The sequence below is a fragment of the Gossypium hirsutum genome, chromosome A13, assembly GCF_007990345.1.
Source record: "Gossypium hirsutum isolate 1008001.06 chromosome A13, Gossypium_hirsutum_v2.1, whole genome shotgun sequence".
NCBI lineage: Eukaryota > Viridiplantae > Streptophyta > Magnoliopsida > Malvales > Malvaceae > Gossypium > Gossypium hirsutum.
In genome coordinates this window covers 13,397,917-13,470,005 of record NC_053436.1, presented here as the reverse complement: position 1 = coordinate 13,470,005, position 72,089 = coordinate 13,397,917, and the positions used below count along the sequence as shown (strand labels likewise).

At 32.8% G+C, this 72,089-nt stretch overlaps 2 protein-coding genes and 1 long non-coding RNA gene across 5 annotated transcripts; all 3 read right to left on the bottom strand.

Annotated features, from left to right (window-relative positions):
• Positions 1-37,776: 37,776 nt before the first annotated feature.
• Positions 37,777-43,378, bottom strand: LOC107894046 (uncharacterized). Of its 3 annotated transcripts, none has more exons than XR_005907493.1 (5): positions 42,851-43,324; positions 42,684-42,779; positions 40,835-41,759; positions 38,659-39,007; positions 37,777-38,544 (listed from the first exon to the last, which is right to left on the bottom strand). It is a non-coding gene; the product is annotated as an uncharacterized lncRNA (long non-coding RNA). The 3 variants fall into 3 exon arrangements; XR_005907491.1 differs by having other exon boundaries at positions 41,690-41,759; positions 42,851-43,284; XR_005907492.1 differs by having other exon boundaries at positions 38,659-41,759; positions 42,851-43,378.
• Positions 43,379-59,031: 15,653 nt separating this feature from the next.
• On the bottom strand, positions 59,032-63,194 carry LOC107894045 (serine carboxypeptidase-like 34). The gene is made up of 10 exons (XM_016819247.2): positions 62,482-63,194; positions 61,159-61,266; positions 60,980-61,075; positions 60,799-60,891; positions 60,597-60,685; positions 60,106-60,399; positions 59,887-60,023; positions 59,698-59,790; positions 59,499-59,607; positions 59,032-59,352 (listed from the first exon to the last, which is right to left on the bottom strand). The coding sequence occupies exons 1-10, from the start codon at positions 62,786-62,788 to the stop codon at positions 59,203-59,205; spliced, it is 1,476 nt and encodes a 491-aa protein (XP_016674736.1). The 5' UTR covers positions 62,789-63,194; the 3' UTR covers positions 59,032-59,202.
• Positions 63,195-65,870: 2,676 nt separating this feature from the next.
• Positions 65,871-68,849, bottom strand: LOC107894044 (uncharacterized). Its single transcript, XM_016819246.2, has 4 exons — positions 68,594-68,849; positions 68,279-68,373; positions 67,593-67,849; positions 65,871-66,969 (listed from the first exon to the last, which is right to left on the bottom strand). Exons 1-4 carry the CDS (start codon positions 68,621-68,623, stop codon positions 66,164-66,166), a joined length of 1,188 nt encoding a protein of 395 aa, XP_016674735.1. The 5' UTR covers positions 68,624-68,849; the 3' UTR covers positions 65,871-66,163.
• Between the last annotated feature and the right edge of the window lie 3,240 nt (positions 68,850-72,089).

Below are 72,089 nucleotides of genomic sequence, written 5' to 3'. Positions count from 1 at the left end.
TGGCTAAGTATGATCATATGTGGGCTTATGTATGACAAGGCCCTAGTTGGTCCATGAAACCCCAAATTAGGTAAGGTTTACTTTGAAAACAGAAGCTGATAGCAGCAGTGGTGTGGATTGGAAAAATCACAAGAATTCGTAGGAGTGGAATTAAATAGTGAATAAATTATGTAATCGAACCTTGATGAATTTACTTTCATATGGAAGTAACGAAACAATCATAGGAACAGTACAGTAAGAGATATTCGGGTTCTTGTGGAACAGGGCCAGAACAGTTTCTGGATTCCCTGTTCCGACTTTGGAAATTCACTATAAATTGACCAGAGATAATTAGGGGTCATACCATATATGTATGGATTCCTCTCTGAGTCTAGTTTCCATAGAAACAAACGGCATCAGTATTGAAGCTCTGTGCAGAGAGATATCCAAGTCGTAATGGGAAAAGGTCAGTGTAGTCGACCCCTGTAACATGGGAGACTTTGACTAATAAACTGTACTAATTGGCCCGACCAAAAATTCTAGAAAAAAATACATAGGTGGGGACATGAGTCTAGTTTCAGGGAAAAATCACAAAACTGATTTTCGAGTTGTGAAACTCAAGATATGATTTTTGAAGCGACTAGTACTCAGACTGGGCAGTGTCTGGAAAAATTTTTCAAAGTTTGTTAACATCTCGTGTCCGACTACGGTGTCGGTCTCGGGTTCGGGGTGTTACATTGAATTTCTATCAATTTAGTCCTTAATTCATCATTTTACTCAACATGAACATTATCTAGAAATCTAATAATTTTCAAAATATCAACTTAATTTCATCAAAATCTTGTTCTAAAGCTTCTAAAACATCAAAATTAAGTAAAAAGGGTTAAATTGACTTACCAATTAAACTTTCAAACCTTGAAATCCCAAATTTCCCTTTCTCCCTTTCTTTCTTTTCTTCCCTTCCTTGCTCTCTGTTTCGTTTCATTCTGTTTCTTTTCTATCTTTTTTTTTCATTTCTTTTTCTTTTGTTTTACTTTATATATATATAATATGTTAACTTAATAAATATCTAATTAATATCAAATATTTATTTTACAATTGTATCCATTTATTATCTACACACTTGTCATAATTTAATATATTTATTACATAAAAATCTTATAATATAAATATTTAATTAATAAATATCTTTTATAAATAATAAATATCTACTAATAATTAAATATACATATTACAAATGTATGTATTCAATTTATTACACATGTATTTTATAATTACCACACATTTGTCACTATTTTAATTTATTTCATAATATAATATAATATTAATATTAATATTAATTAATAATTATAGCAATAATATAATATTTAAATAAATATCTATTTATTATCAAATACTTGTATTACAAATGTGTATATTTTTATTTATACACTTATATCAAATCTGTAACACCCCAAATCCGGCCTAGACGTTATGACCGGATCCGGTGCGCCACATTGATGCGTACAAAACATTCCGTATTACTTGGTTTGGAAAACCTTATTGGTGATGTAAAAGATACTTTTAATAGAGGTTAAAGTGGATGGGAGCTGTGCACCAGGTAGGAAACCAAAAAAAGAGGAGGTGAGTCTGTCGAACTGCTTAAGTACCAAGCTCCCTTCGGATCCAATCCTAGACATGCACACCGCCATTGCCACACTCTAACATCTCGTATAATTGTGAGAAAACCATTTGGTTAAGTCCATCCTAATAAAGTGATTAAGTTTGAAAACGTTTGCTTAGCGGAAATCTTACTTGTAATCGTGTTATTTTGAAATCACTTAATGTTTTTGAAAACGCATCCTAAAGCTAACCCATTTTCCTTAGTTATCATAGTTTTTCATCATAATAAAATAAAATAATAAAAGTAAAACAAAACCATAAAAATAGTTAAGCGGCCTTATTACATTTAAAACCCAAAACCATAAATGAAATTAAAAGGACGTCCAGTTCACCAGAAAGAAACCAGGTTCGTAGAAACAGGTGGCCAGTCCGAATCTCTCACAGCTCCAAGCCCACTATGGTTGAGGATTACCTGCGAGGAAAAAAAATAGGGGGTGAGTTTTGGGAAACTCAGTGTGTAATTCAACCCAACCATAGCCTAAATCAGTTCAAACCACAGAGACAGAATAAGTTGGCCTTAGCCCAGAACAGATTTCAGAATAAAGCCCATAGGCCCAGAACAGATCAGAACAGATATATCATGCTTATGCAGAAACCCAACCATATCCAACCATGTGCACCCCCATACCATCCTTTCACCATATGGGGAGACTACTCGACCCACCCAACCGCTACACGCCACAGAAATATGCAGCATGGCTGCCAGATACAGAAAATGTGACAGAGTCACCAAATACAGATATTTTATGGCAATGCCACCAGAACAGATATATGTGGCAGGGCCACCAGAACAGATAATTTGTGGCATAGCCACCAGGACGCTTCCTCCATAATATAACCCATGTCCCCATGCAACAGATATACATTCATGGCATACATCATAAAAATTTAATTCATCATGCTTTTCAGACAAAATTAACCCTAGGGGTATAGAGGTCATTTTGCATACATAGGGGTATAATGGTAATTTTACATACATAGGGGTATAATGGTAATTTTGCATACATAGGGGTATTCTAGTACATCTAACTATTTCTAAGGTTTTCATGCATATTGTAGCCATTACGTTTAGCCAGAAACACTTACCGAGTGCTCTTACCGAATTGGGCCCGTTGGCCCATTAACCCAGCTTTGGCCCATTAAGCCCAAAATATCAAAACGCACGAAATCGCGCGTACTGCAGTTTTATCACTTTCGATTACCAGTAATAATTACCCATACGTCTTACGAGTATTCGCACACTCGCAAGTGCCTAAAATACCGGCTTTTCGGCATTTTGGCTTTTCGGCTTTTGCCGATCTAGCCTATGAGAGGGTGTCAGTTACACACCTGTTTTTGGGATTTCCTCGACGAGATCTACACACGAACTGCCTACAATTGAATCACTTAATATTACTCCAAATATCGAAATAAGATTGAGTATATAGTCCCCTACCACATTCAGCCAAACATGCCTAAAACCCTTATTGCTCTTACCTTACTACCGAAAGATGGTTAACTCCAAAGATCCGATCGTTCCACCTATCTAAGCCCTTGATCAACCACCTCTAAACCACGCTATTACCAAAACAAAATAGTTATTACGACCCCTCAGGGTTACAAGTCCAAATCGACAACCTCCCTAACTTTTAGGGATTTCGGCTTTTCCTAAAATATGTAAGAAGACTAAGTTTTGGAGAAGACTTACCCCCGATTCCGTAGTGAATGATTCCAATGAGTTTCCCACTCGATCCCGATGTAGATCTAAGCCCTCAGATGATAACAAAAGTCGGGTTTTCAGTGACTTTAGTATTCGGCCAAGTCCCTTTTAATGTGGGGTTTTCGGCTTTTTGCAACTTGTTTTTAGAAAGGTAAAACGAGAGGGTTTTGCTATGGTCTTGTTGTCAAAACTTGAGGTTTTATAGGGCTGGTGAATCGGCCACAAATGATTAAGAGAAGAGATGTGGTTTTGGTTATAAGAAATCGGCACAAAAAGAATCAAGCTTTCGGGATTTCTGCTTTTTATGGCCACAGACTATGAAGGTTTTGAAACGGTTGAAGAGAAAAATGGAGATGAACAAGATGGTAGGAAGGTTCGGCAATGGAGGAAAGAAGAAGAAAGATAGATGAAGAGAAGAAGAAAAGAAAAGAAAGGAAGAGAAGGAAGAATGGTCAGAAAAGAAAAAAACGGCACAACACTCCCAAATGCCGAATTTATACCTAGCCTTTGACCTAGCCGAAATTTACCCCCTAAAGAAACCCTTGGCCGGCCAACTCTTGCTCCTCAAGAGTCCACTATTCGGCCAACACCATCCTCCTTGATCAGCTCCTAAATCCTCTCCCTTATCCCATCCTTACTCAATCTCCTGAGCAACTCAAACTCCTCCTAACAGACTTTTACTTCAGTTCCACTACTTACCTTTTCTGTTCATAAAAATTAATCCCTTGTTTTGCTATCAATGTGACTTGAACCTGGGTCCTCCCTAGCTTCCACACGCCACTTATAGCCTTCCCTGTGGCGTCACTTGCCACTTCACCACTTGCTTCCTTGTGATCTATTTTACACAATTAATTCCTCAAAGCCCAATTTATCAGAACCCCTTTCTCTTATAGAATTAAATTTAATTAAAACTACCGGGTTTTATCCTAAACTTGGGCCTTCTAGAGGCCCACCAACATGATTAATCCTACACATAACAAACAGAACACAGAATTTTAAATTTTACAACTTTTACAGAATTCCCGAAAATTGGGGCGTTACAAAATCATTTTCATACACTTGTCTTTCTTTTATTTATTTATCATATAATATCAATTTAATAATAAATACATTAATACTTACTTAAATAATAAGTAAATACATACATGTATTACAAATGTATGTACATTATTTATCACACATGTATTTTATTTTTATCACACACTTGGCACTCACTTTGGCTTATTTGCTTATTTAATCCCCTCAATTTTCTTTATTCTATAATTAAACTTTCACACTTCATTCAATTTAATCATTTTATCCATTTATCCTTAATTAAGCTAAATTTACTTCATTAAAATCTAATTAACCACTCGACTAACTTCATAAATATTTTTAATAATTATTTACTAATCCATTTTTTTCAGAAACGAAGACCCAAAAATACATTTTTCTGATAACCTTAAAATTCGGGTCGTTACATCTTGGACCTCTTTCCGCCCCTGATCTGAAAACCTTCCTAGTCCCGCTCTCTTCAAAGCTACTTGTGCCTTTTTGTAGTGCTCCTTTAAATCGTCTCGGTCCTCCTCAATCTTCCTTTTTTCTTTCCTCTCTTTCTCGACCTCCATCTTTTGAACGTCGACGTCTAGGCTCAAGTACATCTTTTTTTCTTCGAGCTTTGTTATCTTCTTCTCGAGCTCCAAGTTCTTTCTCTCGAACTCTTGCTTCATAATTTCTAACTCCGAGGGCGTCACTTGCAAATATTCCTCTATCGGTCGAGCTCCTTCCACGCTTGGCTTAGGGAAGTTAATCCTTCTACCTCTCCACTCGACGTACTCCAGAGTCGTAACAGGGCTAATAACTACTCCCTTTAATCGACAAGTCTTGTTCCAAGCACTAGAGATCTCACTGACCTTCCTTTTTTAGTTAGCTCCTCTATACATGAACTCACTCTGAACCAAACCATAAGTTGCCGGTATAAACTGTCTCAATCCATGTTGCCTCAGCACAAGCAAAGGGACATAACCAATGGTACCCCAAATTCCCAACAGAGGGACCAATCAAAACTACCGCATCGGTAAAGAATCTCACCAGGAATCATCCATGGAGCCCTCCACTCTACGTCCTTTGACTGCAAATTCTAAAGTAGTGCTATCCAATTTTTTTTAGGAACATCAACTTTCCTAGTCAAAGCTGCTATGTCCTTCAACGGGGATTAATCCTCGAAGAAGACCCGACAAACCACCCTATCTATCAATCGGAAGTGACTGTAGAGCCAAGCTAAAAGTAACTGAGCACAACCAACAAACCTGCCCGCACTGGCCCTCCTACATGCATTCAAGGACCTGAATGTCTCCGCCAAAATCGCAGGAACAGAAGTGACCCGTTTGCTAAGTCGATGGAAGAGACCCGTGGTTGCCTCGTCCACATATCCCAAGGCCTTGGGGAAAACCATCAATCCGTATAAGCTTAAGGCAAAAATGTCTACCCTCTTCGCCTCGTATGGATATGTCTGGATCAAATCTTTTAAAGCTCCCCACGGAATGCATTTATTCTCACCCTTTTCCTTAATTCTAGCCATGATCCAATGCTCGCTCATCCCCGTAATGGTCATCAACTTCTTACCAAAGGTTGGGACACAAGCAGCTCGAGAATAAATCCTATCACACTGAAATCTAGGACACTGAAGTAATGCTATGTACTCCTCTACAGTAGGCACTAAATCTACCTCCCCAAAGGTAAAACAACTGTATGCTGGGTTCCAAAACTGAGCGAGAGCTCAAAACAAGTTCTCATCAACCTGAATATCAAACAAATAGGGCAAATCTCCGTACTTACCGTAGAATGATTACTTGGTCTCACTGCCCCACTGATCCCAAATTGCCTTAAGCTCCTGCAGATTATTCTATGTGACACTGATGCGAGTGTAGTCTGATAGCTCCGACATATATCCCACAATTATGCTATCCCCTTTTCCTAGCTGAGTTTGCTCAGACCATCTATGGACGTTAGCGTTGCCCCCCACTCTATCAAGAAGTTTGTTCTCTATAATAAAACTTTCTAACTTAGAAACTGACCGTGAATCGATACCTTTTAAATGCAAAATGACATGCACAAAAGAAAGAAAACAGTCAGTATTATATGATATTAATAAACACAGAGATAACCTAAGTATAATTCTATCTATATTGACCTCTTACGGTTTTTCTATATATGGTTTGTTTCTAAAGTTTGAGGTACCCGAACCAGCAGATTCCTCGATCCTCACCCATTATAGGCTCATTTGAATCGAGTTCAGTTCAGGGGAATACATTTCCCTATGGCTACACAGAGATGAAAATCTCACGAAACCATAGGTACGGATGTATCCCGAAAGTGATCCACTATCCTGCACGGAGGCGAAAACCTCACGAAGGCGTAGCTTCTCACTCTCACTTAAGGGTGTCACCACAACGATCATGCAAATACAATGCGTATCAGAATATAGCAACACATGCAATAATACAAACACATATAATGCAAAGAGGATTAAATTTTTAATTTTTAATTTCTGACATTAAGACAAGAGATAATCAATTACACGGCTTGACTCTCTTATTACTCCTCAGCGGAGTCGCCAAGCTGTCGAAACCATTTTTAATTCGAGTTTTGGAAAATGAGAATCGCCTTTAAGAAAAACGAAAACGGGAGTCGCCACCAATCTTTTAGGTGTGATTGGATCACCAATAAATCATTTTGTTTAAAATCATTAGTTTTGGTCTACGAAATCAAAAAAATGGGTTCGGGAGTCGGTTACGAACGAGGAAGGATTAGCATCCTCGTAACGCCCAAAAATTGGTACCTAATTGATTATCAAGTGTCTTTAATGTCGGAATTTTGAAAGTTTTAAGATACAAGCCTCTTTTATTTAGAATGTTTTGATTTGAAAAATTTAGGTTCGCTTATTTCAAACGAGTCAAAATATCACATCCAGTAAGTTAGAAAGCAATATTTTAAAACTTTTGAAGCTAAGCTTGTCTTTTGAAAATTTCTATTTCGAAACTACAAAACATCATATCCAGTAAGTTAGGACACCATGTTTTGAAATTCCAAAATAGTTGTTTGTATTTTGAAAATTTCAAAAATACTTAGAAGGGTGCTAGACTATCGAAATCAATGAGAAAAGTTGTAACCCAGTAAGTTAGGGCACTACTTTTCTCGAAGCTTCCAAATACCAAACATTGCCTTTTTATTTTTTTGAAAACTTGGAATCTCATTTTTAAATTGATGCATGAGGAATCATATTACATTATAAATCATGCATGATAACATATTATCGTAACAGGTAAATAAAACATACATTTAAACAATATGATAGTAATAATATAAAGATCATACGTTAGATACATACATATTTAAAATAATAATAAATATAGCAAATCTTAACAACATACGTACAAAGATATACATAGCATATATTGAAGATGAATAAGCAAAACATACAAACATACAAAGTAATAATTAAAAAATGATGCATGATATACAATTTAATATATAAACAAAAAAAATAGTAATATAATATCAATGTACATGTTCATAAAGTACAACATCAAATAATAATTATAAAATAACATTTAATACATAAATGATATATACAATATAAAAATATATAAAAGAATTAGTATATATAAAAATATAAAATAAAGTGAGTAATTGTTAACAAAATATACATATAATACATAATAATTTTAAAATAGTATTTAATATACAATATATAATACATAATAACAAAAAATTATAAAAGAATAATAATTATATATAAAATAAAAAGTATGTAAAAGAATTTATATTTATAATAAAATAATTATATAATATATAAAAATATCAATTTAAAATGAAATGAAACATAATAAATAAATAATAATGAAATATGTATATAATATGAGTTAAAAATATAATTTAATAATAATAATTTTAAAATTATAAATAATATGATGAACAATATAAAACATAAATAATATAATAGATAATATACGATATACATAATATATAATAAAAAATATATAATAAGTAATATATAATAAAAATAAAAAATATAATAAATGTTATATAATAAAATCTAATATAAATATATAGGAAAATAATATATGATAAATAAATTTTTTTATATAAATATATAAATAGTATTTTTTAATAATAATATATGTATAGTTTTTTAAAATAAATAAATTATATATATAAAAAATAACAAAATTTAAAATAATAAAGAAAGGGCTAAAATTAAATTTAAATAAAATTATAAGGCTAATTTAAAAAAAATGAAATAAATTTAATTAAAAAACTGAAAATGGAGAAGGACTAAAGGGATAAATATCCCTTTAGTCAAAAAAACACGCGGATCTCTAAATGGACTGGGTCAAGTAATCGGGTTGGCCCCAAAACGACGTCGTTTTGGGGCCCTTCTGCATACTACGAAACGGCGCCGTATAGGGTGCTTTAAAAACCAATTTTCTTTCCAAAAACGTTCATTTTCACCTCTTCCTAAAAACAAAAACTCAAAAAAATGCTCTCGAAAGCCTGCCTGCCCTCAAAGCTCCCATCGAACTCCGATCATCGGGCCTCGCCGTCCTCCGCCATCTCCGCCACGTTTACGATGGTCGGAGTTCCCAAAAGTGAGTTTTACACTCCTTAAAGCTTCCCAAAGCCCAATCCGACGGTAATATCCCCTTTCCTTTCTATTTTAAAAGTGCTTTTTCCTCAAAACGATTCAAATCTTCGAAATAAAAAAATGAAAAATAGAAAAGGGAACGAAAAGTAATCTCTGAAAATCACTTTAGATCTGATTTTTATTCCTTGTATAGGTGTAATACTCGTGTCTGTTTTACACTGTTTGTCTCTGGTATATGCGATTTTTGAGCCCCCCTAAAAAACTCCCCTTCACAGATTAAAAAGAAAAGCTTTTATAGCCCTTTGTAAATGATTTACAATCTTGGATAGAAATCTTTGATTTCTTAAGATTTCTTTCCATATTTTGCTCATATTTTCTGCTGTCGTCCTTTCCATTTTTTTTGCAGGTGACGACAAAAAATCCGGCGGTGATGAAGGCTTGACGATGGTGGCAGCGTTGATTCGGGTCACTGCGAGACGAATAGACACATGATTGTGACGTCTAGGGGTTCTGAAACCCTAGGTCTCCCATGTTCTGCTAACCATTTGGGCCATCCGGGCCTCTCTGCTTTGGGTTTGCTTGGGCCATTGAGTTTTGGGTTAAGGGTGTAACGGGTATAGGATAGTTTTGTAATAGCCCAAAATTGGGTCTAGTTGGAACAGAGGTTTCGTGACTGCAAAATTCGAGATAGAAATAATTATTTTCTGATTATTTTGAGGTCTATGATATGATTGCATGATTGTGTGAAAATTTCGTGAAGAAATTCTATGCATAAAATGCTCAATTTGAAGTTAGGACTAAATTGAATAAGTTACAAAACTTGCATTCTAGAAGTTTCTAGTATGAAATTGCTTTGAAACATTAATTAGGAGGTATTAAATAGCAATTTGACCAATTTCTAAGTGATGGACAAAAATTGGACATGGATGGAATTTTTGAAAGTTTAGTAAGGAAGGGCATTTTGGTCATTTGGTAATTAAAAGAAATAAAAAGGGAAAATAAAGCCAAAATTGACTCGTCTTTTTCATGGAGGCTGAAATTAGCATGGGGGAAGCCACGGCTATGGTTTTCAAGCTTTCCAAGCTCAATAGTAAGTTCATTCTAACCCCGTTTTTCAAGTTCTTTACGTTTTTGGAATCCCAGTAATTTGATTAAGCTTATTCTAGCAATAATTTAAGCTAGGGTTCATATTTGGAAAAATACCCATAGGTGAAATGTGTTTATTTTTCTATTTTATGATAGAATATGAGGTTTTAAATTGTGTTAGACAACTTGTGCTACTCGGTTTTGAGTGAAAACGAGTAAAAGGGCTTAATTGGTAAAAATATCTAATAGTCATAAGTATATGTTAGAGTGAGAATTTGATGTTTCCATAGAAGGGAAAAGTGATCAACATGTCATAAAACATAAGAATAAGGGATGAAGTTTAATTCCCGAGCCAAGGGGAAAAAGTGTAAATATGCAAAAGTTTAGGGGCAAAATTGTAATTTTTCAAAAGTTTGAGTTAAGGACTGTTTTTAATAGTAAATTAATTAAATAAATAAAATATGATTTTTTAGATCCCGAAAAATGAGATTTGAACCTAGAATGAGAGAAAAATCAAAAATTGGGAAAGTTGATAAAATGGTCGTTTTAGTATCGAGGTAAGTTCATATGTATAATAAGCATTAATTTATGCATGTTTCAATGTAAAATTGATATATTTATTATGATTTCCGAGGTGTTGAAACTATGTAAGTTGGTATGATAATAATACAGCAATAATGCTGTAATTTATATTTGAAAGTTAAATTTAGTGAAATTAATTGAATTATGTTAAATTAAATGATTTTGGTGCCAAGTTTATGATTGATTTAAAAATATGTCTATGGTACATGAAGTGCATCGAATTATCATACATAAGTGTGATTTCTATGATTATGGATACTATGAGAAATTGTAAGTTCATATGATTTTTAATAAGGCAATGTGTAATTTAATGTTATTGCCTTGATATTAAATGAGATGTAAGTTTATATGTAAGTAATACATCAATATTACTTGTATTATGATATTTTATAATAATATTGAAAATATGTTTGTGGATAATTACTTGATTGGTGAAATTATTGGAAAAGAGAGAGAAATCCCGGTTGAACCTTCGGAAAGATTGGATGATACAGATAGTATGTAGCTAGGTCACATGTATGGTGCTGAGTGAACATCATGTGTACAAGAGAGCTACAAGACATTATGATGTAACTAGGTCGCATGGGTGATACTATGTGTACACCATGTAGACAAGAGAGCTACGGGATATATGTAGTTAGGTCGCATGCGTGATTCCAGGTGAAGGACACCATGTAGACAAGAGAGCTACGAGATAAATTGGCTAGGTCACATGGGTGGTACTGAGTGTTCACCATGTGTACAAGAGAGCCGAACTATATGATGGGTGGAGCTATGTGCTGAAACCACCAAGAATCGAGGATTGATCCGAAGTGTTCAGCGGGAGACTCTCTATGTATTGCTTTGTGAGTTTTGTGATGAATAAGTGCAGGAACTTGGTTATGTGAATGATGTGTTCATTAAGTGACCAGGAGGTGGTAATGTTATAAACAAGTAAGTTATACATGAGGATGATTTTATGGTGACCTTGTGATCATGGGCCTATACTTGTGATGTATGAAATGTGGTGAAAATGATTTGTGATATGTATGTTAAAATGAGGTTAATACAAAGAAAGTGTGAAAGAGTGAATTAGCAATAAAACTGTTTTGGACAATAGCAGTGATGTGATTTTGAAAAATCACTAAAAATAGTAGAAATTGAATCAGAGACTTAATGAGAATCAAATTAAATCTTAATGAGTCTATTTTCAGATAAAGGAAACAGAGCAAGAAAAGAAGTTCTATATTTTGAGATATTTATGTTTTTGTGAGACTGGTTCAGAATGATTACGTGATCCCCTGTTCTGATTTTGGAAAATCAAAACAATTTGGATAAAAATAATTAGAGGATTTAAATTATATTTTTAAAATCCCTAATGAGTCTATTTTCAAGATAAATCAACAAGAACATTATCCGAGTTCTGTACTGTGAGATAATTAATTTTTAGTGAAGAGAGGTCAGAACTGTCAGAAAGTGAAACAGGGGAAATTTTAATGAATAAACTGTACTAATTGGCTAAACCAAAAATTATGAAAATTTTATGGTGGAAAGATATGTGAGTCTAGTTTCAGGGGAAATTTACGGATCTTAATTTGGAGCTTTGTAGCTCGAATTATAAATAAGTGACTATGACTCATGTGGACAGTTTGATGTGAGAATTTATTAGTTAATTGTGAAATCGTACTTACAAGGATGCTATATACATTAAGGATGTGGAATGGAGAGGAGGAGGAGGAAATTAAATATATGTGGAATACATGGAAACTATGGTATATGAAATATTGATATAATGAAATAAATGATATGTGTTTATAAGAAAACAGAAAGAGAATGATATTTATCATGACATGTATATATATATGACTAGTCTCAATGTAATGCTTGTTGGGTATGGAGTTAAATTGAAATGTTTCAGGCAAACATGTTATTTTGCGCATCTGAATTGTGGTATTTTATAAAGATATGATCTAGTTTTAAATATGAATGCTTGATGATTAAGCTGAAGATATTTGGTAAGATGATAATCTTGGTATAAATATATAAGTGGTACTATAATAAACAAGGAAAAATGAGTATGAGAGACACATGTATGATGACATACAAATGCTATGTTTGTGGTTTAATTGAGAATATTTAATCATTAAATGAATACCATGTTATATGCTTTTGATTTTGTATAAATGTGTAAGAGATTAAGGTTGACCACAGCTTGGAAAATAGCCTAGGTATATTCCACACAGGCAGAAACACGACCATGTGTCTCAGCCGTGTATGGAACACGACTTTGGGACATGGGTGTGTGGAGCCTTAAAGCATGAAATTTTCAAGATTTTTGTAAGTTTTCGGTTTAGTCCCGAACCCTTTCTAAAGTATGTTTTGGGCTTCGTGGACTCAAATAAGGGACTATGTGTAAGTGAATGAACGTTTTGAAATATGAATCAAATTTTATGGCCCGTATTTTAGTTTAATGTTTGTATGTTTGTCCGGTAACGCCTCGTACCTTATCCCGGCCTTGGGTACGGGTAAGGGGTGTTACAAGTTTAGCTGATAGGTTTATTGGGTTTGGTGTATGTGTTGGGCTTCGGGTGTATTTGGGTTACACAGGTATTGGTTATGCGGTTTGTTTAGGCTTGGGCCCCAATGCTTGGGCTTTGTAACCTGGACTGTTAAATGGACTTTAAAATAAATATTTATTTATCCATTTATCTGTTTTGCCCTTTTAAAGCCCGGTCAAATTTGGGCTAGTACAATTTCTATCAAAATTAAAGATATTTCATTTATTTTTTAATTTTTAATATCGTTCGTGATAATTTCTTCAATTTTTACGCAAATATTGGAATGGCTGCTAAATCTCTTCTAAAGCATGACAACTACATTGCTAAATTTGTTCACAATACGGTAAAATGTTCACTAGTTGACCTTTAAAAAAACTTACAATAATTTTTTTTAACAATAAATAAAACTTATTATTTTTACTATTTCTGCAGGAACGATACCGGGTTGTCAGACCATGACTTCATGATCCAGGATATTTTCCAAATCGGAGGGTTCTGTCGTATTTAGATGTCACGGGGTTTGGGGTAGCCGCGTACATTCAGATTGCTGATCTACGGGCCTATTTAAAAGCAGCACTGGTTGAACGATGGTGCCCAAAGATGTACACGTTCCACCTCCTGTGTGGGGAGGCAACAATCACACTGCAAGACATAGCAGTCCAGCTAGGACTGTCTATTAACAGAGAAGCAGTGACTGGGCCGGGAAAAGTGATGGATCCATGGGGCACTTGCTACCGATTATTAGGAAGAGTGCCCCTCGATGATGAGGGAGGAAAATTAATCGAGTTGAAATTCACTTGGTTAAGAAGTAACTTTAAGAATTCCTGAGTCGTCCAATGGAGATAGACATTATCTACGATGTTAGAGTGTTTATTTTGCAGCTTATAGGTAGGGTATTGATGCCTGACGTAAATCAAAATAAAGTCCACATCATGTACCTCCCCTTACTGGAAAACCTGGCCAAAGTCGGTAAGTATAGTTGGGGATATGCAGTATTGGCATGCTTATACAGCAAGCTTCGTTGAGCGACAAAGCCATCTATGAAGACCATGGACGGCTGCTTCCTTTTACTACAGTCGTGGGCCTTATGCCATATGCCATTTTTAGGAGATGTGAGCCACCAACCGCTGTCCTGCCCACTCATAAATATGTGATTTATCGTTCGACTATACTTTTTATTTATTAATTTTACAATACAGTACTTTTTTCATAAAATAAAATAAAAAACAAAAATATTCACGTGTATTTTAGATGGGCAACGGTATCGGGAATTGGAGGATCATACACCGTGCCCGTATACCACCAGATGATGGAGACTCACTCTGGGGATAAAATAAAATACGCTTTCGAGTTTTTTCTCCAAATACAATATTTGCAAAAAAATAATAATAAACTTAGTTAAAAACATTAGCTCTATACTGTGTAGTTTTTATGGATGCTATATTCAAACAAAAAATTTACGCCACTCATAAGAAGTGAGTGTTCGATCAAATCGAATGAAAAAAATTTGAGGTAATCGAGTTGACGAATCATATTTTATCATCCTAATTTGATTTGAAATTTTCTCGAATCGAGTAGAGTGAGATTGAATTCGAATCGAATATATTTGTTCGATTTACATTTTAAAAAATAATTTTGGGTCTTTGTAACCACTGTTACCTACCGTAATAAAATTTATCCACCGTAATCAAATTTTTTATTAACTTTCATCACCTCATAATTTATTTATTAATCTTTTATATATGAGTTAGCTTCTTTGCTTGCTTACTTGTTTCAATTATCTTCAGATTCTTGTCACTATGGATTTTGGAATTAAAAAATATGTTAAATGTGAAAATGTGATTTTTTAATAAAAGTTATTTTAAAGATAAAATGTGAAATTGATACCAATATAAAATTTTAACACGAATATTTTTATGGCATCATTAATAATTTAATTTTAATATAAATATTCAATATGACTAAACAATTCAATAATATAAATGATAAAAAATGTGAAATTTAATTTAATAATATAAATAGTAGATATAAATAAAATTATTACTATTTATGTTTAGGGATTTTTTTGGATAATTTTGATTTTTTGATTTGGGAGTAAAGGGTAAAAAGTAAAAGTTTTGAGTAAAAGTTTGGGGGAAAGTAAATAGGGAGAGTAAAATTTTGGAGGGGAAATATTTAAAAAAATGGGGGGATGGTTTGGGAAGGGAGTAAAAGTTTTAGGGGGAAAGTGAGATGGAGCAAAAACTTTGGGGGAAAATAAAAAGTTTTGAGGGTTTTGGGGAGTAAAATTTTGAGGAAAAGTAAATGGGAAAGTAAAATTTTGGTGGGAAATGGATTTTGGGTAGATAGGGGGTTGGGATGGGAAGAGAGTAAAAGTTTTAGGGGGAAAGTGGGAAGGAATAAAAGTTTTGAGGGAAAAATAATCAGGTTTGGGAGTTTGGGGTAAAAATGTAAAATATTATAGTTTGATATTCAAATTATTTGAGTTATTCGAATTCGAAAACTCAACTCGATTCGAACTCAAATTCGAAAAAAATTCGAGTTGACTTGAATAACTCGATTCGTTTAACTCGAAATTCGATTTTTTTCAATTTTTTCAAGTCGAATCGAGTTTTGCTCACCCCTAACTCATACCATCATGAGTTCACTATCGGCAAGCTCTGTTCGTGACAAAAGTCCCATTGATTAATTTTTATATGGTCGAGTGGCATGCTGCAGATCGGGTCTTGAGACTATTTGTTGCATGCAACCTATCTCGGACCCTTCATATGACTTCGAAGAAATACACGGGACAGACAAAAAGAGGAGGGACTACATAAATTGGGCGAACCAACATTCTCCGTACATCATTTTGTGGAATGACCAACATGAGAGGCGGCCCCCCTTATTTGTCTCGGAGATAGGGTTCATTTATTCGTGCGAGTACGCAACATGGTATGTCGAACACAGGTTGCCCTACATATACAAGGGTCGATACATAGTGATCCCGGAGCATATGTAACCAGAATTTACTCAATGGTGTAGGACCGGAACACAATCGTGTGTAATCAAGTTCCACCATTCGTGAACATAGAATCTGTCTCAAACCTCAATCTCGAGCCCGAATATGAATCATCCAAGAAAACCTCGCAAACCCCCCATCCGAATCCTCCTTCATTCGAGGACATATTTGGCGACAACCCTGAGCCTCAACATTCAACACACTCCGAATCGTCCTTATACTACCTAGAGCTCCATCGGCAAGCACCTATACCTAACATTGAGGATATTTTTAGTTCGGCACATCCGGTCTCACAATACCCCTTCACCCCCGATGATGGGGTATACGATTATACAACTTTCTTAAGTGCACCGGGTGAGACACCGGAGGCTGGCCCGAGCAACTATCAAATGCCTCCTCAAGTTGCACGCCCTCGCCAATAGAGGCAGCCCAATCATTATACGCCGGCCCTGAGGACGTCACCGGGATCTAGACAGTTTTGATTTTTTTATAAATATTAAGTTTGTAATTATTCTTTCAATAGGAAAAACTTTTCATTTTTAATTCGATTATTTTTGGGCATAGATGAGTACAAAATATTAAGTAAAAAATAATAAGACGCAAAAAAAAATTACATATACAAGAAAATATGAACATCCTAGAAAATTAATATACGAAAATATATAATTCGACCAACAAATAATACCGACTAATTATTATATATATGTATATACAAAATTAATACAAACATTTTAGAAACTTGGTATACTAAAATATAAAATTCAACCGGTAAATAATATGGACTAAAATATTTTTACGGATCCAAAAAATAATACAAAAATTTACAAAACTGATATACAAAATTATAAATTTCAACCAACAAATAATATGGACTAAAATTGATTTACATATACCAAAATAATATGAACATTTTGAATAGTAGTTTCTCTACAGTTAGTCGTCTTCTACTTGAATCAGATCTACATTGCATTTAGTAAATTCGACCGTATTCGCTAGTCGTATTCTTTAACCGTAACCGGTCTACACAGTTCGCCATCTATGACAAAGGAAGTCATCCAACCTTTGATGGCATAGCCTTTACGGTTCACGCGACTATATATAATTTAACTCCGTTAAAACATGGCAGTATATAATTCAACCCCGAAATTCAGTTGTACACTCTCACACACTCTCATCTGTAATCCACTACATCACACCTATTTGATGATATACTCCCAAATACGGTATCCACATTTGATGGTACATACCCAAACACTCCCATTTGAAGATAATCTTAACAATTTTTTCCCCATCCAGTTACAATACCACAACCAAATAGCTTCCATATATATATACCTAGGAGGGTGACGGTCATCAGTGTCCTAGCACCCCATTTTTTTTTAAATCTAGTACCGAGGCGCCGGCCATAGTGTCCCAACACTTAAAAAAATTTTCAATCCCCGAAAAAGGTGATGCCAGCCATCTAATACCCCCCAAACTAATTTTTTATCTGATAAAATAGGTGTCGACCAATCAATGTGCCAACAACCAAAAAAAATATTTTTTAATATTATAAAGTGATGCCAGCCACTTATCCTACCAACCAAATTTTTTTTTTCAAATATTAGTATAAATGTATACCAGTGTGCTACTGTATGAAAAAATAATACCCCAAGTGTCAACCATTAAGTCCCCTCAACCTCAGGCAATAATTAGGTCAAAAATCATAGTGGTGCCGGCCATTAAGCCCCTAATTCTATTTTACAGTTCATTTCAAATTATTTGAATAATTGTTTGTTAACATGAATCATTTTTATAATTATTTATTTTTTAAATCATTTTAGTAAAATAACCCAAAATTAGTTTAGCCGGACCGATATCTGTCAGTAAACATCTATTCACATTATCAATAGTCAGGTAGTAAAAACGCCGCCAAAAAATAAAATTCGGTCTATCAAAACCATTTTATAAGTTGTTGTCATGTCGTCAGTAGCCGATCGTCATTGAATTGTTTCGTCGATAGTGTATGGTCAAGTAATCTAAGGAAGCAAAATTGAGTTGCCTACATAGATTTCCATACTACTAGTACAATCGATTAGATTAGATTTTCGCACCCAAAATCATTGAAAAAATAAAATCCTCCCATCGGCCCTTGATCTCTCCACCTCAAGATTATATTTAAAGGTGGCAAATTCTTTTTAATGTTTCTTTAGTTAAAATTATTAATTTCATTTTTATATTAATTAATTTTATAGTTATTGTTATTTTAAATTTTATTAGAGATAAACATATCATTTATCCAAAAACATCCTTAATTATATCATATATATATATATTATATTATAAAATCTCAGGTTCACAAGTAATGTGAATTGTCTATTTTATTATCACATGAAATTACTTAATTTATTGACACGTAAAATTTCAAAATATTAATTTTACATAATAAATATATATTTTGAAATTCATTTATTATTATCCAACAAATTTCATTGATAAAATCAATGGACTTCAATCCAAATCATCAAACCAAAAACGGATAATTAAACTCCAAGCTAATAGACTTGTTCCATATACCCAAATCTTGATTTGAAATATTCGATAAAACATCAAGGCAACCAAACATAAAGATTTGCAAAGATTTAGTTCACTCTAACTAACATAGGCGCCTTATTTACCAATCTATATGTCCAAAAAAACACACACAACAAAAATAAGATTTAGGCTTAGTTTGGATGGACAGTATATTTATTTTCGGTAAAGTTAAAAATAGTAATGACGGTAATATTAGTTATTATAGCAGTGAGATTAGATACTATAGTGGTGAGATTAGAAACAATGGTGGAGTGTGTGTTTGGATTCAAACTCAATTGTAACTGTGAGGTGATAATAGAAAATGACTATTACGGACACTAGATTAGAATTGATATATAATAAAAGTTTTTTAAATTATTTTACTTTTATAAAATTATTAAAAAAATATGAATTTATAAATTCATTTAATAAAATATTAAAATGTATCTTCCAATATTTTATTATAAATATTTTAATGAATTATATAATCAATTTAAATTATTTATTAGATAAAATGATAATTATTTTTAATTTTTTATAGTTAAATATTCTTTTATAACAATGATAAATATTATTTTCACAAATAGTAACGTTATACTTGGATTAAATTTTGAAGTATCTAATCGGATGATTTTTAATACAAAAAAAATATAAAAAAACATAAGACATAACAAGTTTCATTATTATTAGAAATTAGGTTATGATACAAAATGTCTTTTCAAATATGAATTCATTAAACTAGTTGTAATGGTTTTCCTTAATGTTGTGATTTCAAGGTCACTTTCATTGTTAGAAGAACTCGATTCACCTCGATCAAAATGGCTTGAAGAGATTGGCATGCCGGGTATATTCTTAAATTGTCGAAAATCCTCATCATTTGACTAAGCATGTTTTCGAATGTAATTATGCAAAACCATTGTTGCAATAACTATTAAAACTTGTTGTTGAATGAATAACTTGGAATATCTCTTAATATTGACCATTTTTTTCCACACTTCAAATGTTCGTTCAATCGCAGAGCGTAACGAAGAATAGGCATGATTAATCTTTTTTTTCCAGATACTCGACGATTACTTCGATAATAATCAGGTAAATCATATTGTTCCCCCCTATATGGACCTAGAAAACCTACCATTTATGGATATCCTCAATCCACAAGTAATATTTTCCTACAAAAAAGTAAAACATAATATCAAGTTTAAAATAAATTAAAATTTTTAATATTGTTTTATGTAAAGATTAATTAAAAAATTAAAGCTCAACCTGGTGGAGGGTGTAGAAACTTTAACTCTTGTTTTCTAAGTGCTTGCAAAAAAATTCTACTGTCATATTTTGTTACTTCCCAACCAGAAAATGCAAAAATAAAGCACACCTTGAAGTCACAAACTGCTATAGTATTTTGAGTTGGTTCACCTTTCCGTTCAATATAAGGTATTTGACGAGAAGGCGAAATGTATGCTTTTATGTGCGTTCCATCTATGGCCCCAATACAATCCTTTAAAATAAATACAAGTAATGAGATAAAAGTTAGAAATAATTTATATTTTAAAAATATAAAGATTGTGTAAATTTTACCTTAAAGTGAGGCCAATATCTTGTATCATGCCGAATATGATTCTGTATTTCCTCGAATTGACCTTCAGTGGGTTTAATCATGTTTATTCCCATTCGAGCAAATATATGCAACATATCAGTAAAAATTCGACTAACAGTTTCCCAGATCATTGAAATCACTCTGTTGCATTTAAATTTGATTCTCTATTTCGAAGAATGTACAATAATAATGCTAAATTCTCCATCGCTGATGCTTTCTCATGCTTTAAGCCATAATTTATTTGCAAATCATGCAACAAGATGTGAAATATATTTTTTGGCATCCTAAAACTATTCATGTAACGATCATCATGCCCATTTAACACTTTTTCCACTCATATTTGACCTGTATAATTTGAATCCATACACGGTTGCATAGTGAAATAAGTTTCATGATGTACCAATACATTGCTTAACACATATTGTTCCTTTTCCTGATAATTGTTGTGCTCAACTTGTGTAACAATTGTGGCTATTCTTCGTTGAGCTTCTTCACTTAATTCAAGGGTATCATAATTCATATCAAAACTATTATACATATTGTTAAATTCATCCACAACCTGAAAAATTAATCAAATGAAAATAAGTTAATATTTTGTGACATTCTATACAACACAAAAACTTGAATAAAAGCATAACATAAAAATACCAAACATAAAAAAATATCATACATTAGTTTTACACATAAAAAAGTAATATAGTTATATTACAGTAATAATTCTAAGGAGCTTATGGTGGAGGTGGTTGATGGTATGATTGGAAGGGAAATGAGGATCTTGCTACCAAAGATGAAAATGACGCAATTGGATTTTGTTTAGCATACTCACATCAAAGCCACCAAACCTTAACATCTGGATCTAAGTTCCAAAACACTTCTCGTTTCACTGATATTTGGAACATTTTGATAGAAAAATAATACAGTTCATCTTTTTTTGGAATTTCATCTCCCAAAGCACGTAAAACATCCATTGCAATTGAAATAGTATATTGAGAGTGAGGAAAAATAATTTCATTCACTGACTTCCTTGGACTAGCCATACTTTCACACAATTTCTCAATCTGAGTAGTTAATGTATTTCTTGATGATTTTCTACTTGAACTTGATTTTTTTTCCTTTACCATGTACAACCCTAAGTGTTTGCTTTCTTCGATTAGGAGTTTCATGAGAAGGGCTTGATGGTGCCTCATTAGGAGGAATATCTTCATTCTCATTACTATGTTCATCTGAATCACCAAATCCCTCATTAGGTGTATCATTTGCTATAGGAACCCTGTTTGGAAGAACACCAGATGAAGGTGCCTCATTAGGAGGAATACCTTCATTCTCATTACTATGTTCATCTAAATCACCAAATCCCTCATTAGGTGTATCATCTCCTATAGGAACCCCGTTTGGAAGAACACCAGATGAAGGTGCCCATGCATTATCTCCAGTGGATACAATGCCGCCAAACATTTGCCACATTAACTCATTCAATCGTGGTTTAATTCCTTTATTCTTAAATCCTTTAAAATTAGGATTTTCCTACATAACATGTTAAATGTTAAATGTTATATTAAGATTTTTATATTTGTAAATTATTAATTTCAATAAACTTTATGCATTAAAATAATGATAAAGTTAACACTAACCTGTATTTTTTCAGTCCACCATTCTTCGATAGCATCGACAGTCTTTTTAGATGGACACCATCCTATACCTGTAGATTCCTTAAGCAACTCGCTCCATAACTCCATTCCTTTTTTAATGTACCCACTTATTTTTGAATTGAGGTTTTCATTATTTTTTTTGTGTTTTTGCTTGAAAAAGAGCAATAACATTTTTCCATCCTTTTGAGTTTAGATGAGTTGTCGGTCTATTACCAGCGTTGACTTCATTCACATAAAGTTCACAAAAAATTAACATCAGCTCATCATCCCAAACAACTTTTGTTGCTAATGTACTATCTCATTCCACAAAATTTCATGTCTTTAGCATCTATTATTATTTTGATTTTAAATGTCAACCGACATAAAACCATAAATATATATATATCATAATAAGCATCATTTAAAGATCACCATTATAACAAATACAAGCAAACATATATCTTAAGATGTCATGGTATATATACATCCACGCATTTGTAAAGCTCCTTCAATATTTCTCACAAAAACTATTTAACAATTTGATTTATTGGACTAAACAAAATAATAGAATATAAGTATTTAATTTTCACTCATATGGGACATGCATACATGTATATCGTGTCTCTACACCGATTTCCAAATATGAATACTTTAAAAAAATGATGAGTCAGTGTGACATAGTCTAGCATTAACACCAAATCATACAACATTTCATTACTTCTTGGATAGTTGTATAACCATGTTAGATTTCCCACACTACCTAAGTTTCATATATCTAGATTTTCTAAAGACGTATAACAATTCGGCCTCTCAAACACAAAGATCAGTAGAGGATTGAGAAGGCTAAAATTCTTTCAAAAGGGGGATCTTTCAAAATTGTGTTTCTCAAGATTTGTTGGTCTCCAAAGATTACATCATTTGAAAGGAAAACTGAAGAAGCATAAGAATGTATATACCTATATGAAAAGAGTACATCTCTAATATCATTAGAGCAAAAATCAATTGCCTATTCAAATGCAATAAATTAGTTTTTAGACAAACCATTTGTTCTTAGCCTACTAATTTTTTGTTCTTCAAGAATTTTCCCCGATTTTATCATTTGTTTCACCATTTCAATCTTGTATTAAGAGGAAAAACTACAACTGAGCACTACACTACTCTAAAAAATTCTTAAAAAATTCCCAACTACAAGCTAAATTTTTGCATTCATTGTAAACTACAACTCGTATTTGCAGATGCCCCCAACTGATCCATAATACGATCTAAACCCCAAAAATTTAGAAACGAGACAAAAACATAACACGAACATGATACCATACTCAACACAAATATATAAAAACTAACTTTTAAGCAAAGAAAAAAGTAGCAGCCACAACCAAGAACAAAGTAAAAATGTAGGGAGAAACCAACAATAATCACTATTTCAGTTCCCAAAATACCTACTGCTTTATTGGGTTGAACTAGTGCTAAAACCTCTGGTCAATTTTGAGGCTATCTGCGTGATTGAAATAAATTTCAACGTACAATTGATGCTAATCCAAACATGCTATCAATGAGGTTGATAGCAGTTATCTACCCAGTTGCACCATATTGGCATTAAATGCCAAACCAAAGGAAGCCTTAAGCAAGCCACATTCCTCAAAAATCAAACCTATTTTAGAGCATATGGAAGAGCCACCATTTAGTCCAACAAAATTTATTCAACTTTATCTAAACAGGCATGATATAATTTTATAAAATCAAAATTAATAACTTTAAAACTTTTAACTATTCCTCATCAATTATAAATATTGATGTCACCAACAATTCAGCCAATAACTTTTAGATTTCAATGTATTTGGCATTTTGAATTTTTCTTTTTTAAATTCCATCTCTCTATGCTTTTATATATATATATATATATATTTATTTATTTATTTATTTATTTATTTATTTATTTAGACATAAAGCTCAATGCATTTAAGAGTGAGAATTTTTTTTTTCTGATACAAAAGAAAGGTTAAACTGAAATAAAGAAAAACGAGGTCGCACTACATTAGATAGATAATCATATTGCAAAGATTGAAGGACTTTATCCGAGGGTCGCACGAATATAAACTTGTCTAAAGGTCTTGACAACGTCATTTTTGCCAAACCATCCGCTACCTTGTTGCCCTATTTGAAAACATGTATTAGGCGAACTGTCCAATCACGTTGGAGTAGCTCCTTAATGTTACGGATCAAAGATAAACTATGTTATTCTTTTCTAGTTTCTTGAATTGCTTAAATATCTTCTTTACTGTCTATCTCAAAAATCACTTTCTTCAGGCCGCTATTTGGAGACCATCAAGCATACCTCAGAATTCAGCTATGAGCATCGGGCAACTTCCAATATTTCTTGTGAAGCATGCAATCCATACTCTAACCTGATCATGGATTATTCTACCGGCAGTAGCACTCCCTGAAAGCTTAAACACAACTCCATCAGTATTCACCTTTTTCCACCCATCATCTGGTAGTTTCTGTCTTTAATTTCTGACATCATGCATTCTTGTTATTGCAAAAATGAATTCTAAACAAAGATAGTATGGATTATCACCAAAAGCGCAAGATGAAATTGATAAAAATATATTGAAGCTTAGCAGAAATCCAGTTCTAAACAACCATCATGTAAATATTAAATAATAAATACTTTCTTTTTCATTCATTTATGTGCTACACTATATAATTTAATTTTGCATCATATAAAAATAAGTAGACTATACTTTAGGTCACTTTAAAATTGAGTTTATATTACTTTGATCATTTTTTTTCAATTTAATCACTCTAGTTAAAATAATTGTTCGAACTAATCAATATCGTTAAAATTTCATTAATCTATTAAGGAATTGCTAACATGACATTTTTCTAAAAACTTTTAACTAAAACTTAGTATTTATCTGTAATTAATTTAAAACATTTTTTTCATTTTCCTTCTCTCTGAAATCGACCATATGAAGCACCTAACTGTTTTTTATTGGCTGAAGCCACTGGATTGTCTGTATTTATATTTATTTATGAAATTCTTATTTTCTAAAAGAAATCGCACTTCCATTTTAGCCATCATTCCCACAGTTCAATAGAGCCAATTTAAACCTTGAATTAAAGCGCCATGAATTTGTACCAGATCCACCTAAATTCCTTCCTTTTATCTTTCCCGCATATCATTCAATGGAGTATAAAGTACTGGCAGGGTCATAACTCTAAAATAGAAAATTGTTCATTTAAGTCTTTTAAAAATTTTAAATTAATAAAAATAAAATTATACTTTTGATCTCTTAAAAAAATAAAAATTTAGTTTAATCTTTTAAAAAATTATAAAAGTATAGACTATTAAAAATTAAAATTTAATTTCAGCCCTCTTAAAAATAATTTTTGGTTTCAGCTTTGATTCATGCTACTTTGATAATTAAAAAAATGTCCAAAAATAAATTACTATTAAATAAATATATTATATAAATATAATTATGAAAATACAAACAAGTTTTTCTTCATTGGGTTGATCCATAAACTACTGAAGGTGGAACCTTAAAAGTTAATAAGATCAAAACAATAATAAAGAAATGTGGGATATCCAAATCATTCATTCACTATCTGTTGCATTAGCTTCAGTTGTAGCAATGATATATTTGCTCTTTCGAAAATATGGAGATATGTGTCTTCCATTCACGAACCTAATTTGTATGTTAAGTCTTGCACCGCTTCTGTTTGCAAGAAAATGTTGAAACCATTTAGCAGAAAGTTTGGGAGTTCTGATCATAGTTGAACGGTCATCGTAGTTAAGTATGGATGTTGAACTGGAACCTCCTGCCCTTTCAAAGTTATCCATTCATAGAAGAGAAAGAAAAAATATTTTGAATTATTTACAAAAAGGTTTTTAAGCTTTAAACAATCATTTTAAATTGAAAAAAAAATAGCAGTAATATGTTCAAATAATTTATTAATGTGCCACATGAACAGTTAAAATGACTAAATTAAAAAAAAAAGTTAAAAAGAGTTATGAAAATAACTACACGATTCTTGAGGTTTAATTTTGCGTGTACCGGTGTAACAATGTAACCTTCCAATCTTGGAGCTTGACTTTTGGGCTTATTTGGCCCTACATTACTCAGCACTATGTCTTTTCTTGCTAAGTCCACTCCATTTTTATTATTGTATTCCATTGGTTCATACAAGGATGAATGGCCCACTCTCTTTGTGGCCCCATTTCTAGTCTAGCCATTAACACTCTCAACAACAATCTTTCCCTTATCCCTTCTCGATCCATTATTATTAGCTGTAACATCCTTATGTTTCGGATTTAACCTAGAGTTGGCCTCCCCCCGATTCTCTCCATTATTGTTGTTTGTCCTTGAATTAGTGAGATTTTTATCATCCAAATTTGCTAGTTCGTTAAATTTAGAATTTCCAAAATCAATGACTCGACTCTTGCTTACCAACTTTGCCCCCTCCTTGTCGGTCATCTTCCACGTTTCTCCACCACTATCCATGAACCAAAATTCTCTTTCTCTACATGTTGTATTGTTGGTTCTGGTTCATTCGGCACCTCTTGCCCATTAGCCGTCATTTTATCCGTTGTCACGGCCATACATCTCTCCCTTGTATGTCCGTAGTGTCCACAATTTGTAGCAATTGTATGGGAGAGATTCATACTCCACCCTTTGCGTATGGTTTTCCACACTGACCTTCAATACTAAAGGCTTAGTCAAATTGAAACACACTGCCAACCTAGCAAATTGACCTATCGTCCGGTTTTCAGTATTATCATCAATCTTGACAATCCATCCAATAGATTCACCAATGGCCTTTAGAACACTCTCCTTATACATGTGACCCGAAAAGCGAACCCATACCACCAACGTCAAAGGGAACATCTCAGATGTAGAGAACAAAGGAGTCCATGATTGAACCGTAAGGTATTGCCCAAACACCACCCATGGTACCTCAGCAAGAACATTAGCACAATCGTCCTCAGACATGAACTTCGCCATATAGTAATCATTCTCAAGATCCATTAGCTAGAAAGGTTTCGTCAGATTCCGCTGCGAAAGAACCTTATTAGTAAACGGATGGAACCCAATCTTCCTCCCAAAAAGTTTCAAGATAACCGTTTTTGACATGCTCTCAGATTCCATACCCAGTCCAAAAAATGGATCAAAGGAATGCCATTAACCACTCCTCTTATTGCGTCCCCCTCATGTAGTTCTATATCATCATCCTCAAACGCCTTATTCTCATAAGTAGAAAAACCGTTTTCTTGCATCAACATATTTCTATAAGACGTACGATTCTCCTCCACCCTGCCTCAGTTACGCCACCTTCATCAGGTGGTTCATCCTCTCGTAATTATACCTTTTTGGTGGCACGACCACCTACTTGTGTTGCTTGAGGTTGGCTATTATTCCCAGCGTTGCTCATTACTAGCATTCTTTTTTATAAAAAATCTATGTAGACATATTTAAATTATTATACTAATAACATGATCCATATTTTTTGTTGAAATAATTTAATAAGCTATGTGTCGAAACCTCTTTTTTAAAAGTGAGGTATTTTGAAAACGGGAGTCGCCACCAACCTTTTTAAGTGTGATTGGATCACCTTATAAAATATTTTGGTCTACGAAATTATGAAAAAACGGGCTCAGGAGTCGGTTACGTACGAGGAAGGTTTAGCACCCTCGCAACACCCAAAATTGGTACCAAATTGAATAGTTTTGTCTTAATGTCAAAAGTTTGAAAGAATTTAGAAATAAGATCTCTTTTTAAAACTGTAATAATTTGAGTTGAAAATCAAGATTCCTTTGCTTCGAAAGAGTACAAACATCACATCCAGGATGATTGGACACGATATTCCTAAATTTTCGTAACTGAAATCATCTTGTGATTTACAAAATTTATTTAAAGGATGCTTTTTAAACATTTAGACAAACGGGAAATTGCAACCCAGCATGTTAGGGCACTACTTCCCGAATTCCTAAATACCAAAAAACATTGCCTTACTTTTTTAAAATTCTTTTGGATTAAATGAAATGTTAGAATTAAGTGACCCAAATTCTTATTTAAATAAAATATGATGGAAAATAAAATAAAAGTAAAATCCATATAGAACTAGACTTCTTTTATTTTATTTTAGAATAAGGTTTTTAAACCTTATTAAACTCCATCTATTTTATATTGATTAGGATAAGGTGTTTCAATCCTACTAGAATATGGCTTTGCAAGCCTATAAATAGACATAGTCTATTTCTCTTGTATTTGATTCAAATTTTTTGATATAGTGAATTTTCTTCTCCTCTGCCCGTGGTTTTTTTCCCGAAAGGGTTTCCACGTAAAATTTGTGTGTTCTTTATTTTATTTATTTTATTTTATTTTATTTTTTCACAAATTAGTATCAGAGCTTCCGGGTATTCATCTCGATCACGGTAATGGCGTCTTTGAAGTATGAAATTCCGCTGTTGGATCGCAACACCAGATTTGCGTTGTAGGAAATTAAGATGCAAGCAGTTCTTGCACAGATGGATCTGGAGGATGCCCTGTTAGTGATAGATAAGATGCCTTCGACATTAACAGATGAAGAGAAGAAGCGTAAGGATCGAAAGGCATTAACATAATTACATCTGCATTTGTCCAACGAAATTTTGCAGGATGTGATGAAAGAGAAAACTGGCGCTGCATTATGGAAGAGGCTAGAACAAATATGTATGTCGAAAACTCTAACAAGCAAGTTGCATATAAAGCAGCGTCTTTATGCTCATCGTTTGGAGGAAGCTGCGTCTGTACACAAACACTTAACAGTGTTTAAAGAAATTCTCTCAAACTTGGAGGCCATGGAGGTTCAGTATGATAAGGAAGATCTAGGGTTGATTCTACTTTGTTCGTTGCCCCCGTCTTATTCAACCTTTAGAGACACGATTTTATATAGCCGCGATTCTCTCACAGTTGATGAGGTTTATGATTCTTTAACCTCGTATGATAAGATAAAGCATCTTGTGGTTAAACCTGACTCTCAGGGAGAGGGTCTCATTATTCGTGAGAGACAAGATCGGAATGCTGATGATGATCGTGGTAGGACACAGGAACGGAATCCTCGTGGTAAATCTAAGGGTAGATTGAAGTCTTCAAATAGAGGTAAAACTTGCAACTTCTGCAAGAAGACAGGGCACATTAAATCTGAGTGCTATAAGCTACAAAATAAGATTAAAAGGGAGGCTGCGAATCAAAAGGGAAAACAACCAGAAAATTCCGGTGAAGTTGATGTTGTAGAAGACTACAGCGATGGTGAACTTCTAGTCGCTTCTGTCAATGATTCTAAAGTAAGCGAGTAGTGGATACTTGATTCAGGCTGCACCTTCCACATGAGTCCTAATCGGGATTGGTTTACAACTTACGAAACAGTATCTGAAGCTGTTGTTTTGATGGGAAATAATGCTTCATGTAAAATCGCAGGTGTTGGAACAATTAAAGTTAAGATGTTTGATGGAGTTGTCAGAACACTTAGTAACGTGCGGCATGTTCCAGAATTGAAAAGAAATTTAATTTCGTTGAGTACTCTTGATTCAAAAGGGTATAGATACACAGCTGAAAGTGGGGTTTTAAAGATTTCCAAAGGGTCCCTTGTTGTGATGAAAGGGTAGAGAAAGATTGCTAAGTTATATGTTTTACAGGGTTCTACTGTTACTGGTGATGCAGCTGTCGCTTCCTCTTCCTTGTTAGATGATGATATTACTAAACTTTGGCATATGCGCCTAGGGCATATGAGTGAAAATGGCATGGCAGAATTAAGCAAAAGAGGACTTCTTAATGGGCAAGGAATTTGCAAACTGAATTTTTGTGAGCACTGTGTTTTTAGGAAGCAAAAGAGAGTTTGATTCACTAGAGGAATCCATAACACGAAGGGAACGTTGGAGTATATTCATTCTGATCTGTAGGGGCCATCCAGAGTGCCTTCGAGAGGTGGAGCTAATTATATGCTAACCTTTATTGATGATTTTTCCAGAAGAGTTTGCGCATTTTTCCTGAAGCAGAAAAGCGATATGTTTTCTGCATTTAAGTCTTGGAAAATTATGATTGAAAAATAGAAGGGAAAACAGATAAAATACCTCCGCACAGACAATGGCTTAGAGTTTTGTTCTGATGAGTTTAATAGATTGTGCAAGTCAGAAGGGATCATGAGACACTTGACAATTCGTCATACTCCACAGCAAAACGGCATTGCAGAACGAATGAACAGAACGATTATGGAGAAGGTTCGATGTATGTTGTCAAATGCCAACTTACCGAAGGCATTTTGGGCAGAAGCGGCCTCTACTGCATGTTTTTTGATCAACCGATCTCCATCCGTTGCCATTGAGAAAAAGTCTCCACAAGAGGTATGGTCTGGTAATCCTGCTAATTATTCTGATTTAAAGATTTTTGGGAGTCCTGCGTATGCTCATGTTGATAATGGAAAATTGGAACCGAGATCTATTAAATGCATTTTTCTTGGTTATAAAGCTGGTGTAAAAGGGTATAAGTTATGGTGTCATGAAAATAGAAAAGTTGTGATTAGCAGAGATGTTGTTTTTATGAAACTTCTGTGCTACCTAACTTATCTCTTAAAGACTCTTCCAATAAAGAAAATCAAAAGCAGGTGGAGCATCAGATTAATACAGAGTCAACTCCTCAAGCCAGAACAAAAATTGAGAATAGAGTTGCTTCTTCACCACAATACTCTATCGCCAAAAACAGAACTAGAAGAGAAATTAAACCTCCAAAGAAGTATGCCGAGGTTGATCTAGTTGCTTATGCTTTAAATGTGGCTGAAGATATAGATGCGAATCAAGAGCCATCTAATTATTCTGAGGCGGTTAGTTGTGAAGACTCAGAAAAGTGGATTTTGCTATGCAAGAAGAGATGGAATCACTCCACAAAAATAGAACATGGGACCTTGTGAAACTTCCTAAAGGTAAAAAGGTTGTTCGTTGTAAATGGGTGTTTAAAAAGAAAGAAGGGACTCTAGGAGTTGAAGAACCCAGATATAAAGCAAGGCTTGTTGCAAAGGGTTACAGTCAAATTCCAGGAGTGGACTTCACAGATGTGTTCTCTCCAGTTGTTAAGCATAGTTCGATTCGAGCTTTGCTTGGTATTGTGGCCATGCATGATTTGGAGCTTGAGCAGTTAGATGTAAAAACTGCATTTCTGCATGGAGAACTTGAGGAAGATATTTACATGCAACAACCAGAGGGTTTTATAGTCTCATAAAAAGAGGACTATGTTTGCTTGCTGAGAAAGTCCTTTTACGGTTTGAAACAGTCACCAAGACAGTGGTACAAGAGGTTTGATTCCTTTATGACTTCTCATGATTTCAAAAGAAGTAGTTTAGACAGTTGTGTTTACTTTAAGAAAAACAGTGATGGTTCTTTTGTGTATCTACTTCTTTATGTTGATGACATGTTAATAGCAGCAAAAGATAAAGGAGAGATAAGAAAGGTTAAAGCCCAACTAAGTGAAGAATTTGAGATGAAAGATTTAGGACCAGCAAAGAAGATACTTGGTATGGAGATTCTCAGAGATAGAAAAGCAAGTAAATTGTACCTAAGTCAGAAGGGGTACATTGAGAAAGTTCTTTGCAGGTTCAATATGCAGAGTGCTAAGCCTGTTAGTACTCCTTTAGCAGCCCATTTCAGACTTTCATCGGCCTTGTCTCCTCAATCAGATGATGAGATTGAGTATAAGTCACATGGTCCATACTCTAGTGCAGTGGGATCTCTCATGTATGCTATGGTTTGTTCACGTCCAGATTTATTATATGCAGTCAGTGCAATTAGAAGATATATGGCAAATCCTGGTAAAGAACATTGGAAAGCAGTTCAGTGGATTTTAAGATACTTACGAGGCACTACTGATGTTTGCTTACAGTTTGGAAGAACTAAAGATGGAGTTATAGGGTATGTTGATGCTGATTTTGCTGGAGACCTTGATAGAAGAAGATCTCTTACAGGTTACGTCTTTACAATCGGAGGTTGTGCAATTAGTTGGAAAGCCACTTTGCAAACTACAGTCGCTTTGTCTACCACTGAAGCTGAGTACATGGCGATTACTGAGGCTTGTAAAGAAGCTATTTGGTTGAAGGGACTATTTAGTGAACTCAATGAAGACCTTCAAATCAACACAGTATTTTGTGACAGTCAGAGTGTCATCTTTCTTACAAAAGATCAAATGTTTCATGAGAGAACAAAACACATTGATATTCGGTATCATTTTGTTCATGATATTATTGCTCGTGGTGATATTGTTGTGAGCAAAATTAGTACTCATGAAAATCCTGCAGATATGATGACTAAGTCACTTCCTATAACCAAGTTTGAGCATTGCTTAGACTTGGTTGGTGTTCATTGTTGAAGTTAAACCCTTAAGGGGTTTTATGGAAGAGGTGGAGAACTTGTTTATTGAAAGTTCGCGATGAAGAACTTGTTCATTGAGAATTTGTGTCAAGGTGGAGATTGTTAGAATTAAGTGACCCAAATTCTTATTTAAATAAAATACGATGGAAAATAAAATAAAAGTAAAATCCATATAGAACTAGACTTCTTTTATTTTATTTTAGAATAAGGTTTTTAAACCTTATTAAACTCCATCTATTTTATATTGATTAGGATAAGGTGTTTCAATCCTACTAGAATATAGCTTTGCAAGCCTATAAATAGACATAGTCTATTCCTCTTGTATTTGATTCAAATTTTTCGACATAGTGAATTTTCTTCTCCTCTGCCCGTGGTTTTTTTCCCGAAAGGGTTTTCACGTAAAATTTGTGTGTTCTTTATTTTATTTTATTTTATTTTATTTTATTTTTTCACATGAAATATGAATTTTATGGCAATGATGTATTTAACATATTACAATATACCGATACTTGATTACATAAACCACATGGTACATGCTTTAACATTTCATGCGAATATAAGATGATAAATAACGACATAAACTACATAATGTACCTTGACATCTCATACAAATATAATCCTAAATAACCTAAATATACATACATTAACATTTCATGCAAGATACATCATAGAAAACAATGAATATAATAATACTAATTACATACATAATAACATTTCATGCAAAATATAACATGGAAAACAATGAATATAACAATATAAATATAACAATATTTTATGCAAATATAACTTAAAATAACATAAATAATCAATTTTATGCAAATATGATAAACAATAAATAAAAACAACAAATAGTTGGTGAGATATCATTAGCATACTAAAACAATATTAAATAAATACAAAAAGATACAAAAATACATAAACAAATTATGAACATATAAATCAAAAGTAAAGATAAGAAAACAAATATAATTTTTAAAAAAATAGATGAAGTATTAAAAAAAATTTAAAACAATGTATAAATGATAAAGGAGAGTTTTTAGAGATGATTAATATATATATCAAATACACTACATGATATAATAACTTATTACACTTTAAAAAAATAATAATATGTTAAATAGGAACAGAACTTTGTAGTAAATTTAAAATATTCGACATTAAATATTTAATAACAATAATTTACAAACTTTTAATTACTATATACTAATAATAAATAATAAAATAATATATAATAAAATAAAAATAATGTAGGGGTTAATATATATAATAAAAGATATATAATAAAATTTATAAATAGAATATATAATAATATAAATAATATATAAATAAAAATAATATATACTATTTTTACATATAATTAAAAAGCAAATAATACATATAGTATTTAAAATAAATTAAATATATAAAAAAGGGATTAAAATTGAATTTAATTAAATTATCTGGGGTTAATTACAAATAAATAGAAAAATTTGGGCCTAATTGAAACACGTGTTAAAAGCCGAGGGACTCACTGGGTAATTTGACCCTAATCCCAAAACGACGTCGTCCCAAAATAAGCTTTATAATGGCCATTAGGACTAAATTGAAACAAAAATAAAAGATTAGGTCCAAATTAAAATAAAAATAAAATGAAATTGTAAATATTTAAAATGCGGAAGGATCAATTAGGCAATTAGCCCTTTTACCAAAAACGCGCGGATCCTCCCCGGGTCATGGGTCAACACGCGGATCCTCTACTCGAACGATGCCATTTTAGTGCTAAGCAAAACGACACCGTTTTTTAATGCTATTTAAGTTAGATTTTTTACCCCAAAATTCATTTTTAGAACTGTTTCTAAAAAAAAAGCTTTGAAATCCTCTGAAAGGGGAGAAGAGGAGAGCCGTTCGGGCTCCGACCTCCGGTTACTGGGTAGCACGAGCCCACGTGCCACACGCGCCGCCGTACACGGCCATCGGATGGTCAAAAAACCTTTATTTTTCCAAGCGAATCACAGGTAACCTTTTTCTTTTAAATACTGACATTTTAAAAAAAACAATTCGTATATGCTGAACAACAGGAAATAAATCAGAAAAATTGTAACTGAATCACCTTTTCCACAATGAAACTGTTCGTATTTCTCCTGATTGTATATATGCTTATCTGTTTTTTTTTTTGTAAAAATCTGTATATTACAGTGAAATACATTTGGCTTTTATAGCCCCTGTACAAATTTAGTGTATTCTATTGATTTCTTGCCATTTTTGCTGTGTATCTCTTTCACTTTTTAGTAGGTGACAACGAGAAGACCAACGATGATTAGGCGCTGATGACGATTCACTGGCACGCTGATTGAGGCGACATGGGGGTGTCGGTAGTGAGATTGGCGCACCAATTGCGGCGCGAGTTTAGACCTGGTGTAGGGGTGCTTGCGACGCCTAGGGTTTCAGAAACCCTAGGCCTTCTGTCTTCTGTTAACAAATTGGGCCACTTGGGCCCTATGTATTTTGGGTCTAATGAATTTTGGGCAACATTCGGGTATTTGGGCTACAGTATGGGCTTGGGTGTAATTGGGCATTGGGTAGTTTAGGTATTTGGGCTATGTAAATAGGCTAGCATTTTGGGTTTTGTAAATGGACTGTAAAAACTTTTATTATTTCTTTAATTTTTGTTTTTTTATTTATTTATTTCATGGGCCCGGGCAAATTTGGGCTATTACACTATGTTGTTGTAGATGATATAAATGCATGACAGTTGTGAACTATGCTTCTTTGTATATTTCTCAAACGGTGAAATAAATTGTTTTTTAATAATAAATTTGATTTAAATTAATAATTACATTTTTTATCGTAAAGAAATGGGATTGAGATGATTATAAATACCATGTTAACTATAAAGAAAGAAAATATACTTAATTATAAAGAAAGATGAGTACCTTAGCAAGAAAAGAGCCCACGTTGAAGAAATGAATGGTGTCGGCTATGGAAACAGCGAGCAAGGCATCGTCAGTGGAAAGAGCAACAATATCAACCTTGCGGATGGGAAAGTCAATCAAACTCAGCTTTTCAACATAATTGGTGTTCCCAATTCCTTAGTCTCTCTAATCACAATGACAACTTTATTTTTCTCTGCAACCAGGAACCTTACTCATTCACATCAAAAATGATTTTAATAAAAAGAAATTGGTAAGAAATGGAATCCACCAAATATGTTAATAAAAAACAACTCGCCAATGGGAAGGCCGACCAAACTCAGCTCTTCAACACTAATTGGTATTCCTAATTTCTTAAGCTTAGTTTGGATAGGCGATGTGTTTACCTCCGGTGAGGTTAAAAACAGCGGTGGCGGTGAGATTAGTTACTGTAACGGTGAGATTGGATACTGTAACGGTGAGATTAGAAACAATGGTGGAGTGTGTGTTTGGATTCAAACGTAGCTGTAGCGGTGAGGTGAAAATAAAAAATAACTTGACATCATATTAGAATTGATATATAATAGAAGTTTTTAAATTATTTTACTTATATAAAATTATTAAAATATGTGAATTTATAAATTCATTTAATAAAATATTAAAATTTATCTTCCAATATTTTATTATAAATATTTTAATGAATTATATAATCAATTTAAATTATTTATTAGATAAAACGATAATTATTTTTAATTTTTTATAGTTAAATATTTTTTATAACAATGATATATATTATTTTCGCAAATAGTAACATTATACTTGGATCAAATTTTGAAGTATCTAAACGAATGGTTTTTAATAAAAAAATTTATAGTAACATAAGACATAACAAGTTTCATTATTACTAGAAATTAGGTTATGATACAAAATTATTTTTACAAATATTGATTCATTAAACTATTTGCAATGGTTTCCCTTAACATTGCAATTTCAAGGTCACTTTCACTGTTAAAAGAACTCGATTCACCTTTATCAAAATGGCCTGAAGAGATTGGCATGTCGAGTATATTCTCAAATTGTCGAAAATCCTCATCATTTGACCATGCATGTCTTCGAATGTAATTATGCAAAACCATTGTTGCAATAACTATTAAAACTTGCTTGTCGAATGAATAGTTTGGAATATCTCTTAATATTGACCATTTTTTCCACACTCCAAATGTTCGTTCAATCACAGAGTGTAACGAAGAATGGACATGATTAAAGATTTCTTTTTTTCCAGATGCTCGATGATTACCTCGACGAAAGTCAGGTAAATGATATCGTTCCCCCTATATGGACCTAGAAAACCTGCCATTTGTGGATATCCTGAATCCACAAGATAATATTTTCCTATAAAAAAGTAAAACATAATATCAAGTTTAAAAATAAATTAAAAATTTTAATATTGTTTTTATGTAAAGATTAATTAAAAAATTAAAGTTCAACCTGGTGGAGGGTGTGGAAACTTTAACTCTTGTTTTCTAAGTGCTTGCAAAAAAATTCTATTGTCATGTGTTGTTCCTTCCCAACCAGGAAATGAAAAAATAAAGCACATGTTGAAGTCACAAACTGCCATAATATTTTGAGTTGGTTCACCTTTCCGTCCGATATAAGGTATTTGACAATAATGTGAATGCATGCTTTTATGTGTGTTCCATCTATGGCCCCAATACAATCTTTTAAAATAAATGCAAGTAATGAGATAAAAGTTAGAAATAATTTATATTTTAAAAATATAAAGATTGTGTAAATTTTACCTTAAAGTGAGGCCAATATCGTGTATCATGTTGAATATGGTTCGGTACTTCCTCGAATTGACCTTCAGTGAGTTTAATCGTGCCTATTCCCATTCGAGCAAATATATGTAACATATCAGTAAAAATTCAACTAACAGTTTCCCCAGATCGTTGAAATCGCTCTGCTGCATTTGAATTTGATTCTCTATTTCAAAGAATATACAATGATAATGCTAACTTCTCCATCGCAGATACCTTCCCATGCTTTAAGCCATAATTTATTTACAAATCATGCAAAAAGCTGTGAAATATATTTTTTGGCATCCTAAAACTATTCATGCAACGATCATCATGCCCATTTAATACTTTTTCCACCCATATTTGACCTGTATAATTTGAATCCATACACGGTTGCCTAGTGAAATAAGTTTCATGGTGTACCAATACACTGCTTAACACTTGTTCTTCCTCTTCATGATAATTGTTGTGCTCAACTTGTATAACAATTGTGGCTATTCTTCGTTGAGCTTCTTGACTTAATTCAAGGGTATCATAATTCATATAAAAACTATTATACATATTGTTAAATTCATCCTTAACCTGAAAAAGTAATCTAATGAAAATAAATTAATAACTTGTGACATTCTATACAACACAAAAAATTGAATAAAAGCATAGCATAAAAATATCAAACACAAAAAATATCATACATTAGTTTTACATATAAAAAAATAGATCATACATTAGGTTTACATATAAAAAAGTTGATCATACATTAGTTTTGCATATAAAAAAGTAGATCATACATTAGTTTTACATATAAAAAAGTAGTATAGTTATATTACAATAATATTTCTAAGGAGCTTATGGTGGAGGTGGTGGATGGTACGGTTGGAAGGGAAATAAGGATGTTGCTACCAAGGATGAAAATGATGCAATTGGATTTTGTTCAACATACTCACGTCGAAGCCACCAAACCCTAACATCTGGATCTAAGTTCAAAAACACTTTTTGTTTACCGATATTTGGAACATTTTGATGGCAAAATAGTACAGTTCATCTTTTTTTGGAATTTCATCTCCCAAATCACGCAAAGCATCCATTATATTTGAAATAGTATATTGAGAGTGAGGAAAAATAATTTCATTCACTGACTTCCTTGGACTAGCCATACTCTCACACAATTTCTCAATATGAGTAGCTAATGAATTTCTTGATGATTTTCTACTTGAACTTGATTTTTTCCTTTACCGTGTACAACCTCAAGTGTTTTCGTTCTTCGATTAGGAGTTTCATGAGAAGGGTTTGATGGTGCCTCATTAGGAGGAATACCTTCATTCTCATTACTATGTTCATCTGAATCCCTCATTAGGTGTATCATCTCCCATAGGAACCCCACTTGGAAGAACACCAGACGAAGGTGCCCATGCATTCTCTCCAGTGGCTACAATGCCACCAAATATTTGCCACATTAAATCATTCAATCGTGGTTCAATTCATTTCTTCTTAAATCCTTTAAAATCAGGGTTTTCCTACAAAACATGTTAAATGTTAAATGTTAAATGTTATACTCAGATTTTTATATTTGTAAATTACTAATTTCAATAAACTTTATGCATTAAAATAATGATAAAGTTAACACTAACTTGTATTTTTTCATCACACCATTCTTCGGTAGTATCGACCGTCTTTTTAGATGGACACCATCCAATTCCTGTAGATTCCTTTAGCAACTCCCTCCATAACCTCCATTCCTTTTTTAATGTATCCCACTTATTTTTCAATTGAGGTTTTCCATAATTTTTTTGTGTTTTTGCTTGAAAAAAAAGCAACGACATTTTTCCATCCTTTTGAGTTTAGATGAGTTGTCGGTCTATTACCAGCATTGACTTCATTCACGCAAAGTTCACAAAATATCAATGTCAGCTCATCATCCCAAACAGCTTTTGTTGCTAAGGTACTATCTCCCTTCACAAATTTTCGTGTCTTTACCATCTATTATTATTTTGATTTTAAATGTCAACCGACATAAAACCATAAATATATAATTAGATAAAATAATATAGTTTCATAAAAAATTAAGAATAACACATCACAAAAAGATGAAAGCCATAAGATGAACACTAAAGAAAAAATTCTCAAAGATCCATGATAAACAATAACAATGATATAGAAAGGATAATTGATTATGACTATCTTTTCAAAAGTGTAAGCAAACTTCATTCCTTATGTTTTTCTTAGCAACACTAGTCATCAAGAATTGCTTTGTCCAATACATCAATGTGATAAAACTATAACCAAAGATAAAGTCTTAATTTCTTTTCTTGAAACAACTGTGATGACCAACAAATAACTGATTATGAGCTATGACCTATAATCTATTTGACGGTTATGTTTTAAGTGTCAATTGCTATTGAGCTGATAATTGAATTTATTATTTAATGGATGCTTGGTATTTGGGAGATAGGTGACTGTAGAAAAAAAATATTTATCTAGTTAAAAGGTTCAACTTGATTCAATTTACTAGATATAGGAGGGTTTCAGACAAAAAAAGAAAGTTAAAATATACTATTTAACATATAGGGTTTCAGACAATTTTCTTTAAAGACCTAATTGCACCAAAGCATTCTTTAAATTGGTTCTTAAATTTCAAAACATTTTAATTACATTCTCAAACTATTTATGTTATACCAATTAGGTACTTTCATTTTTTTTATTTTTTAATTTAATCATTAAATGACATGTAAAATCATATAACATAAAAGTAAAATGTTGCTTAATTTTTAAAATTTATAACTAAAAATGAAGTTAAGAAAAAGAGAGTGAAATATGCTTTCTGTAAAAACTTCAAAAAAACCTCATAATCAAGATTTTCAAAACATTCACTTTTACAATATCAATCTTCTTTAAAGCTTTTATTTTAAATTATGTCACATTTAATTTTAGCAACGAAAAGATTTTATTTATATAATATAAATGATTTAAACATGTAATTAGAATATTTTTAAATTTGAGAACCAACTTAGAATAAATGTCATGGTCTAAAGATTTCTAGTGCAATTAACTCATTCTTTGAGTAATCTTAAATTTTGGATCGATTTAATTTTTTGTTTTTATTATTTTAATTAGTTTAGTATTTATTTTTTTCTACCAAATAAAATAGAAGTATAATAAAAAAACATAAATCTCTCTTTTTTTAATAATGAAACAATAGAGGTCATACATTGAAATTAAAATTATTACATTTACTCTAATAATTTATTATTAGCATGTTAATTATGATTATAGTTGCAATTATAGTTGGTGATGCAATTATATTTGCATGAGCTAATATAACTATTGTTTATAAATTTATTTCAACACTCTATATTTAATATAAATTGTAATGAAAAAAATTATATGTATCAAAAGAAAGATGGTTTAAGTACAATGCTGGGATTGTTTATTATTTTCATGGAATATTCCATGGTAAATAGATTATTTTCTTGATCCCTTTATTATTTTCTTGATCATTTAGCACAAGAAGATACAATGCTGGGGTTGTTTATTAATTGAAACCCGAAATATTCAATTCAATTCTTAAGCTACAATCATTAGATTAGATTAGATTAGATTAGATGTCTATCTAAAATCTCTGCAATTAATTTTCATTTCATATTTAATTCAATTTTCATGTAGCAGAGGTTGATTTCTGATGTTCTTAAATAAAAAACTGAACAACTTCCTATCTATTCCTATCAGTTACTTCGATTAGATTTTAGGGTCTCACCCCTGATCATCATTCTGTAGTGATAAAATTAGGATCTGGATTCTCTATATTACCTTTAATTGTAGCCATTTGCTGGCTGGCTCGCATCACCGGAATCAACTCAGTATTTGGATTCTCAATATGACCATTAATTATAGCCATCTTGTTTTATCTGCCTATTGCTTTCTCTTTGAATGTTATACTCTCCCCCCCCCCCCTCTTGTATTTTTCTGGTAGTCCTGATCAAGAGGCATAAAATTCCTAAAAGAAGCTTTTTCTTTAATGATAGCAAAACCTTAGAAGGATGATACCTAAAATTTATGCAGTGCTACAAGTAAATCACAATGCAAACTCTAAATTAACAGCTCTAGGTAAAATAAGAATCAAGTTTAGTTCCTCACTCTGTCCCCTCTATTGATATTCCTTTTGCATTATGTTTTAAGAAAAGTAACTAACAAAGTCCATTAATAGAAATCTCACCAATCTAGTTACCTGAGTTTATTTAGCTCCAAACTTGCCCAAGGAACATGTTGATGTATTGATGGATTATAAGATATAAGCCAAGTATGACATAAACTTTAGAAAATATATCATCAGTAGAAAGATGTAGTTATGAAGAAATAGTGATACCAGTAAGTAAACCACTACCAACTCACACACCGCAAACATGACTACTGCCTCTGTGATTCACCACGAAATGGGTTTTTGGGGTGAACACGGTGCCTAGGCAAGAGATGGGGTTCGAAACTCTAGTTATTCATGCTTATAACTTATCGCTTGTAATGATCCAATGCACATGGGCTTAATCACATTATATACTTGGAGTCTATTTTTGTTTCAACATCAACTTTAAGCTAGACACTTAGCATAAAGTCTAGGAATGAACATGTAATCTATTCTTAACAGAATTTAATCGGGAAAAGAAATACCTCTTTGGGACAAGATAGTTTCTCAAAATCAGAAAAGGGGAGTTTCAAAGGTCTCTATTGATTTCCAGCCCTGCAACAGACAACAGGAATATTCCTTAAAGTTTCAAAATTGCCTTAATTTATAATGGAAGCAAAAACCTTGATTTTTTTTTGGCAAATTAAAAGTTTTATTAAAACCCCAAAACGGGAGATCAAACTAAAAGTTATACATACGCAACACCCTTAAGCCTTAACAACACTGCTGCCTAAGCGAGAGATGAAACACCTAAATGATTAAAAGCTATAATTGCTAATTTGCTATTAATGTTGGCAAACTACAATCAATCTTCTTTGTCTTTATTCCCATAAATTCAAGTCTCCATTCTTTATCAAACATCTAACAGTCAATTTTTTTTAGCAGTATTAGCTCATTAATAAAAAAAATCCATCACTAATTAAGTACTTCCCAAGGATCCAATTAACCCCAGCCTTAGAATAAGCAGAAAGTTACACCAATTGTTGGATCAACAAAGAAATGAAGAAAACCCAAAGTTTGGAACAAAAGAAACAGCAGAAAAGAAACTATGAACAAAAATCATATTGCAAATGGAGAAATCAATTAAAAAAAGAAAGGAAAAGATAAGAAGAACTAACCGATGCCATGGTCAAAGAAAGATGATAAAGTTGGGTCAATGAATAAAGTATGTCTTAAGAATGGAAAAAATGAAGGATTTTTACTTAAAGGCATAAGCCATAGGGGGAAAGCAGATTGAGAGACAAGGGGGGTTTGGTACTTGTACAAGTAGAAATCTCAATGTTAAGTACAGACCCATACAAGTAGAAATCTCAGCTTGCAACCCATACAAGTAGAAATCTCAATGTTAGGTATAGACCCCCAACATTCCAGTAGAAATAAAAACATAAAAAAGGGTAACGAAATGAAAGAATGAAAAGAAATGACACACAGAAAGCATCAAGAAGAAACCAAAAGGATAAATTTGAGCTTAACACTTACAATCACAGGCTTATCGGTCATCGATTGAGGAGGAGTTGACATAGCTTGCAGCAGAGTTATTTCTTCCTCGTTATCAGCAGAATTTGGCTGCCAAATCTAAAAAAAAAATAAGATTGATAAAGAAAGTTTTAAGGATAAAATGGTAAATTAATAAATAAAAGTAATACCTCTGTTGCACCACCAGTGAACTTATTGCTGCTTTTAGCTCTAGTTGATTTTTGGGATATCAGTGTGGTGACGGTGAACCAAAGGCAGCCTTGGTCTCCTTAACCACAATGACGACTTTATTTTTCTCTGCCACCAAGAATCTTACCCATTCACATCAAAAACGATTTTAAAAAGAATAATTAAGAAATGAAAGCCACCAGACATCTTAATAAAAAAAATAAGGAAACACCATATATGGTATAGGCTATAAAGGATAGCTGGAAGCTCCCGGGAAAGGCGAGTAGCTAAGAAAATGGATTGTTTAGATCATAACTACAATCTATTTCATATCTAACTGGCAAGAATCCACGAAGAAATATTTAATTTCTATTATATCTTACTCTTCACTTCATTGATTTCTTTTCTACTAATAATTTTCAATTTTCAACAGGTTGGGATAAGGGGAAGAAAAATTAGATTTCAAGTTTTATAGCCTAATAGCTCAACAAAGAAATGCTCAAATAAACCTTTTGCTGCAGCTAATAGAGAAATTTTCTAGTTATTTCAAGCTTCAACATTGAATTAGGGCTAGAATTTTAATATCTCATATATAATATTACAAGTTACGAGAGTAAATTAGAAATGAAAAAATTATGAGTATAGCCTCTTAATTCGACACTTAGCAATCTATATGAACGACGCCTATTAGCATTTAGCTACTAGACATAGTCATAATTTGTAACGAATTCATCCATTATAATAAAATAAATAGTATACAAAGGAGAATATTCTAATAATTCACATAACCTTAAATTACGTTTACAAAATAAATTAAATAATAACGGCCAAAATTATCTTAGGCTAAAGTTTTTATTAACAAGTGACATTCATGGTGATAAACATAGTTAGCTTTCGTTAATTTTACATTATCACATAACATACTTTTAATGGAATAGTAATATATTTTTTTACGGTTATGCACCATATGTCCATAATTGAATGGCATAATAATTTATTGCCATATTTTTAAAGGTTTAAATTACCCATAATTTTTGTTTTCAAATTTATTAATACAATTAAATTAAAAGATATATAATATCATATGGGTAACACTTGCTAGTTATATATATGTTTCTTTTAATTTTACATTGTTTCCCTTATATATATTCTCTTGTTATTTTCCACCAATGTTTTACTAATTTTTTCATCCTTTTGAATATGGTGATTTCAGAGCCGCTGTAAACGAACAACGTCTAACGGAATTGGACTTCAATGAAACTATGGAATTCAGGAGTTAGCAATGTCAACCAGAATTAAATACAATCTGTGACCTTTTTTTTTCATTCTTTCAAATATTTTTACATACTTAAATTTAATTATTTTACTTATATTTTCAAAAGTATATTTTATAAATTTTTATTGATTTACATAGATTCGTGCAAATTGAATATTCACCCTACAATATCAAAAAAAGAATGAAAAGTAGGTGTGCAATGGGGCGTTACAATTGCATCTTCATCGATCAAGTGCATATGAGAGGAAGGTTCATGAGGTGGAAGATCCACTTCTTATTCGGTGGCATCTACTTCTTCATCACGGTCTGGATCACTAAGTTCCGTCACATTTGTGTTAGCATCCCTTGTCTCTTCCTCTTTTTCAATGTAACCTAATGCAAACCTGACTACTAAGGTTGTATCGCTGTGGAAGTTCCCGCTCCAAACTTAAGTTCAAATCAAAATCCAACCCGTATGGATAAAGTGCTCCAAACATATCTACAACATGACTGGATGAAGCTGGAACATTAAGTAACATGTTCCCTTGCTCAACATCGCCCAGCGGTGCATAAAGCTCCACTGCATTATTCTCGAATGAGGAGTGTGTTGCCATCATCGTTTCAACAACATCTTCAACTAATTCAATCGGAGCATAAACAATTGGATTTGAAGATATCATAAGCCTATAAAATAGAGTCCCACAACAAGCGATGATTTTCCTACTGATTCTTACCTTTAATTCTTCTATTTTGATGCTCTTATTGAACATCATTTTTAACAGGTGTCTCGAATTAAATACAACATCGTTTTCGGTATAGTGAACTCATCTATTGTAATGTACACAACATTGAATTAAATCCATTTTCCTAAACCAACCTGCATATTCAAAAAAATAGCAAAACAATATAAAAACTATATACAAATAACATTATCAACTCCAACAGTGCAAATTATTCAGATCAAAAAAAAAATAAAAATGCAACTAAGAAAAGAAAACTTACTTCAACAAAACAAAAAGTAACTTACAAAGAAAAGAGCTTGTGAGAATATTTCTAGGGGAGAAATGGAGGTGTAACACCCCTAATCCATCTCCGTCGCCGGATTAGGTTACGAAGAATTACCGAATAATTGGAATAACATTTAACATCATAACATTAAATAAATTAATCTCATTAAAAACCTATCAAACATATGCATTTGGTCTCTAAATCGAGCCTTCAAGGCCCTAAAAATAGCTTAGAAGCAATTTGGAACTAATTTGAAACAAAACAGAAGATTTGGGAAAAAGTTGCAAAATTTGAAAACAGAGGTCACACGGCCGTGTGGCCAAGACGTGTGCCATAGCCTAGGCTGTGTAACAATCGAACAAAGGGACACACGGTCGTGACCTATCCCGTGTTTCAACTCGTGTAACTCACTGAGTTAGGTCACACAGCTGTGTCACAGGCCGTCTGCCAGACCGTATAACTATCTGACTTGCGACACACGGCTGTGTGCTAAGCCGTGTAACACACTGACTTGATACACTAATAATTAACAAATGACACACGTCTATGTGTGTCACACACGGCCGTGTGATAGCACATGTCCCAGGCCGTGTGATCCATAATTTGACCCTACAAACAAGCCATTTCAAGGCCAAAACACATCTAACCGTCCATCCCATTTGTGCACACATTCAATTGACCTAAGCATCATTCAAACGCTTATAAACATGCCATTTCAAACATCTTATTTCATCTAACCAATATGTCATTCAAAGGCACCATATATATATCAAAAAATCATTAACCAAACAAGTCAATATAACCATACTTCAAGCACAAAACCTAGTTCATTTATCTACCAAATGATATCATATATGACCATTTACATGCCATCACAAACATACCAAAAAGAATCTTATATACAAGCATTTAAGAATGGCCAAAATGACCTAACTTGTCAAAGCTCCAAAGTTCATCAAACCAAACATAAACTTCAAAAGCATATACATACCAAATCAAACATTAACACATTCATGAACTACCATTACAAAAGGTCTTATACATGCCATTTATAACCTTGGCCAAAATACTCAAAAACTACCAAAATGGTTGCTGGATAATGTGATAGATCTCCGACAAGCTTCCAACTGATCGAGCTTCCGATAATCTATAAAATAAAGGAAAGTAAATACGTAAGCAATTAGTTCTTAGTAAACTCGTGTAAACTCAAACATAACTTACCATTTTTTTAGCACAAACTATAGAATAAGCATAATATCATTACCAATACCATAAGCTTAGTAAAATCCTATACAAGCACCATCAAACTCACAAGTTAGTAAGTTCATCCATGATACATATGACTTCAGTTATATCATAAGTAGATTTCATAAAATACAACATTTAACTCATCAACATTTTCATAAGATCATGAACCATTTCGTTTGTATAGATACCATGTCATTTCCTTTACTTGATCATGAACCATTTCGTTTGTATAGATACCATGTCATTTCTTTTACTTACTTGTTGAACAATCGAGAATTGCATTGGATACTCAAGAATGCTCACACATAGTGTGCCTTTCCTTGTAACCGTAACCTTTCCTTTTTAATAATGCTCATATGAGCTGCGAAATGGGCCTACTCACACGAGCTGTGGGTCGAAATGTTGGCTACACAATGCTGCTCACACGAGCTGTGGAGAATCCGCAACAAATGTAGGACCTCAGCCTTCAGTAGGACATTCAAGACCAACAATCAAAATATGAAATCCCTAATGACATGTCATTCTTATTCTAAGAATTCTTAAGGTTCAAATGGGATTCATTATTCGTCAATTACTCAAAACATAGATACATAAGCATTTTCAAGCCCGTTTATATTAACACAATATAGTAAATAATCAATTTACCTATCATTAATACAATTATAATTCATACGAACTTACCTTGATAACTATGGTCGTAAAAGTGAAGTTGAAAACTAATCCGAAGCATTCGCCTTTCCTTGATTTAAGTTTATTTGTTGTTTATCTTGATCTAAATAGATAATTTCATTCAATTAAGTACTTCAAGTATTCAATTCAATCCATAATTCATATTTTATGTAAAAATTATGAAATTACCCCTAATATTTTAACTTTTTACAATTTAGTCATTAAGCTTATAAATTGAAATTTAACCATTTTAACCTAAACCCATGTTAACCAAATCTACTAGGGACCTTGGTATAGCCCATAATTACTAACATTTCACAATAAAACCCATGGGTTTATACTTTCAACAATTTAAAACCTATTTCAAAATTCATAAAAAAATCATTTAACAAAACAAGTTTGTTTTACAACCAAGATTAATAATAAATCAAATAACTTCAAAACCTATTCAAAAACAACCATGGCAAGTCCCTCAACCTTTATGAATTTTGCAAATTAACCCTCGAGCTAGCTAAATTAAGTTAAAATGAATTTAAAAACATAAAAATCATTAAAAACGGGATGAAAATCACCTACCATGCATCAAAAAGAGCTTGGCCGAATATTTCTTCCTTTAAACAATGGAGATTTGGTTTTGAAACCAAAAAAAAATTGAAGAAAATGATGATTTTCACTTAATTAAATTTATGTTTATTTACTAATTTACTATTTTACCCTTACCATTAATTAAAATTTTTAATTAAACCATGTCCATAATTATCAACTAACTTAATTATGGTACATTTACCGTCTAATTACATTAACTTTCCTTTCCATAGCCATTTATCCCTTTTAACTAATAGAAACCCACTTTTGTAACCTTTACAATTTAGTCCTTTTTACCTAATTAACCTTTTAAACTTTAAATTTTCTTAACGAAACTTTAATCTGGCCTTAAAATAATCTCGTAAACATTAAATAAATATTAAAATAATAAATCACTCGTCGAAATTGTGGTCCTAAAACCACTGTTTTCGACACACTAAAATTGGGTTGTTATATGAAGAGGCAGTTATATAAAATGCATTAAGGTGTTTTCGTAATTTTATTCTCAATTTTGATATCTCAGAGTCTAAAATTGTCACTTGACCTAGAGGTTTCATAAAAAATAATTTATTAAAGCGCCATGTAGCATGATGTTATTGGGGATTGGAGTTTTGATGGATAGAAATGAGCAGGTCAAAAATAGAAGTTTTCAAAATTTGACTTTTTTGCCAAATTGATACTTCAACTGAATGCAAAAAATGATTTGATAGCACCCCTAAAAGGGCATTTTTTAAAATAAAAATATTTTTATATTAGAAATGACACGTGTCAAAGCCGGGTGAAACTGTCTTTTTTTATATCTTGAAACCATACAAGGGGGAACTTTTAAAATAAAAATATTTATATGATATATAAAAGACATGTGTCAAAGCCGAGTGAAATTGTCTTTTCTTTCCAATCTTGAAACCACTATGTAAGGAGATGCTTTTAAAAAAAATTAGTTTTTTTAATCAGAAATGACAAGTATTGAAACTAGGTGAAACTGCCACGTGACATGGATGTTTCACCTAATTTCAACATGTGTCATGCTATCACAAAATAAAAAATTATGAAATCGTGAAAATTATGTGAGAGAAAACTATAATATTTTTAAAAATAATCTAAAACATACCATATTTTTTAAAACTACAACATTTTATAATAAATTGAAATAATTTATGAGTACAAAGTAGAAAAATATCATAACAAATAATAAAATCTAACAAAAATAGAAAAAGAAAAATTAAGGTTTTATATATTGATGATTTTCAAAGTTAGAGAACTTGAATAAGCTTGTTAGAGAACTTGAATAAGCTTGGTACGAGTTAAAAAATAAAATAAAAAATGATGCGTAGCATTTTAATGAAAACAGAGTGTATAAGAGTTTTATTAAAACGGGGCATTTTTGAACTAAGCCAATAACAGACAGTCTAGCAGTAACCAACTTTCAAATGGTTTTCTTTTCTCTTTCCTTTTAAACATTTCTGTTGTAACCAACAAGGCATGAAATGAATATAGTACAAGTTTTCTTCCTACAATTTATCTATTTTCTCTCTATGTTTTCTCTCATCTTTTTCTCTCTCGATAGTTTTCTCTTTCGTATTTTGAACACTAGCAAAGGTATCAGAGCTTTTCGATCACAATAGTTGGTGAGGGAGTAACTACCCGTGTACAAAAGGAAGTTCATGTGTTGCAACAAGAGGTGGAAAAATTCAGGCAAAGCTCTCCTAATTGGCTGTAAAGTTTGACGCAACTGGAAAATCGACTACATGGATTTAAGGATGAGTTTTCAGGAGAAATTAGATCTGAACTTCATCATCTTAGATCTAAGCTTCACGATTTTTTTACGCAATATTTTGGTAGTCTTGCTGTGCTGACTCATGCTATTGTTCAAGACCGAGGAAATGGTGTTTCGAGAAAACCACCCCCAGGACTCCCTCCAAAAAAACCCCTTGAAGCTTCTCTACCCCTAGCAGTTCCTACATAAGCAGGAGGGTCCTAGGAGAAGAGTTATAGAGTGGGGTGCCCTCGTTTTGATGGGACAGACTAAAAGCTTGGTGGTCTAAGTTGAAGTAATTTTTTGAAGTAGAAGCAGTTCTTGAGAATGACAGAGTTCATACCGTAATGTTGAAATTAGAGGGTCGAGCTCTTGACTGGCATCACTTTCATGCCCTAAAACATGGAGGGTTGCACATGCTAGATTGACTAAGATATGCCATCAGTTTGCGAGAATGTTTTGGCTCAAGGAAGTTTAAAGACCCCATGTCAGAACTAGTAACCCTTAAGCAACAAGATTCTGTGGAGCAATTTCATGATTTATTTGTAAGCCTATTAAACCAAATAGACTTTCTTGAACAACATGCTTTAATTATTTTCATTAGTAATTTAAAACATGATGTCAAAAAATATTTATAGTTATTTAAGCCTCAAACCTTAGTTGATGCTTTTCATTTAACCAGTCAAGTAGAGGATATTTTGAACACTTCCATGGGAGGGAGTTTTGGTCTGGCTCGAATGTTAAACAAAGTGCTGCTCCAAGTAGAGTTGTTTCACTGGTTACATTTGAAGCTCCTATCACTGTTACTACAGGGTCTTTTAAAGGAATTAATGGCCCAGAGCATCCTCTAAAGGAATTAGTCCAGCTCTAATGATTGAAAGGAAACAAAATGGGATATGTTTTTGGTGCATAGCCAAGTACCATGTTGATCACAAATGTATCAAAGGGCAGTTATACCAGATGTTGTTGGAATCTCATTTTGATAGTTAAAAGTAGTTATACCAGGAACAGTTAAAAGTAGTTGTAGTAGATGATAGGTGCTTAATGACTAGAGGAACACGTAGGAAAGTTAAGTGAGAGACCCAGGGTTTCTAGTTTGTCATAGATTTTATGTTGTTACCTCTAAAAGGGTATGATTTGGTCATTGGAATATAATGACTACTCTCACTAGGACCCATCTCCTAGAATTTTGGGTCGTTAATTATGCAGTTCCATTTCGGTGAAAGACATTGCACCTTGCAAGGAATTCTTCTTGGAAGCATACATGTCATGTTAGCAACTCAGTCTTCAATATCTTTTTCCATTGCTGACCAGCTCTTATGACCTTGCACAATGCTGATGACTTCAACTACTCAATTATTCATACAAGCAGGTGGCCCTCAGCTTCATGTAGGCATACAAAGACTCCTAGATAATTTTTCTGACATCTTTGGGATCCTTGTAGGCCTGCCCATAACAAGACCCTAGGACCACAAAATTCCCTTGAGGGATGAGAATATTGTGATCAAAATATGACCTTATAGATACCCTACAGTTTAAAAGGCTGAAATAGAAAAGATTATTCAAGAAATGCTACACACTAGTGTGACCAGAGACAGTACCAGCTCTTTTGCTTCACTCATAGTTATGGTTTAAAAAAATTAGTAACTGGAGGCTCTGTATAGACTACAAACAGCTCAACCAACTAACCATAAAAGATAAATTTCTCATTCCCATCATCGATGAGTTGTTGGATGAGCTAAGTCATGCAAGGGATTTCTTCAAGTTGGACCTCAGGTCAGGATATCACCAAATAAGGATAAATTATGCTGATATCCTCAAAACTGCATTCAAAACTCATGAAAGGAATTATGAGTTCTTCGTAATGCCCTTTGGGCTCACCAATGCTCCATCAAGTTTTCAAGCACTCATGAATGTCATCTTTAAGCCCCTTTTGAGAAAAATAGTGTTGGTCTTTTTTTATGACATTTTAGTATTTTTCAGCAAGCTGAGATGAATGCATAAAGCACTTTAGGGTGGTTTCCTAATCCTAAGGTAATACACACTTTTTTTAAGTAAAGCAAATTTCTTTTGGGACTGGACAAGTTGAGTATCTAGGCCATGTGATAGCACAAGAGATTGTAGCCATGAACAAAGGAAAAGTGGTATGTGTTGCGAATTGGCCTACACCTACATATATTAAAGAATTGAGGAGTTTTTTAGGCCTTACTGGATACTACATTCATTTCCTCAGATATTATGAAATTTTCGCTAGACCACTTACCAATCTTCTTAAGAAAAATGCCTGGCAATAAAACAATCAAGCTACCATTACATTTCAGCAGTTGAAAGATGCTCTATGTTTAGCACTTGTGTTAACCTTGCCTAACTTCAGCTAGAATTTTGCATGGACACTGATACCTCTAGGTTTAGTGTGAGAGTTGTTCTCTAGCAACAAGGCAAATAAATAGCATTTTTTAGTAATGGGTTGGGGTTTAAACATCAAGCATTGTTGATATATAAGAAAGAGATGTTAGCTGTGTTGATGGCAGTGAGAAAATGGCATGCATATCTAGTGGAGAGGCGTTTCAAGATTCGAACTGATCATCAAAGCTTGAGATTTTTATCAGACCAAAAAGCTATCACACTATTTCAGAAAAGGTGGGCTGTAAAAATGTTGGGTTATAACTACGAAGTTATTTACAGGAAAAGGTCGAGCAACACTATAGCTGATGCCTCTTCGAGAAACAACTCTATTAAAATTGTTCAGGTTTGGCAAATGACTAGTGTTACCATGATTTCTGATTTACTAGGTAAGTTACAAACACTTTACCAATCTGACTGCAAGCTTCAGAAACTCTGTGAAGAGGTCAAGAACCAATTTGCATCATCCTTAAAATACACCTGGTAGTGATTGGGATCTTAGGAGGGCCATATTCTAACATTTTCATGCGAGTGCAATCGGAGGACACTCGGGTGTACATGCCACCAGAAATCGCATGGCTTCAATCATCTACTGGAAGGGCATGAATAAAGATGTGAAGCTTTGGATCAGGGAATGTTTTACATGTCAAAAATGCAAGTCTGAGACTGTGGCCAAACTTGGCTTACTGCAACCATTGCCAATTCTAGACAGGGCATGGTCTTCAGTTAGCTTGAACTTCATAGAGGGGCTCCCTAAGTCTAAAGGCAAAACTGTAATACTGGTAGTAGTTTATAGGCTCATAAAATTTGGGTATTTTTTGGCTCTAGCACACCCTTACACGGCGATAACAGTGGCTCAAAAGTAGGTCTCATATTTTTAAGTTGCATGGGTTACCTGACTCGATCATTTCAGGTAGGGATGGAATTTTGGTAAGTAATTTTTGGCAGAACTTATTCATAAAGATGGGGACTAAAGTGCACTTGTTAACAGCCTATCACCCTAAGTCAGATAGGCAGACAGAGGTATTAAATAGATGTTTGGAGGGGTATCTTTGTTGTGTGTCAAGAGAGTGTCCTGGTGACTAGCTTTAGTGGTTACCTTTAGCAGAGTGGTGGTATAATTCAACCCGTCACTCAGCTATCCATAGCTCACCATGTGAGGCGTTTATGGCCAATCTCCTCCACACTATAACCCTTATTTTGTCGGTGCCTCTCCAGTAGTCATAGTTGATAAGAGCCTACAATAAAGGGAAGCTGCTAGAAAAATGCTGAAGTATCATCTTCAGCAAGCTCAAGATAGAATAAAACATCAGGAAAATAAGTATAGGAATGAGAAGCAGTTCAACATGGGGGATTTGTTCTACTTGAGGTTACAACATTATAGGCAGCACTCAGTCAAGAAAAGATGGAAACAGAAACTATCCCCAAAGTATTTTGGACCATTTCCAGTAGAAGCTCGAGTAGGGAAGGTAGCATAAAGGTTGCAGCTACCTCTTGTGTCAAAGGTACACCCTACTTTTCATATGGGAATAACTCCTACCCAAGACAGTCTACCTGCAGTTGACAACAATGGTGCCTAGGCAAAAGAATCACTAAAGTTCTGGTAAAATGGGCTGATTCTTTTCAGAAAGACGATACTTGGGAACTTCTAGAGCAATTGCAAAGCAAATATCCTAAGTTTGATCCTTGGGGACAAGGATCTCGACAGTGAGGGGTAGTTATTACAAGTTAAAAGATGAAATAAAAAATGTTGTGTAGCATTTCAATGAAAACGGAGCGTATAAGAGTTTTATTGAAATGGGGCATTTTTTAGCTAAGCCAATAATGAATAGTATAGCAGTAACCAACTTTCAAACAGTTTTCTTTTCTCTTTCCTTTTAAGCATTTCCATTGTAACCAGCAAAGCATGAAATGAATATGTTAAAGTTCACCAACTGAATTAGTCGCCTAAAATCTTGGGCATATTAGTAAATGAAATATTTAAATTAGTTTCAATAAAGTTGTTAAATGGTTAGCTAAAATCATGGTTTAATATTTGATTTTTATTTTTCTTCTGAGTTATCCTATATTTAGCTAAAGTTGTTGTAGTTTCAGCCTATATAAAGGATGTAAATCAGTGAATAAAAAGTGTCTTGAGTTTTTGTTTTTCATTGAGTTTTTTGTATACCATTCATAAAGTGTTATTGAGAGAGTTTCTTTTGTTTTTTTTCCATAGTAGATCTTCCCATTTAGTCTAATAGCGTGGTATCAAGGCCAAGTTCATGAAGATAATCATGGTTGATTTTTCAATTGTTGGAGCAGTAAAAAATCTTAATAACCAAAATTACAACACATAGGCAACATGTATGAAGTCTTACTTACAGGCTCAAGATGCGTGGGAAATTGTTAGCGAAAATGAGCCTTCACCATTGCCTCAAAAAGCTAACAACTTAAAGAAGTGGAAGGCCAGTACAGGCAAGTCTATGTTTGCAATTAAGACCACTGTAGAGGAAGAAATGTTAGAGCATATCAGAGACGCTGACACACCAAAATAGGCATAGGACACGTTGGAAGAACTTTTCTTACGAAAAAATGACACAAGGCTACAACTTTTAGAGAATGAATTGTTATCAATGAAGTAAGGAGATTTGGCAATAAACCAGTATCACTAAGGTAAAAACTTTATGCCATGAGATTTCTGAACTTGATTCTAGTTCTCGTATTACAGATTCTAGAATAAGAAGAATCATTATTCATAGATTGAGACCGGAGTACAAGAGTTTTGTTGCTGTAATTCAAGGATGGCCAACACAACCATCGCTTGCAGATTTTGAGAATCTGTTGACAGGTCAAGAGGCTTTGCCAAAACAAATGGGCGGAGTCTCAATCCAAACTAAGGATGTGGCACTTTTTAGTGGAAAGAGTAAAGAAAAACCCAAGTATAATGTTAGAAGTAGACCAAGAAAAGATGATGGAAAATCAGAAATTCATCATGGGAGTTCTCAATTTGAAGAAACTCAAAAGCGTAGCAACTACAACAACCGGTTCAACCAGAGGAAAAAGTTTGATGGTGATTGCTATAATTGTGGTAAAAAAGGTCACATGGCCAAAGACTGTTGGTCTAAGAAGAAAGTTGTTGAGATTAATGCAATGACATCTAAAGAAGCTATTCAGAGTGATGATGACTGGGATGCTGAAGCATCCTTTGCTGTGTTAGAAGAAGACTTGGCACTCACAGTAACAACTTCCCAGAAGATTGACTACAAGAATGATTAGATTGTTGACTCTGGTTGTTCTAATCATATGACTAGTGATTAAGAAAAGCTTCAAGATGTTGCAGCATACAAAGAAAATTGTGTTGTGGTAACGGCTAACAATTCAAGGTTACCTATCACCCATGTTGGTAAGATGACTATCGCGCCTCAATTTAGTTCTGATCCAATGTTAATTCAAGGTGTTTATCATGTGCCTGGCATAAAGAAAAATTTGTTATCTGTGGCACAATTAACATCTACAGGCTACCATGTTTTGTTTAGTCCACATGGTGTAAAGGTATTCAAAAATGTTAAAGTCTCAGAAACACCAACCATGGAAGGGAAGAGAATGGAAGCAGTCTATGTGATGTCGACAGAAACTGCTTATGTGGGACAAAACAAAGAAGAATAAGACAACAGATTTGTGGCACGCAAGGCTTAGACACGTCAGCTACCACAAGCTGAAAGTTATGATGAAAAATTCAACTCAACTTGAAGTGCGAGATGATATTGTTTATGCAAGATGTCAATTCAGTAAGGCACATCAGCTACCATATGAATAATCTAAGTACAAAGTAAAGGCTCCGTTAAAGCTAGTTCATTCTGATGTATTTAGGCGTGTCAAGCAACCTTCAATTAGTGAGATGCGCTATATAGTGATTTTTATTGATGATTTCTCAAGGTATGTGTGGATTTTCTTTATGAAAGAAAAATCAGAGACATTTTCCAAGTTTAAAAAATTTAAAGAAGTAGCTGAAAAAGATATTGGTAGAAAAATTCAATATTTACACACAGATAATGGTGGGGAGTACATATCAGATGGATTTTCTACCTATGTAAGAAATAACAAGATTCATCATCAATTCACATGTGCCAACACGCCACAGCAAAACGGAGTTGCCGAGAGGAAGAATCGACATCTTGCTGAGACGTGTCGGAGTATGTTTCATGCAAAAAATATACCTAAAAGATTTTAGGCGGAATGTATGAAGACCGTTACTTATGTCATTAATAAACTCTCAACATCAAAGCTTGGTTCCATCTCACCCTTTGAGGTACTATGAGATACTAAACCTGCTGTTGGTCATTTTTGAGTTTTTGGGTGTATTTGCTATGTATTTGTTCCAGTTCATTTAAAGAGTAAGTTCGATAAAAAAGCAATCTGGTGTATCTTTGTTGGATATGATAACCAAATGAAAGGATGGAGGTGTTGTGACCCTGTGACTAACAAATGCTACCCATCATGCAATATAGTGTTTGATGAAACTTCTTCTTAGTGGACTCCACAACAAGTGAAGTTGCCAGATTCTGACGTAAAAGGAGATCAACCCCAAAAGAAAATAGAGGAGCAGTTTCTTGAGATACAACCAAGTCCTGCAGCTAATGATGAAATTGGAGACAATGAAGTTGTTCAGACAACAACAAATCCTTGGCGAAATGGTGTTCATCAGAGGGAGGAGGCCGAATCAATCTAGAGGGTGAAGAAACTTCGTAGCCATAACTTAGAAGATTAACTAGATTTCGTAGGCAAAATCCAAAGTATGCTAATGTAGCTGTAGAAGAGGAAAAACCTTTGGTCGAGCCAACAACTTATGAATAAGGGTCTCAAGATTCTGAGTGGGTAAAAGCAATGGAGGAAGAGTTTATTGCATTGAAACAATATCAGACTTGAGAGCTTGTGCCACGTCCACCAGATATGAAACCCATATCTTGTAAATGGGTTTATAAAATAAAGTATCATCCTGATAGATCAGTTGAGAGGTACAAGGCTTGGTTAGTTGCAAGGGGATTTTCACAACAATATGGATTGGACTATGAAGAGACGTTTAATCCGGTGGCAAAGATTGTTACTATTCGAGTTCTTTTGGCTCTTGCTGCTATCAAAGATTGGAAGCTATGGCAAATAGATGTGAAGAATCTTTTTTTTGCATGGAGAGCTAGATCGTGAAATTTACATGAATCAGCCTATTAGATTTGAGAGTGGAAGTCATCCAAGTTATGTTTCCAAGTTAAAGAAGGCGTTATATGGGTTAAAGCAATCGCTGAGAGCATGGTATGGTAAGATTGCTGAGTTTTTAACTCAAGCTGGTTATGTTATTGCTCATGCAGATTCTAGTCCGTTTATCAAAGTTAGTGAAGGGAAGTTGGCAATAGTGTTGGTGTATATGGATGATTTGATAGTCACTGGAGATAATAGTGAAGAAATCCTCCAATTTCAACAAAACTTGTCAGTCTGCTTTCAAATGAAGGAACTTGGCCAACTTGAACACTTATTAGGGCTAGAAATTGATCATACAAAAGAAGCATGCTTCTTTGTCAAGAGAAATATGCAAAAGATTTGTTGCAAAAATTTGGAATGCTCAATTGCAAGACCGTCACTATACCAGTGGAACCAAACACCAAGTTTTGTGCTCATGAAGGGAAAGACTTGGAAAATAAGTTGATGTATCGGCAACTTGTAAGTAGTCTCATTTACCTAACTTTAATTCAACCTGATATTTCTTATATTGTTGGGGTAGCGAGTCGATATATGCAGAACCCCAAGAAACAACACTTGGAAGCAGTTTGACAAGTTCTAAGATATGTGAAGGGTACTCTTGATTATGGTCTTCTATATAAGAAAGGTGAGGTTTGCAAACTAGTTGGTTATTGTGATGCTGACTATACAGGGGATTACGATACACGTCGATCAACCACTGGCTATGTATTCAAGTTTGGTTCAGGGACAATTTCTTAGTGTAGTAAAAGACAGCCAACTGTGTCCTTATCGACAACAGAGGCAGAATATAGAGCAGCTGCTATGGTATCCCAAGAAAGTACATGGTTAGTGCAACTTATAGAAGATTTGCACCAAAAAGTTGATTATGCAATATTCCTTTATTGTGACAATCAGTCAGCTATTCATTTAGCAGAAAATCTTGTGTTTCATGCAAGGACCAAACATGTGGAGGTGCACTACCATTTTGTTAGGGGGAAGGTATTACAAGGAGAAATTGAGTTGTCCTATATCAAGACTGATAACCAGGTTGCAGACTTGTTCACGAAAGGCTTGAGTACAACTAAGTTGGAAAAGTTTTGCTCACAACTTCGGATTGTGAAAAAGTTTAGAGTTGGCGTTGAGGGGGAGTGTTAAAGTTCACCACCAACTCAATTAGTGGCCTAAAATCTTGGGCATATTAGTAGATGAAATATTTAAATTAGTTTCAATGAAGTTGTTAAATGGTTAGGTAAAATCATGGTTTAACATTTGATTATGATTTTGCTTCTGAGATATCCTATTTTTAGCTAAAGTTGTTGTAGTTTCAGCCTATATAAAGGATGTAAATCAGTGAATAAAATGTGTCTTGAGTTTTTGTTTTTCATTGATTCTTTTGCATACAATTTATAAAGTGTAATTGAGTTTCTTTTGGTTTTTTTTTTTCATAGCTTATCTTCCCATTTAGTCTAAAAAAATACAGTACAAGTTCTCTTCTTAAAATTTCTCTCTTTTCTCTCTATGTTTTCTCTCATCTTCTTCTCTCTCGATAGTTTTCTCTTTCGTATTTTGAATGCTAACAAAGCTTTGAAGCAATTGAAATAAGGATTTTTGTTAAAATATGATGGGTAACGAATTTTAAGGTTAAATTTTGAATTTTTTTTTAACAATGAAAAATAAAGATTTGAAATAATTTGGGATGAAAAAGTCAAAGAGAAAAGAGGGATACAAATGAGGAAAATAAAGCAGGTTCCGATACCTGTCGAATTTCAATAACCACTTATGCCATTAAAAAAAAAACAGAAGTCTTCCGAAGGAGGCAATTATCATCGAATACCAATTATCATCATCAATGCCAAAATTAGCAATAATTTTCAAATCTACAAAGGATGGCGATTACAGGGTTCGTTGGATATTATAATCGAGACGCTCTTTTTCGTTCTGGAATACTATATAATATGCTTTCATGGTTTTCTTATAAAACAACTGAAAATGGCGATTTTTTTTTAAAGAATGACATTCCTATAATCCTAAGAAAGATGTCGGAAAAATAATAAAAACTAGCAGGATAGAGTTTTAATTCATTTTAAAATGTGCTTTCACTTTATGCAATGGATGAAACAATGCTGTACAAGTTTCATGCCAAGTAAACCCTTAACTAAAAAAGCTGATAAAAAAATGTTTCTTCTAATTCAACCCAAAATGATGCATGCAATAATGACCTAAAATGGTTTGTGTGGCAGTTTCTTGTTGGCCAGGAAATGCTTAACCAGCTGAAGTGCCTGCTTTGGCTTGAAACTTGGAACTTGATGACCAGCTCCTCTAATGGTGACGAAGGTAAGCCCATCATACTCGATCGTCCATCCACCAACCTGTGACATTTAAAAAGAAGTAAATTGAAAACCAGGAATTATTCCGATTCATTCATGTAATCATTTTTAAAGGGTGATAATCAGTAAGCATCGGTAAAGGCTATTTAAACTATATATTTTCACATGAAATATAATAGCAGTAGCACCTGTTTGTTGTAGGTGTACCAAGGTGTCCATTCTTTACTGGTTTTTAATCCAAGCTTTTTGAGGGTTAATCTAGTTGCAGTGACTGGAATTCTCCCATCAGTATCTCCACTGCAAATAGGGGAGAAAAACGATAAACCAAAACTAAAGTTCTACCATGAAAGTTCATTTGTTTTCCCAAGATAATTGAGAAAATTTTACCTGAAAACCCATATGCGAATGTCTCCTGCTATAAGCTTTCTAATTGTAGGAAGCATAGATGCTGGTGAATCCCCCCAAATTGAGATCACATCACTGCAGACAAATAAAAAAACTCGAATTTAATGTATTTGTCCCATGGTGGTTGATTAAAGTTGATATTTGGTAAATGGGAATGAATTTTGATAATACCTGCAATGAGTCCATGCATAGGACATATTGGTAACATTGGCATGAAGTGCTTGTTGAACATCTGGCCTATTGAAATAACTCTCTGTGTAGTCTGATGCACAAGGGTCGTATCCTGCTGGTGTTTTGTGCCATCCATCCTGCAGGAACCGGATTCGATATAAATTGGGGATATGTCACAAGCGGCTAACCCGGAGTTCAATTTAGAAGTTCGAAACTTACAAATTTGGACAGTATCTGAGGAGCAATGCCTTGAATTGTCCGGCGTTGTCTGCTACTGCTACTGTTGGAGTTGATAACACAAATAGGACTATACAAGCTATACATGTCGATGATTCTGTATACGGAAAAGTAATCATCGAGGGCTTCGTTGCAATCCTGAGTTGAATTTTCACTACTGAAGTTGCATTTGGCCTTAATATTGTTGTAGACTCTGTCAGAGATCACTGCATGATCCCATGCATAATCCACCATCCCTGTTTGATCCGTTTCATCATCCAACAATGCATTCCCAATCTGTATCAAAGTTCATTTCCATACATATATGTTATTAATTATTTTATCTACTCTTTATTATACAATCACACAGTTCATTCCCATTTGGACATAATCTATTTCAACCGGATTCTATGTATATTCTAAGATGCATACCCTCATTCGATACTCATCCGAGTTAATGACAGAAAAGAATGTTAGTGCAATTAAACCCTTACCATAATTCCCTTGATATTTATGTGATCTGACTTGGGAACATGCTTGTTTTTGTAAAAAATGACATCGGCTAGCTGTGGAACATAATGCCCTGAAATTTCATTAAAAACAGTACAAACATGGTTAATGAAGAAAGCTATGGAGCAACTGGATCAAATCAGAGGAAAATATAGTATTATGTAAGAGAAACATTGCCATTCATACCAGCATAGCTTTCTCCAGCAATGTAGAAATCATGGGACTTGAACTGTGGGAATCTTTTGAACCAGTTCACAAGAAATGCATAGGAATCCTTAGCTAAACATTCAAGAAAACAAGGAATAGTCAGAAAATTGAGATTTATCTTTAGAAGTTTTGTTGCATTAAAAGGGTTCTTTTTCTGCACCTGTAATTTCATCACCAAGTTCTTTGATGTCTCTGCTAGTGTTGGTATATGAAAACCCAACCCCAACAGGAGATTCAACAAACAGTAAGTTGGCAGCTGCATGGGAAAACAAAAAGAATTAAAAAAAATTGAAACAATACTCAAATTACATAGTCACACACACACACACACAGATATACCTTTGTTCCATCTATGAGGGTTGAGCTTTAGTGTTTGCTGGTCTTTCTTAGGGAAAAAAGGTCCCAGTTCCTCTGCTTGTCCATAACCAATTGATGAACACCCAGGACCTGCAATTTTAATTAATTTTAAGCTTTGGTAAAAGATGAACTGATTGTGGAAAGATAAAAGGAGTTATTTACACCTACAATACATAGTTTCCAATTATTATATGGATTTTCTTTACCAGTATAGTATTTTCTCAAAATTACCATATTAAATAAATTTTACATTGTAATGTATTTTAAATTATTTTCTTAATTATTGACTATGATATTTAATATAAATGTATTACTGTAAATTCAAAGTATTTAAGTCTATTTGATAGAAATGGTGATAGTGATGATTATTGTAAACTGACATATTTATATTAGTAAGGTTATACTTTGCGGGTAATAATGTACCAAAATTTATATGTATATAATTTTGTGAACATGTTTATAATAAAATAATATAAAATATTAGATGACTATGCATGAATTATTAGATTTTTTTTTTTAGAAAAAATGCCAAAAGATGACAATTTTGACCAATGTGAAGATAGCAAATAAGAAGAAGATATTTCATGTATCATGCAGTAATGGTCCAAGCGAAAGAAAGTTACGAGTCAGGTCATGGCCAAATCCATAGAGACTTGAAAAGGAGATGTGATAAAATCAATCATAAATGTAAAAGCCAATCCCAACATGAGCCTCATCCTTGGGAATTGGATAGCTAAATTATTGTCAAATTATTAGTTTAGTGTTTCTACGTCACTCAAATTTGAAATTATAGTAAACTCACTATATGAGTGAAATGCTTGTAACAAAATTATAAAAGAAAAATGCATATAAAAATTAAATGTTATTTTGATGGAAATGATAAAATTGAGATAACGAATATTTCTCTAGATTTTATTTAAAAATGTGATGAGATAAATATAGTTTAAAAACAATATTTGTTACTATGAGAAAATAAAAGGGTTTTGGTAATTTTATAACATGTTGAAAGCAGATTGATAGATGATACCAACCCTTAAATAAGAGTATAGTAAATGGTAGGGTCTCTCTAATTTTATAATGTCAATGATAAGTAGTTGTAAGTTACAAGCTTTCCAGCATTTTAATTAGAATGGAAATTGAGACCAATTCTCAAAATTGAATATAATAGAGGGACTAAAACCATAATTTAACTGTTAATTAGAGATAAAACGATATTCATGGAAATCGAAAAGCAGCTCAACAGTCCCATCCCATGTTCTTGCACCCTAAAAGCAAAATAAGAAAGGATTTTAGTGTTAACTTTACCTCCGTTGAGCCAGAGAAGGAGAGGACGTTTCTGAGGTTCGCTCGTGGCTTCAAAAAACCAATAGAACAGTGCTCTTCCATGCTTCTCATTCACCGTAACGTACCCTGCATATTGCTTGAAACCCACTGTCGGCTGACCTGGAAGCTTGGTCACCCGGTCGGCTTCTTGCCGATCCAAAACACCGCCTCTCAGCCCATTGTCGCCTTGCCGAAATCCTTGATTACCAACACTCACTCTCCCTATACCCACGCTTACACTAAGCGAGAGCAAAACAAAAGTCAAAGAAACAGCTGCATTGGAAGCCATTGGAGACCTACACTTGATTCCTTCCTCTCTTGGCCGGAAAACCGTACATATTATTTGCCTCTGGCGCGCAGCGTGAATATATATATGAAAGATTCATATATTCAAGGAGGTTAGTCAAAGATTTTTTTTAATGAATGATTTTATTTTGATATGGTTTGATTCTTTTTCCCTTTTCCGGTAACTGAAGTGTATGATCTGTAAGTGAATAATTTGTTGCTTAGACGAAAATCTTGGAGATATTTTTGGAAAGCACCAAAATGGATGGGAGTGAAAAAGAGAGTCGAAATTTTGGTCAATTGCTTTGCATTGAAACATTTGACAGCTTTGTAGTCTATATATTAGGTCTAATTTTGTTTTAATCCCTCTATTATGTTGAAATTTTATATTTCATCCCCCCATCCTCTTTTTCTTCACATATCTATCATTCCAATACATACATACCAAATTATCTCATGCTCATAAAAAAATAATATTATAGTAAATACTTTTGAAAAATAATTGTAATGAGTAAAGTAATCATTTTAAAAGTTGAGGGAATTAATGGGTTTGGATGTTATAGAATGAGTATATTTAATGGGTTTAGGTTAAACAATAAATAAATTTAGGAGGGTGGTTTAATAATTACATCTTTTCATAATCTTTTATTTGATTGATTTTTTACGTGACTCAATCATTGAATTTATTAAGATATTTATACTTGTCATATATATAATTTTTAATTGATCTAATATTTTTGTGTATCGATTTTAAATATTATCTATATTAATATATATATAATAGTTAAAGAGTTTTTTCTTTTACATAAAACGAAAAGTTAATTTTTTTAAATTTATATCAAATTTGATATGCATGATATACATGAATGGAGTATAAAATAGGATGGTTGCATTGTTAAAATATTAATCGTATAAAAAGTTGTACAAGAATATAAAACTAATTTAATTTTACACTAGTGTAAATGGATCTATCTTATATATTAAGTATGTTTAAATAGAATCAGTTGACTTTTTATTGTGCAGGAGTGAGTGAAAATCAATTATAATTGATTTAATTGACTCAATTGGTTAACTCGTTATCAATTTTATTGGTAATTGATTTAGTTATGGTTTAAGTTAAGCCGATTGGTTGCGAATTATTAAATATTTACAAATATGTAGTTATATACCAATAATTGTATCATAAATATTTAGAATATAGGTGTGCTTATAAAAATAACATCCAATTTAAATTTTGTATAGATACAACGCCGGTGAAAAAGCTTTTTTGCATTAAGATATAAAAAAATTATATCACAATAAAAATAAGATTTAATTTACAATTTGGTCCCTGAAGTATACTCGTTTTTCCACTTTGATACTTAAATTTTGATACCTAAAGCATACTTAGTTATATTTTTTTAGTCCATTTTTTGACAAACGTTAAAAAAATCTTATGGCCAATCACAAAGCGTCATGTGATGTATTTATGTAAAGAACATAAATATTTTATTTTTCTAAATGTACATACACATTAAAAATATAAAAAATGAAATAAATATATATTATTTAGAAAAATACATAAATTATAAAATATAAAATTAAAATTAAAAAATGATAATTGAAAATATATTAGTTGAAATTAATAATATTATTACAAAAAATGTAAAAAAATTGTAAAAAGATTAAAAGTGATTTTTTTATAAAATATATAATTATAAATTTCTAAAAGAGTATTTGAATTTCAAATTTTTTTTTTGCAATTACTTAAATTTTAAATATTTTTTTATTTTTTTCTAAAATTTATCAATTTTTAAACATTATTTTGACTTTTTAAAGTTTAAAATTATATATTTTAGAATTTTATAAAAAAATATTTTTAAATTATTTTTAAACTTTTTTATATAATATATATGACTTCTTTTACATTTTTAATCAATATAATATATAATATTAAAAAAAAAAAGAACACGAGGTGTATTCTAATAATGTCACATGGTCTCAGTCAATGCTGGTCAACAATAGATAAACCAAAACACTTTTTACTTTGACTGACCATTGACCGGTGTTGATTGGAGCATTGACTGGCCACGTGGCACTATTAGAATACACCATGTGTCCTTTTTATTTTTTTAATATTAAATATATTATATTAATTAAAAATGTAAGAAAAATAATATATAATATATATAAAAAGCTTTAAAAAATTCTAAATTCTAAATATATAATTATAAATTTTAAAAATTAAAAATAATATATAAAAATTGAAAAATGTTATAAAAATTAAAAAAAGTATTTTATAATACCTTTTTATAATTTTATAAAAAATGGAAAGAAATTACATTTTTTATAATTTTTACATTTTTCTTCATTTTTGTAATAATATTATTAATTACAACTATTTTTTTCAATTATCGTATTTTTTAAAATTTTATTTTAAAATTTTTTATAATTTATATTTTTTTAGATTTTAAATATATTTTTTTGAATTTTTTATATATTTATTTCTATTTTTATATTTTTAATGTGTATATACATTTAATAAATGAACATCTTTATTTTTTAACAGAAAGATGTCATGCCATGTAGCACTTTGTAATTAGTTATAAAAATTTTTTTAATGTATGTCAAAAAATGAACTAAAAAATATAACGACAATGACTAAATTAACAAAAAAAAATTAAAGTATTCTAAAGTAACTAAAGGGACAATTTACCCTAAATACTACATAATCTAGTTATTTAATATAATTAATTTATAATAATTATAATATAATTTAGTTAATTATCTAGTAGATCAAAATGTATAAAAAATATCTTAAAATCAAAATATCATTATTGTATAAAATTAATTTAAGTTTATCATGAACATGCATGTATGCAAAATTACAAGGTAAGTGAATTTTTAATTAATTTCATTAAATATGATAACTAGCAAAAATGCTACCGGTGTGAATTATATCCAAATTTAATTATCAAATTGTTTTTTAATCACGTCCCTAGAACACATATTTGTAACATATTTTAACCTTTAAATATTTACTCAAAACAGACACATTCTTACAACATATTTTAACCTTCAAATATTTACTCACTCGAAACCAAGTATAGATGGAATATCATTCTAGTTGATATAAAAATTAACAATCGACTGGCTTACACGTTTCGAAATAAAAATCGAAATAACCAAATCACCTAGCCAACACCGCCATATAGATGGCAATGGCATGTTAATATGCTATATTGATGGCATACTTTTACAGAATCATTCAAAATCATATGTAGAAATAATTTATTGGAAAGGGGAAAAAACATGGAAAATTATCAAAACACTCATTAGTTTATATGTCTACACCCTACACTGACTGCAATTTCCTTTTCAATACCTCATATCCCTGAATTTAGCTCCATCTCCGTCGATCCTCCTCTTCGTCGACGGGAGTATACCATGATGGTCTTCGTTTCGAGTTACTTAACCTGTAGTTCAACAACACTTCTTCATCACAAAGTGCTGTAGTAGCCACCAAAACAAGAGTCTTCAAAACCGGACCATTTGACTCGCTGTTTCTCGAACCCCATCTGAACCAAAAACTGCCGAATCTCCTCATGTTTACTTCTTCAGCGTTTCCAAATGATAAATTTGGAATGTAAGCTCTCATGTCTTTCTCAGTCAGCGGGAAGTCGTAAGGACAGATCATCACGTTTGGCACCGTATCTTTAGCAGGGTGATTGGCAAAATGTGCCAAGGCTAAAGGGTTCCTACGTTCCAAAACTTCACCATTCCCCACTCGCGAGCTCTCCAAAGGCTTGCTAAGCATTTTCCAAAACCGATCCGAGCCTTTCTCTGTTGCATCCGTGTTGAGCTTTGCATCTAGCATTTTCGAGCCATCCCATAATTCACGTGTTTCACCTCCGTAACCCCAAGGTTGGGCATTGATGACAGTCCCATCGTATCTCGTTATCAGATACGTGTTTTGTGCATCGACTCTTGGGTATCCAGGAATGTATCGGTAATAAGCCGGGGAATATATAACACCAGGGTATATGGCAATTACAGATCCAACAGTAGCTTCACCATTCAAAAATAAACCTTGTCCAGCTTCGCTGTGGGGTATTTGAGACTGTTTGACATCAAGAGTGTACCCAATGGAATCCTTCAACCTCTGTGAGAGTTCGGTGCGTTTTAATGGCCTTGTCTTGGGAACATCTGCACTGAAAAACCATCAATAGTTAAAACCAAGGACATCATCAACAGCAGGGCCTTCCTTTAATCACTACTATTATTAGTACAAAGTGGAAACTCAAGACCGATGACACATAGATTAAAGCCAAACAGATATCTCGAAGGCATGTACGATGGAAGCCAAACAACACATAAAAAGATTCATATTCGAAAAAACATGTTGCTATTTCATTTCATCTATGACAAATCATCAATAGTCAGAACCAAGGACATCATTGGGACATTTTTAATGGCCTCTGTGAGAGTTCGGTACATTTTAATGGCCTTATCTTAGGAGCATCTGGACTGAAAAACCATCAATAGTTAGAACCGAAAAGAACATCAGCAGCAGAATGGCCTTCCTCTAATCTCTGTTATACAAAGTGGAAACTCAAGACCAGCAGCATATACAATGGAAGTCAAACAACAGATATCCCAAAGGTATATATGTTCAAAGCCAAACAATAGATAAAAGATTAATATTCGAAAAAACTTGTTGCTATTTCATTTCATCTATGAGACGACAAATTTAGCAACGATGATAAACTTCAGTTAAACTGTTTGTATTTCATATTATTACAACCAAAATAAACGAAAAATATACTCACCAGGATGGTTATTAGTTGGGCCGTTCCTCCCGATAGCAAAACTGAGCCCACTTCGGGAAGGAGTAGCTTTGGACTGAGATTCTTGCGGCTCGTTGACATTGAGAAGGATTGCATCCATTGCAGTGCAGAGGTTTTTAATTTGATTATGAATATTTTCCTGCACTTGCTTCTGTTGGTCGGCAAATGAGGCTTTACTAGCCATGTCGATGATATGCTCCGCATCAGCCTCATCCGCATTCTTTCCCAAACTATTGTAACTGAACATTGCACAAGCAACATTTTCAGGAAATCAAAATATTGAACTAAGAATAATGACAATGAATAGACTAGTCAATCAAGCAGGTTGGGTTGATTTTGAGTCGGGTCAACATGAGTTGGAACCAATTCAAAATTTAATATTTTCAAATCATTTCAAGTGCATATCAGCTTCGGTTTGGTTCCTATCGTTTTAGGTTACAGTAAGTTTGCCAATCAGATTTCCAGGTCAAGTCATTTCAGGTTTTATCGAGTTTGACACTTGATTTGGGTCCTTTCAGGTTTCCGGTTCAAGTGATTTCAGCTTCGGGTTATTGACTTTTTATAATCAAATCAGACTGAGTAAGATTAATCAGGTTGGGTCTTCAGATAAAATTTGATACCTCTAATAATGAAAGAGAGCATGGGTATGGATGTGGGAGACCACTAACCTTGTATACATAAAAAGGCGGTTAATGTCAACTTCAAACTGGAGTTTCCTTGGGTCCTTAGTAAATCTAGGGCTTCTTGCAAAGGTTCTCACAGCCTGGAACATCAATAGAAAAAAAAAGTGCATAAAAATGGACTGAGTTAAACTCCACCATTGGTTCATCAATACCCAATTTCACAAACGACATAAATCCGATGTTTGATATCACAATTGATGTGCAAAAAAACAAAAGGCATAATCTGTTCAGCTACTTGAGTTCCTAAAATGAAGAAAAAAATGAAACATGGATGAAATGGAGAGAGAAAAGGGTAGTTACATCTTGGAATTTGTTGCGAAAAGAAGCCATTGAAAAAGCAGCTGCTAACAAGAACCCTAGTGAAAGTCTGAGACTTTTAAGCTTTGCTCAGCTTAGAGACGCGAAGGTGGAAGAATGTCGAATAGGGAAAGTCCATATTTCCCAATTTTGGGGACCTTTAGGTTTGTGCTCTGTTTGGGCTTGATTGAGTTTAAACTTAGGTTCCAATTCCATGGCTTTTCATCTCCTTTTAAGGACTATCGGGCTTGCCTGAGGCTCAAAAGCAATGTTTTTACCATCGGATTGAAGTTAAATCACCGATTCTCGATTCTATCATTCATCCAATTTAATTAAATAAATTATTTTTAAAATTAATTTAATAATTTCTTTTAACTCGGTTCAATAAATTTATATCAATTCATGTTTAACTTCTTTTTCTAAATTAATACACTAATTAATTTTTGATCTAATCGATCTAATCAAATTCTAACAATATTTTTTAAAAAATTCATTTTTAATCATTTTAATTAAAAATTACAAAAATAATCATTGAATATAATTAAATTAGAATGACTTTTGAATAATATTCAAAAGATACAAAATTTAAGCTCAAATAAATCTAAATAGAATTAGTTATTTACATAAAATTAGCTAATTGGTTTGTTTTAATCTCTTTTTTAAATTATTTTTGGAATTATATGTTTAATAATTTAGCCAGTTTATTTAAACTAATTTATTTTAAGATAAGTATTTAGAAATGAAAATAAATTAGTATTGATTAAGTGGAATTTTTCTATTAGTCATTTTACTATGCATAAGTTGCGAATTTAGTTTCTATACTCTAATTTGATCAATTTTAGTTTTTGCTCTTTTTTAAAATTTAAAATTTCAGTCCTGACTTGAATGGTAACAGCTCAATTTGTTAGGTCAAAAGTTTCTACTAATCTTCCAAATACCAACCAAATATTCATACAAATACATAAACTTTTAACTTTAAGACTCCAAATCAACTATAAGAACATATTCAAACACAGTTTCTAACATTTGCATAAGATCACAACATGTACAACTTAACCCTTTGAAACATTTAGCTAAGTGTCCCTAGGTACATGTCACAAGACAAAAATGAACGAACTATACAAACTTTATTAAGTCGAAAACGACAGTCTGGATGCTAGCTTCAATTCTCGGGGCTTCAAGGGGTACCTAAACCTACGCACGGAGAAAAAAAACCATATACTGAGCAATAAGGCTCAGTAGTACATCTATGATTCAAGATATAAATATATAATCTAACATTAGCAATATGCTTTAAGACAAATCATGCATTTATGTCATCAATATCTAACCAAACCATATTCCAATTTGTCAATCATTCTTCAGTATCAATCTACATGCATAAGCATACTAATATGTTATCAACCAACCTATTCAACAATGCACAAATATGTGCAATTCCAATTTATTCACCAAACATACAATACATTTAAGAATCAAACACACATATTTATGTAATTATACCATATACTATTAACATCATACTATTCATGTTTCATGGCAATTATACCATATACTATTAACATCATACTATTCATGTTTCATGGCAATCATCTATTTACTTTGATTTCATACCATACAATTCATTTCTAGAGTTTATCGACTCATTCTTTTTTCGTTTAGGCCTATAGGGCTTGTTTCAGCCAATTTACATGTTAGATTACATGCTTTTCTCAATTTATAACGTATATATGTATGTACAATCCAATTACATATCATTACCAATTTCATTTTCGACATTATATATCACATTCATCGTTTATAACCCCTATTAACTTGAATCGGACTCGAACGGATACTCGGATCATCCAACCAACTCACCAAACTAGCATCGAAGTGCATCATCAGATAAACTGAAGTAGGGGTAACTGGTACGTAAAGTACATGCTAGCGCATAAAACGCATACTGGCACATGAAGTGCATCCTAACACACTAAGTGTGTACTGGCGCACAAAGCGCATACTGGAACAAGAGGTGCATCTTGGTGCATAAGCGCATAATCCCATACTCAATCCAATCCTATGGCATACTAACTATATCCGACTCAGCTCGACTAGTTAATATGGTATCAATATTCAATTCATTTTTACAATTTAGTACACATACCATTTCTCAATCATTTTCACTATCACAATCCAATTCTTTAACAAATCACATGTAATTCATATCATTCAATACATATTTTCACCCAATCCTATAACACATATCATATTTCAAGTAATTCATGATATTTTACATTTTATTCACTTTAGTCATTTATTTCGGCAATCCATATTCAAGCTCAACCCAATGGTTCAATTTATCACTATATACCCACCTTGAGATTCCCATATGCAGATAAAATGAAACTGCAACTAATTAATACGGCCTTAAATCATAAATGAACAAACCGAGATTTCGCGCGTCATTCGTCGACGATTTTTGCTTTTTCTTTCCCTCTCGATAGTTTGTCTTGTTGTTAATTATGAGTAATCATAAAACATATCATACAATCAATTTCCTGCCAATTTAGAATCAAATACCAACTTACACAGATTTTTGTAATTTATTCAATTTAGTCCCTAAAACTGGGACAAGCATAATTTCCAATCTAGGACCTCGGATTAGAATCTGATTTCACCATGGCTCATTAGGGACTTTCTATTTTTTATCCTTGCCAATATGTTAGAATAGTTTTTTATTTAATTTGATTTGGTCCCTAATGTATGAAACTATAATTAAGCTTTGCAATTTAATCCTTTTCATAATATAAGCTTAATTTCTAACAATTTCACACAAATTTCATTCAATTCTCAACAATGGAAACTTTCAAATCTTTTAACAGTTTTACAAATTAGTACATGGGCTAGTTAAATCAAGCTCTCATGATCTCAAATCTATAAAAATTAATGAAAAATAGCTAGGAACTTACCTAAAAATGGTGGTCGAATGTGTAAAGCTTTCAAAAGCTTTCTCCCATGGCTTTTAAGGTGGACAATGATGAATAGATAAAGAAGATGATGTTTTAGCATCTTTTTTCACTATCTTAAGTATATATAGTTAGTTTAGTTTTAATTAAAATTAATTAATTTACTTAATCATAACTAATTAATCATTAATCATCAATTACTTTAATCTAATGGTAATTAACATCACATCCCACTATTCTCCATTTAAAGTTGGTCTATTAGCCATTTTAGTCCTTTGAATAATTATTATTTAAGTCCCTAAACCTTAATTTAATTAAAAATCTATAATGATTGAACTTTTACGATTTAGTGCCTGAGCCATAATTACTCACAATTTCGACTAAACCACTTAACCAAATTTCAATTCATGTATACCCTAACTCTGTAAATATCCTTATTTAATATTTACAGACTCGATTTATGAAAAATGTCTTGAAACTGCATTTTTCAACACCATTGAAAATCGGGTCATTACAATAATAGTAGTGAATTAGCTTGAGTTGCTTCGTCA

Bases quoted from the DNA above. Each gene is read 5' to 3' on its own strand.
- LOC107894045 (XM_016819247.2), bottom strand. From the start codon at position 62,788: ATGGCTTCCAATGCAGCTGTTTCTTTGACTTTTGTTTTGCTCTCGCTT. The intron at 60,024-60,105 runs GTAAGTTTCGAA...CGGTTCCTGCAG, and splicing joins CTCAGATACTGTCCAAATTT to GATGGATGGCACAAAACACC. The intron at 59,353-59,498 runs GTGCTACTGCTA...TAAATGTCACAG, and splicing joins GGTACACCTACAACAAACAG to GTTGGTGGATGGACGATCGA.
- LOC107894044 (XM_016819246.2), bottom strand. From the start codon at position 68,623: ATGGCTTCTTTTCGCAACAAATTCCAAGAT. The intron at 67,850-68,278 runs GTTAGTGGTCTC...TGCAATGTTCAG, and splicing joins CGCCTTTTTATGTATACAAG to TTACAATAGTTTGGGAAAGA. The intron at 66,970-67,592 runs GTGAGTATATTT...TTTTCAGTGCAG, and splicing joins CCCAACTAATAACCATCCTG to ATGTTCCCAAGACAAGGCCA.